Source organism: Bubalus kerabau, chromosome 6 (assembly GCF_029407905.1).
Source record: "Bubalus kerabau isolate K-KA32 ecotype Philippines breed swamp buffalo chromosome 6, PCC_UOA_SB_1v2, whole genome shotgun sequence".
Taxonomy (NCBI): domain Eukaryota; kingdom Metazoa; phylum Chordata; class Mammalia; order Artiodactyla; family Bovidae; genus Bubalus; species Bubalus kerabau.
Genome location: NC_073629.1, coordinates 54,022,929 through 54,095,017, shown reverse-complemented (window position 1 = coordinate 54,095,017; position 72,089 = coordinate 54,022,929). Strand labels below are relative to the sequence as shown.

General features: G+C 40.4%; 1 long non-coding RNA gene and 1 other non-coding gene across 3 annotated transcripts; both read left to right on the top strand.

Annotated features, from left to right (window-relative positions):
• The first annotated feature begins 2,514 nt into the window (after nt 1-2,514).
• TRNAC-GCA (transfer RNA cysteine (anticodon GCA)) lies at nt 2,515-2,586 on the top strand. Its single transcript has one exon. It is a non-coding gene; the product is annotated as a tRNA-Cys (tRNA).
• A 17,774-nt stretch (nt 2,587-20,360) lies between these two features.
• LOC129656151 (uncharacterized) lies at nt 20,361-56,832 on the top strand. 2 transcript variants are annotated; one of them, XR_008716233.1, is made up of 3 exons: nt 20,361-20,456; nt 48,083-48,180; nt 54,832-56,832. It is a non-coding gene; the product is annotated as an uncharacterized LOC129656151 (long non-coding RNA). The 2 variants fall into 2 exon arrangements; XR_008716234.1 differs by lacking the exon at nt 20,361-20,456 and adding an exon at nt 29,059-29,188.
• The last annotated feature ends 15,257 nt before the right edge of the window (nt 56,833-72,089 follow it).

Here is a 72,089-nt window from a genome sequence, read left to right as displayed (position 1 = left end):
AAATCAGTCAGTCCTAAAGGAAATCAACCTTCCTAAAGGAAATCAGCATCAGGACTGATAGTGAAGCTAAAGCTCTAATAGTTTGGCCACCTGATGCAAAGAACTGACACATAGGAAAAGACCTTGATGCTGGGAAAGATTGAGGGCAGGAGGAGAAGAGGGTGACAGAGGATGAGATGTTGAATGGCATCATTGACTCAATGGACATGAGTTTGAGTAAACTCTGGGAGATAGAGAAGGACATGGAAGCCTGGTGTGCTGCTGTCCATGGGGTTGCAAAGAGTTGGACATGACTGAGCGACTGAACAACAACAACAACAAAAAACTGGCTGGTCAGATGCTCTGGCCAGGAGCAAGGAGACACTCCTAGAAATTGTTGGGGAGAGTCAAGAGTTCCCTTGGAGCAAATGTGAGCTGTGTCTGGAGTCATCATTTTATTCTATTTAAAAATTTTCATTTTTTTGCCTATGCCACACAGCATGTGCAATATTAGTTCCCTGAGCAGTGATCAAACCTGCGTCTCCTGCATTGGAAGCAGAGTCTTAACCACTGGACAGCCGTGGATGTCCCTGAAGTCATTACTTTAAGTCCTTCCCAAGATTGCTGTGCGGAGGCTCCGCTACAAGAGAGCCATGAAGAAAGGAAGTGGTCAGTCAGAGGCCAAAAGTTACATTACCCTTGTCAGAAGAAGAGCAGTCAAATATTCCTAAGAATATTGAAGAATTGTGAAATTGTTAGAGAGAAAGGGTCATCTTTAAACACCCCAAAGCAAGTTTGTCCCCAAAGGTGAGAAACTCCCCCTAAAGAGAATCAGTCAAAAATAAAAACTTTCTGCCCTCTGCCTCTCCTCCTTCTCACTTTTTTTTTTTTTTTTTTCCTCTGACAGAGTGGAAAACCTAGTGACAAACTGGGGAGAAGGGGAAATGCTGAAACTGGGAGAGGGCACCGTGGAGAAGAGGGCAAGGGTGAGGCCTGTCTTTCTCCCTAAACACAGTCAGCCTTCAGCAGAACGCTCCCAGAAACATTCTCACATTAAACCAGGTTAGAGGCTGTACTTTTTAAAAAATTTTTATTTATTTATTTTAATTGGAGGCTAATTACTTTACAATATTGTGGTGGTTTTTGAGAGGCTGTACTTCTTACGTGGGACTGGACATTCTGATTTCTGAATTAAGATAGTTATTAATGATTTCATTTGGGACTCCCGCATGGCACTAGTGGTAAGACTCTGCCTGCCAGTGCAGGAGATGCTGGTTCAATCCCTGGGTTCAGAAGATTCCCTGGAGGAGGGCATGGCAACCCACTCAAGTATTCTTGCCTGGAGAATCTCGTGGACAGGGGAGCCTGGCAGGCTATAGGCCATGGGGTCACAAGGAGTTAGAGACAACTGAGCATTGGTGCCACAGCCACATTAATGACTTAGAACCATCTGAATACTCTTTTTATTACTTGGGAATCTTCAGAAATGTGATAATGTCTGAGACTCTACCCGGGACCATTGGCAGTCCTTTCACCTCTGCAGGAATTTTAAAGGAACAGTGAAGTCAGGCTTTGTGATTACCTCCCAGGAGCCCTGCTTGCTCAGAGTCAGTGATAATAATCAGATTAGCTAATGTTATTGTGTGTCCATCATTTTCTGGGCACTCTGCTAACTGTCTCTGGGCACTATGTATCTGTCTCATGATTCCACCTGACAACCTCTGTGGTAGGAACACTTATTGTATTTAAAACGCAGGAAAATTGAGGTTGCACGGCATTAGCTGACTTCCCCAAGGTTTGCACACCATTTAGAAGTAGAGTTAGGATTTGAACCCTGGTGATCTGATTAGGCTTCATTCTTTATTAGCTTCACATTTATCCAGGAACAAGGCTTCATTCATGTCCACTTTCCCCATGCAGAGCACAGGGCCTGACTTTCAGTGTCCCACAAAGTCTCAAGTATGAACAATAGGTACATATATGTTGTTGGTAATATTTCATAGTAACATGTAACAGGTATACAAAATTAAGCCAAATATAGTATGGAGGAACTTAGACATTAGAATCAATTCAAATTCCTGTTTGAATTGTGGTTATACCTCTTCACAGCTGTTCTGTTACTTAACCCATCCATGTGACAGTTTTCCCATGTGTAGAATGAAATAATAATACCCATACCATATTTTGTGCTGAGGACCAAAGAAGATAATAACTATAAAACACTTAACAGTCCCTAGCATTTAGCACATAGTAACTGTACTGCCATAGCCTGTGGCTCAATAGTCTAATGACATTGACTTATTTGAGTTTTGTATTGGATTTCTGAATTAGCAGAGGGAGTTTGGTAATGGTAGACAGTTAAGTCCTTTTGAAGGAGGTTGACATTACCACTCATTACCTGTACATAATTTGGCCTTAGGCCAAACTACAGGGAGGGAATACAGCCCCACCCATCAGCAGAAAATTGGATTAAAGATTTACTGAACATGGCCCTGCCCACCAGAGCAAGACCCAGTTTTGCCCACAGCCAGTCCCTCCCATGTACCTCAGTTGGTAAAGAATCTGCCTGCAATGCAGGAGACCCAGGTTCAATCCCTGGGTTGGGAAGATCCCCCTGGAGAAGGAAATGGCAACCCACTCCAGTATTCTTGCCTGGAGAATCCCATGGACAGAGGAGCTGGAATGGCAAAGAGTCAGACACAACTGAGTGACTAAACCATCACCACAGTCCCTCCCACTAGGAAGCTTCCACAAACCTCTGATCCTCATCCATCAGAGGGCAGACAGAATGAAAACTACAGCCACAGAAAACTAACCAAACTGATCACATGGATCACAACCTTGCCTAACTCAAGGAAACTATGAGCCATGCCATGTAGGGCCACCCAAGATGGACGGGTCATGGTGGAGAGTTCTGACAAAACGTGGTCCACTGAAGAAGGGAGTGGCAAACCACTCTAGCATGAGTGCCTTGAGAACCCCATGAACAGTATGAGAAGGCAAAAAGATATAACACTGAAAGATGAACTCCCCAGGTTGGTAGGTGCCCACTATGCTAATGAAGAGGCTGAGTCAAAGCAGAAACAACACCCAGTTGTGGATGTGTCTGGTGGTGAAAGTAAAGTCTGATGCTATAAAGAACAATATTGCATAGGAACAGGGAATGTTAGGTCCATGAATCAAGGTAAATTGGAAGCAGTCAAATAGGAGATGGCAAGTGTGAACATCGACATTTTAGGAATCAGTGAACTAAAATGGACTGGAATAGGCAAATTTAATTCAGATGACCACTGAATCTACTACTCTGGGAAAGAATCCCTTAGAAGAAATGGAATAGCCCTCATAGTCAACAAAAGAGTCCAAAATGCAGTACTTCGGTGCAATCTCAAAAATGACAGAATGATCTCTGTTTGTTTCTGAAGCAAACCATTTAATATTACAGTAATCCAAGTCTGGGACTGGAATGCGAAAGTAGGAAGTCAAGAAACACCTGAAGTAACAGTCAACTTTGGCCTTGGAGTACAGAATGAAGCAGGGCAAAGGCTAATAGAGTTTTGCCAAGAGAACATACTGGTCATAGCACACACCATATCCCAACAACACAAGAGAAAACTCTACACATGGACATCACCAGATGGTCAACACCAAAATCAGATTGATTATATTCTTTGCAGCCAAAGACAGAGAAGCTCTATACAGTCAGCAAAAACAAGACCGGAAGTGGACTGTGGCTCAGATCATGAACTCCTTATTGCCAAATTCAGACTTAAATTGAATAAAGTGGGGAAAACCACTAGACCATTCAGGTATGACCTAAATCAAATCCATTATGACTATACAGTGGAAGTGAGAAATTGATTTAAGGGACCAGATCTGATAGAGTGCCTGATGAACTATGGACAGAGGTTCATGACACTGTACAGGAGACAGGGATCAAGACCACCCCCAAGAAAAAGAAATGCAAAAAAGCAAAATGGCTGTCTGAGGAGGCCTTACAAATAGCTGTGAAAAGAATGGAAGGGAAAAGCAAAGGAGAAAAGGAAAGATATAAGCATCTGAATGCAGAGTTCCAAAGAATAGCAAGGAGAGATAAGAAAACCTTCCTCAGTGATCAATGCAAAGAAATAGAGGAAAACAATAGAACGGGAAAGATTAGAGATCTCATCAAGAAAATTAGAGATAACCAAGGGAACGTTTCAGGCAAAGATGGGCTCAATAAAGGACAGAAATGGGATGGACTTAACAGAAGCAGAAGATATTAAGAAGAGGTGGCAAGAATATACAGAAGAACTGTACAAAAAAGATCTTCACGACCCAGATAATCATGATAGTGTGATCACTCACACTTACCTAGACCCAGACATCCTGGAATGTGAAGTCAAATGGGACTTAGGAAGCATCACTAAGAACAAAGCTAGTGGAGGTGATGGAATTCCAGTTAAGCTATTTCAAATCCTAAAAGATGATGCTTTGAAAGTGCTGGACTCAATATGCCAGCAAATTTGGAAAACTCAGCAGTGGCCACAGGACTGGAAAAGGGCAGTTTTCATTCCAATCCCAAAGAAAGGCAATGCCAAAGAATGCTCAAACTACCACATAATTGCAGTCATCTCACACACCAGTAAAGAAAGGCTCAAAATTCTTCAAGCCAGGCTTCAGTAATATGTGAACCGTGAACTTCCAGATGTTCAAGCTGGTTTTAGAAAAGTAGAGGAACCACAGATCAAATATGCAACATCCACTGGATCATTAAAAAAGCAAGAGAGTTTCAGGAAAACATCTGTTTCTGCTTTATTGACTATGTCAAAGCCTTTGACTGTGTGGATCACAATAAACTGTGGAAAATTCTGAAGGAGATGGGAATACCAGACCACCTGATCTGCCTCTTGAGAAACCTGTATGCTGGTCAGGAAGCAACAGTTAGAACTGGACATGAAACAAGAGACTGGTTCCAAATAGGAAAAGGAGTATGTCAAGGCTGTATATTGTCACCCTGCTTAGTTAACTTATATGCAGAGTACATCATGAGAAATGCTGGGCTGGAAGAAGCACAAGCTAGAATCAAGATTGCTAGGAGAAATATCAATAACCTCAGATATGCATATGACACCACCCTTTTGGCAGAAAGTGAAGAAGAACTGAAGAGCCTCTTGATTAAACTGAAAGTGGAGAGTAAAAATGTTGGCTTAAAGCTCAACATTCAGAAAATGAAGATCATGGCATCTGGTCCCATCAGTTCAGTTCAGTTCGGTTCAGTTCAGTCTCTCAGTAGTGTCCAACTCTTTGCGACCCCATGAGTTGCAGCACACCAGGCCTTCTTGTCCATCACCATCTCCCAGAGTTCACTCAGACTCATGTCCATTGAGTCGGTGATGCCATCCAGCCATCTCATCCTCTGTCATCCCCTTCTCCTCCTGCCCCCAATCCCTCCCAGCATCAGAGTCTTTTCCAATGAGTCAACTCTTCACATGAGGTGGCCAAAGTACTGGAGTTTCAGCTTTAGCATCATTCCTTCCAAAGAACACCCAGGGTTGATCTCCTTTAGAATGGACTGGTTGGATCTCCTTGCAGTCCAAGGGACTCTCAAGAGTCTTCTCCAACACCAAAGTTCAAAACATTCAGAAAACTAAGATCATGGCATCTGGTCCCATCACTTCATGGTAAATAGATTGGCAAACAGTGGAAACAGTGGCTGACTTAATTTTTTGGTCTTCAAAATCACTGCAGGTGGTGATTGCAGCCATGAAATTAAAAGACACTTGCTCCTTGGAAGAAAAGCTATGACAAACCTGGACAGCATATTAAGAAATAGGCCAATACAGTATACTAACACATATATATGGAATTTAGAAAGATGGTAACGACAACCCTGTATGCGAGACAGCAAAAGAGACACAGATGTATAGAACGGTCTTTTGGACTCTGTCGGGGGGGGGGGGCGATGATTTGGGAGAATGGCATTAAAATATGTATAATATCATATAAGAAATGAATCACCACTCGAGGTTCGATGCAGGATACAGGAAGCTTGGGGCTGGTGCACTGGGATGACCCAGAGGGATGGTATGGGGAGGGAGATGGGAGGGGAGTTCAGGGTGGGGAACACGTGTACACCCGTGGCGGATGCATGTTGATGTATGGCAAAACCAATACAATATTGTAAAGTAAAATAATAATAATAATACATGAAAATATAAAAAAAAAGAAAAAAAGAAATAGAGACATTACTTTGCCAACAAAGGTCCATATAGTCCAAGCTGTGGTTTTTCCAGTAGTCAAGTATGGATGTGAAAGTTGGACCATAAAGAAAGCTGAGCATGAAAGAATTAATGCTTTTGAACTGTGGTGTTGGAGAAGACTCTTGAGAATCCCTTGGACTGTGTGGAGATCAAACCTGTCAATCATAAAGGAAATCAATCCTGAATATTCATTAGAAGGACTGATGCTGAACTGAAGCTCCAATACTTTGGCCATCTGATGCGAAGAGCCGAATGAGTAGAAAAGACCCTGTGCTGGGAAAGATTGAAGGTAGTAGGAGAAGGGGACGACAGAGGATGTGATGGTGGGTGGCATCACTGATTCAATGGACATGAGTTTGAGCAAGCTCTGGGAGATGGTGAAGGACAGGGAAGCCTGGTGTGCTGCAGTCCGTGGGGTTGCAAAGAGTTGGACATGACTGAGCAACTGAACAACAAGACAGTTAAGACTCAACTGTAGGTAAAATTGTGAAAGACACTTGAAGCTATTGACCAGTGTACATTGTGGCTGATGCCCATGGCTGAATTTGCCTCTTTCACAGAGAATTGTACAGTATATATTATAATGTGTTTTTGGAAGCAGAATCTATGGTAAAGCTTCTCTAGGCTACAAACTATGCTTCCAACTTTTACTCTTTTGTGGCAAATCCTATGTCCAGACCAACTCACAACACTTAGTTTTTCACTGTCTTGTGAATTCCCCCAGAGTGAAATATGTCCTTTATTTTGTGTGTGTGTGTGTCCTTTATTTATCTTTGAGCACTGCCTTGGTAAATGCTTATGGAGCTAGAAAGTTGATTTCCATTTAATACATGTCTGTTTTAACTTTTCTTTCATATAGAATTAAGAACATGATACAATTAGAATCATACAATTAGAAAGCACCTAGAGAAACTGTAGTCCAACCGTCTCATTTTATGCATGAGGAAATTAACCCAAAGAGAGATGAAGTGATTTGTGGAAGGTCATATAGTGAGTTACTTCCAGACCTGGATCTAGAACCCAGGTCTTCAGAGATCTATCCTGAGGCTGTTTGCTGCTCTAAGAGATTACATTTGAAAATGTGTTAATAATATCTGACATTTACTTACTATAGTCTGGATGTAATTAATAGCACTTTACATTTATTAACTCATACTTTCCTCTTGACAACCCTGCAGAATAGGTACAACTTTTTGTTTGTTTAACTACAATAGAGTGGTTACAACTTACAGAGTTCCCACTGTGAATCAAACAATTTGATTTCGTGTTACTTAAAGAGAGATCACTATTTCTTTTTTTTTAATTTATTTATTTTCAATTGGAGGATAGTTGCTTTACAATATTATGTTGTTTTCTGCCATATATCAACATGAATCAGTCATAGGTATACATATGTCCCCTCCCGCTTGAACCTCCCTCTCACCTCTGCAGTGTTCATCACAACACTATTTACTATACCTAGGACATGGAAGCACCTAGATGTCCATCAACAGATGAATGGATAAAGATGTAGTGGTACATATACACAATGGAATATTACTCAGCTATAAAAATACATTTGAGTCAATTCTAGTGAGGTGGATGAACCTAGAGCCTATTATGCAGAGTGAAGTAAGTCAGAAAGAGAAAGACAAATATCGTATATTAATGCACGTATGTGGAACCTAGAAAGATGGTACTGATGAATCTATTTGCAAAGCAGCAGTGGAAACACAGACATAAAGAACAGAATTATGGAGAAATCATTATTTCTTCAACTTCAAACCTTCAGCCTTGAAATATATTTTTATTAGGGCTAAGGAGATATAATCTGAAGAACCTACTACTAAAACCTTGAGGTCATACTGTCCAAAACCCCTCACTGCAGATGTATAGTTAAGCTGAAATGGCTAACTTAACATCACATGGCTGTTTAGTGACAGATTCAAGACCAGAACCCCAGCCTCTTCATCCTCTCTGTGCTCCTCATTCTTCTCAACCACTACTTCATCCACTTGTTCTTTAAAGGAGGTGTCTGCATGAATGACCCGTTTAACACCACCTGACCACAGGTTTTCTTCTCTCCAGGACAAGGTGTGAACAACCATATCTTGGGTCTCTGTACCGACCTCTGGGGGCTTGAAGAAACTGCCCTCTGCTTGAGTGTGGAGGCGCTGTCCTCTGACTATCATTCATGGGGAACCGAACCACTAAGTGTTCCCTGAGGTTCACAAGGAATAAAGGGTGCAATAAAGCGATGTGTGTGTGCTCAATGACTCTTTGTGACCCTTTGGACTGTAGCCCACCAGGCTCCTCTGTCCGTGGGATTTTTCAGGCAAGAATACTGGAGTGGATTGCCATTTCCTCCTCCAGGGGATCTTCTTACTGATGGATCCAACCTGCATCTCCTGCGTCTCCTGCATTGCAGGAGGATTATTTACCAGGTGAGCTATTGGGGAAGCCCAGAGATAGCAATAGGTGGAAGCAAAATATTTTGCCAAATGCCTTCCTAGAAAATTATTTTCCAGCTGCAGTCATATTTACTGTTGCAAGGGCATGTGCAATTGTGACCTTGCTCAGCATTTGGCTTCTCCCACCTGCCCTCAGGGCATATCTGTAACCTGGCTAGAAGCTTTTCTGTGAGAAATCTGGGAGCTCCAGCCCCTGACTCTCATCCACCCCAAACCAGGACACTGTGATTACCTTTGTGTGTTACGAGATAAGGGTGCAGAAAGAATTAGAGGAGGACCTGTCGTTCAGTTTAAATCCAATGTAATTGTCACAGGCTCATCTTTGAGGGCTTTATGGAGGAAATAAGCCCATCAGGTTGCAAGGCTAATTTTTCTGTCCAGTCCTATAAAGGAACTATCCTCAATAAATCATCTTCCTAATGGATATGATGGAATTATTCTTCCAGGAAGGCTGAACCTGGAGGAATGCACAAACATATGTCCCTCTCAAGGGCAATAGGAAGCAAATACAGAGCCATAGCTGCCTGGGAGGGTCTAAGGCTTCTGAGGGATTTGTTCCACATCTCTCTCTCTCAGGTCATTTTTTTTTTTTTTTAAGATAAAAAAATCCACTGTATTTGCTAAAAAGAACAAACAAAAGCAGTTCACCCATTTCTTGTCCCCTTCCTTGCAACCACTAATCTGTTATTTTTTAAACACACTCACACACACACACACACACACATATATACCCATCCCTTAGATTCCACATTTAAGAGAGATTATATGGTACTTAATCATTCTCTGACTCATCTCACTTAGCATAATGTTCTTGAAAACCATCCATGTTGTCACAAATGGCAAGATTTCATTATTTTTTATGACTTTTATCATTCCACTGTACATTTTCTTCTTCCATTCATTAATGGATGGACACACAAATTGTTTCCATATCTTGGCTATTGTAAATAATGCTGCAATGAACATAGGAGTACAGATATCTTTTTGAGTTAGTGTTTTTGTTTCCTTTGGATAAATACCCACAAATAGAATTGTTGGATTCTAGATCATATGGCATTTCTATTTTTAAATTTTTGAGGAATCTCCTCATTATTTTCCACAGTGACTGTTTTCTCCATTAGCACACACACAGAGGTTCCCTTTTCTCCATATCCTCACCAACACTTGTTATTTCTTGTCTTTTTGATAATAGACATTCTAATTGGTGTGAAGTGAGATTTCATTGTGATTTTGATTTGCAGTTCATGGTGGTTAATGATGTTGAGCACTTTTTCCATGTATATGTTGTTTATCCGTGTGTATTCTTTAGAAAAAGATCTATTCAAATTCTCTCTCCGTTTTTGATCAGGCTTCTCTTTCTTGATGTCCAGTCATATGGATTCTTTATGTTAATATATTTTCAATACTAGCCCCTTATCAGATATATGATTTAAAAATATTTCTCCCATTCAGTAGGTTGTCTTTTTGTTCATGGTTTTCTCTGCTGTACAGAGCTAGTTGCTTTGATTTAGCTCCACTTGTTTGATTTTGCTTTTGTCACTTTTGCTTTTGGTGTCAAAGCCAAAAATATCATCACTAAGACTGACGTCAAGGAACTTGCCACTTACGTTTTCGTCTAGAAATGTTATGGTTCCAGATCTTATGTTCATTTTAATTGACTTTGAGTTAGTATTTGTGTGCGATGTAAGATAGTATTTTATGTGCAGTGTAAGCTTTTAAAGTAAAGCATGTGGTACAAACACAAGAACAGATAAAGGGAAAAAACGGGAACAACAACAGCAAAAAGCCCAGTGTAGCTAGATCCATGGATATATAGTAGCATCAGAAATTGGACGGGAGATGATAGCTTGTTTGTTACAGTGAGTTTGCAGCATTTCAACACTGGCTTACTTTTGTACCAACTGTGTCTGTAATACAATAGGAGCTCCATTTCACATCATGGACAAAATTGAACTCAACATGGATTAAAGAGCTAAATGTGAAATGTAGGACTAGAAATCAAATAGAACTTATTATGATTATTAATAACAAACCACAAGAGTACTTCTAGTGCTTGTGAACTTCATTAATGGAAATTATAGATATTTTTTCTGCCACATAAAGCTGTTGCATATTTCTCATCATTACTTTGAAATTATGGTAGTTATTAGATCGTTTGACAACTTTTCATTTAATGCTTTAATAAAGCAGTACACATATTACTATGTCACAAATGGAAAAATATTTTTATAACTGTATTTCAATAAATTGATTTCCTTTGCAATTCCAAATATTTCATTTTATGTTTTAAGAAAAATATTCTGAGAAGTCCATAAATTTCATCAGACTGCCAAAAGGCTCTATCATCCAATCATAAGATTCAGAAATTCTGAGAAAGGAGGAATAATCTGTGGGTGGAGGCAGAAACCAGATTGCAATGAATTGTGAAATGACTCCAACTGAGGACGTGACAATAGCTAAGAAGACTGATTTTGGGCAGTCAAGGGAAAGAAGTGATAGATAAAGGGATTAACAGGATCAAGAAGAAAACCATGAAGAAAAGCATGAGTGCCCGTAAGTTGCCGTGAAGGATCTGTTGGAAAGGTCAAGACTGAGAGGAGACAAGAGGGAGAGTGACTGAGTTTGTGAGGCCTCAGACAGAGTAGGATGGAACGGAAGAGGGAGCATGCTGGGGTGAGTTAGCCCCAGAGCAGATGGAAAGGACAGGCTCACATGTATGTACATTAGGAGAGAAGAAACAAGGACTTCCAATGCCTGACATCCAAAACCTTTAGGGGAAGGTATCGTTTAGAAGCTTTGTGCTTAAGAGTACAAAGGTATGGAGAAGGGAAGGTTGTTGACTAGAGGTTAGAAAATTATTGCAGAGCAGATCCTGGGGCTCTAGTGGTCTGCACCCGTCGAGTTGTAGCGGAGTCAATGCATCCAAACTAAGAAGACAGCTTAAAACAGTTGTGAGGGGAACTCAAGTGAAAGTCCCTCAGTTGTGTTGGACTCTTTGTGACCCCATGGACTATACTGGAGTGGGTAGCCTTTCCCTTCTCCAGGGGATCTTCCCAACCCAGGGATTGAACCCAGGTCTCCCACATTGAGGAGAGATTCTTTACCAGCTGAGCCACAAGGGAAGCCCAAAAATACTGAAGTGGGTAGCCTATCCCTTCTCCAGTGGATATTCCTGACCCAGGAATCAAACTGGGATCTCCTGGATTGCAGGTAAAATTCTTTACCAACTGAGCTATCAGGGAAGCCTGAGGGGAACTCAAGAGGGCCGTTAAAAACACACTGATCTGGAAACTTTTTTTTCCTGTGAAAATGGAAATATTTGGCTTTAATCATTCATAACATTATTTTATGTGGGGCTTCCCAGGTGGCACCGCGGTAAAGAATCCGACCACCAATGCAGGAGATGCAAGAGACACAGGTTGGATCCCTGAGTTGGGAAGATCCCTTGGAGGAGGGCATGGCAACCCACCTTAGTATTCTTGCCTAGAAAATCCCATGGACCGGGGAGCCTGGCAGTCCATGGGGGTCCCAAAGTCATGTTTAAAAGCTTTTATTTTAAAAAATCTTCAGAATTTTATATCTGTTGCCCTTCTTATTGAAATGAGCAGGAAATTTGGACTGTCTGGACTAGGAAACATGGACATGAACTAGGAAACATGACTGAAACCTGACATTGTTTTCTCTTTAAGGCAACAGCATTAACCTTAACACACAGCAAAACATTCTATATTTTATACCTTATTTTACAGTTAAAATTACTATTGTTATTTGGAAATGCTCTTGTCTTTGGACTAAATGTAATAAAATATAAAAACTTAATAATATTTAGCAATTTTAGTTTTGATTTTGGAAAATAAATTTAGCAATAACATCAAAGAGTTAAAATCAATTTCTTGGTTAACATTCTGATGAAAAAAATTCTGTAAGAATCGTAATAAAGCTTTTTTGTTCTGTTCTATATGCTTGCTTACAGAGAATATTGAATACATTAAAATCTTTTGCTTAATATATTACTTTTGTTATTTGTAGTTTAACTATTTGAAAAGCACCTTAAAAATGTAAAAATTGATTCAAATGGGAAAAGGAAGAATTCATCAAACTGGAGCCAACCATCTGTATTAATTAATGTGCAGGCATGTAAGTTGGTTCAGTTGTGTCCAACTCTTTGTGACCATATGGACTGTAGCCTGCCAGGCTCCTCCATCCATGGGATTCTCCAGGCAAGAATACTGGCATGGGTTGCCATGTCCTCCTCCAGGGGAATCTTCCTGACCCAGGGATTAAACTCACGTCTCTTATGTCTCCTGCGCTGGTGTGACTTCTTTACCACTAATGCCACCTGGTAAGCCTGTTAATTAATGTAAGCTTTTGTAAAAAAGAAAATGAAGACTTTAAAAACCCAATTGGAGACTTTCACTGCATATGAGTCCCTTCAAAATGATCACCTTGGAAATGCAGACACCTTTTCTAATGATGTTATCCTTACATTATTTATAGAACATGTCTTTCAGAATTTCCTCTGAATGCTGTTGCACTTTTTGTTGTTGTTGGTAATTATATTAGTCAAGTTGACACATAAAATTAATCATCATAATGATGTTTTCAGTAAGGGAAAAATCTTCCTTTTGGGGGAGGTAAGTTTAATTGAGAAATAGCAAAGTTCCTTAAGAAATGGGTCTGGTGAAATAGCAAACAAACTATTGTGGTCAAAGACAGAAAAAGCATGGCCACAGTGTAATGAGATGAATTTTCTTATGATGGACAGAAAAAAAAAAAAAAAAAAAAACCTCCAGAAATGCTTCTGAGGATGACATCAGTCATGCATGTGAGCTAAATTAGAAAGGCAGGTAGGATTCAAATTACAGATGCTGGCATTGCAAAGCTGCTTGAATGTAATTTTAAATTCAATAGGGGATCCATTAAAGGTTTTTGAGCAGTAGGATGAGATCTAGGACTTTGTGATTTTCTTCAGTTGTACTGATATAATAACCTTTTCAGGAAAAGGAAATGATTTGACATTATTGGTCGACTGATACTCTATTCTTCTCTTTTCTAAAAAATAATTTTCCTTGATGGAGAGTATGGTAGTGAGAGAGGGCAAAGGGGGAAGATTAATTGTTGATAATCACTGTGATACTAGACCATTAATTAATTAATTAAATGAGTCAAATCACTGAAATCATTATCATTTTTTTAATTCTTTTAAAATTATATAATAAGCACCTCTTATGGGGTCACATAATATATCTTATTTGTCTCCTCTACACCTTCTATAATGCTAAAAATTTAGAAATAATATTTCATCAAGGCATAGCTGATGAGTGGTCATTTACTCTTAAATCTCAGGTGGTGCAGTAGTAAAGAATCCACCTGCCTATGCAGGAGATGCAAGAGATATGGGTTTGATCCCCATGTCAGGAAGATTCCCTGGAGAAAGGAATGGCAATCTACTCAAGTATTCTTCCCTGGAAGACTCCATAGGTACCCGGAAGGCTACAGTCCATGGAGTAGCAAAGAGTCAGACATGACTGAACACACACACAAACCTCTTTTTCTATTCGAGGGTATCAACATTCACTTAGCCTACTTAGAAATTTCTGAGTTATTCTAGACACTTTCCTATGACATTTACATTAAATAGACAACCAACTCCTATTTTGCCAACAACATCACTGCCTTGTTTTAGGTTCCCATGAGCTGTCTATAAACTTCAGTGGTCTTATTTATCTTTTAAAATACAGTGTCACTTCCTTCAATAAATTTATCTGTTCATTCATTTAATCCTGCAAATAATAACCAGGCAGTGTATTAGGCTCTGAGTCTGTTATAGCAAACAAAGTAGACACTATACCTGATTTCATGGATGTGTAATTTAATGGGAAGTTGGGTGTAAACATATCTATGGATATGAATTGTAATCAGTGCTATGAAGAAAAAGAATAGCAAGGTTAGAGAGAAAAGGTGCTGGAGCCAAATTATTCTTTCTAAAGATCAAATCTGATCATATCTAAAATCTTTCCTTCAGTTGTCTGCAAGATTAAATACAGACTACTTTGAGTGGCTCACAAGGGACCATATGTTTGTACCTTAATGTCTAGCATAATGCCAAACTCACAGAGGTCAATGATATTAGTGGAAAGAATGAATATTAATCTTAAAAATGGTTTTAAGACAATCTTCCATTTACACACATTAACAAAATTTGTTTATTTTGAAACAGATTGCCAAATACTTCATTAAAAAGGAAAGAATGTGCTTCCATCAATTTTCGAGCCCAGATTACATCCAGAACATTTTTTTTTTGTCCTTGAAAACACTACTAGAATTTTAACTGAAATATCAGAAATGTGCTATTACTATAATGTGTAAAACATTGCTTTTTTGTGTGTCAGGAGAAGCCTGTAGTAAGGGTGGTGAAAAACAGATTGACATTTGGTCATTATTTCTTATCAAGGGTGTTTTACTTGTAATGCTATTTGACAGCTATATTCTAGGTCTGACAGCATTGAACCAGCGTAATTCCCACTGAACTGCTCTAAATAGGCAGTATTGCAATCAGTTTAACAACCCCTGGAGGCAATAAAATCTCTCCTTTGAACGAATACTCAAGGGGAAGAAATCTAAGATTTATAAAGGGCAGCAAGTATTCAAGAAAGGGGCAAAGTTTATGTGTGAGCCTATAATTGATGTTTCCTTTGTTGGAAAAGGAAGCTTGAGGATGCTTTAAGAATTAATCTTTAACAAGTTCTAATCTGCACTAACAAGTGTGTTCAGATGAGTGAAAGAGATATGTGATTCTGAGAGTTAAGTTGCTTCCAGCCAGCTAAGAAAATTTAAAGGGGTCTTAAAAGTATGAGAACACTTTAAAATTAAACCAGAAGACTTAAGCCATGTTTCTTTGATGTCTATGCCAGAGGGTCACTGTCATTAACAGTGTTGATTAAACTTTATGATTGGTTCATGGTTTGTACTTAATATGTATGTACCTGTATGAAGAAAATTTCAGTCAAATATAGTATCATACTTATTCCAAACGAACTTGCCAGTTCTCCTTCTGTTGATAGTACTTTAGTTAAACACAAATTTAGTCAAGGTTAATTAAGACTATCCTAGCTTTAATCTACTTCTATCACTATTGGCTGTGCATCCTTGGGAGTATTATGGCATCATTCACAGTTTTCTCATCTGCAAAATGGAATTCAGAGTTCTTATTACTGGGGAGGTTTGAAGGTATGTAGCTGAAGAAAATGGCAACCCACTCCAGTATTCTTGCCTGGAGAATCCCAGGGACAGAGGAGCCTGGTGGGCTGCCGTCTATGGGGTCGCACAGAGTCGGACACGACTGAAGTGACTTAGCAGAAGCAGTAGCAGCAGCAGCAGCTGAAGAAGAGTGCCTCATTCAATGTGGGTCACAGATAATAGCTGAAGCTATGTGTTAAGCAACTATTAATTTTAAGCTGCTTGATACTCTCAGTAACCATATGAGGTTGGGTATAATAGTACAGTAGAGAGGGTACTTTGAGGGTGGGGCTTTCTTAGGAGAAATAGGTTGGGATACAGAATGAACTTAATTCTCTATTTTGGACCCAGATGCTAGGGAAGTAGCTTTGTCCCTGTCAGTGAACTCCAGGGATGTTGGTCCTGAAACTGTGGAATTCTTTAGCATGTCAGTGTTCTTGTCTTTCTCTAGAGGGTGGTGGGGGCAGGCACTACCATCAGAATGTCAGAGAAACCTATCTTCACCTCTCTGTTTTTTATAAATGACTGTGTGTGATTGTGTGTGTGTGTTGGCTTGGTCACTTTCATGCATTGGAGAAGGAAATGGCAACCCACTCCAGTGTTCTTGCCTGGAGAATTCCAGGGACAGGGGAGCCTGGTGGGCTGCCGTCTATGGAGTCGCGCAGAGTCGGACACGACTGAAGTGACTCAGCAGCAGCAGCAGCAGCTCTTTTATCTCACTGTTTACATCTATGTTGTATATGCAACTTCTGTAGCACTAGCAGGATTTCTTTGTATAAATGGTTCCTGCCTAGGACTCTCATCTTTCACCATTTATTTAACTTAATAAATTCTGTTCATCTTTTGGGTCTCAGCTTAAACGCTGTGTCTCCCAGCAAGCTTTCTTTGAGTCCTCAAGTCTTGAGAGCCCCTTCCCACCATGTGCCCTTACAGAGCTCCAGTCCCCTGACACCCTGTCTCCTGCGCTGTCATCGTAGGAGGCATTCTTGTTCCCTGATAGTACCCGTTTCTTTACTTCTGAGCATATGAGAGGTTTGCACCTTCTCAACTTCTGGAAGTCCGGTGAAGCCATATGGTTTGACTTGGCTGATAATTTGCGAGCAAAATGCTCTGTGCTCATGTCCTTCTCTCTTTTCTGCCATGGCAATTCCACAGACCTATGCTGATAATGGAGAGGCAGTGGTGAGGCATCACGTGGAGGGCGGCTGCCATGGAGAGTTGTCAAGACACACAATAGACACACAATAGACACTGTGTCAGATATATACCTTTGTGGCTTTCTAGCCACTGAGTTTTGGGGGTTGCTGGTTACTGCAATATATCTTGGCTGATATGGTCATTGATGGGCCATCATACGGCTTCCTCACCTGTCTATATAGATCTTTAAGAGAAGTAATTGTCTTGTTCATCATCCTGTCCCTGGAGCCCTGTTACAGGACTGCCTGGCATATGGTAGGCAACTAATAAATCATTCATGGACTGAAATAATGATTCTATATCAAGGAAGGAGCTATCTAAAGATCTGATTTCCACAGTAATCAAACCCTTGGCATGTTGCTGTTGTGAGAAAAAAGTGATGAAGAAATATTATTTGAGGAGAAAAATATTGTTTATGATTCAGTATCTAAAGCTGTTGAAAATAATTTTTTTTTTTTAGAAAAAAAGAAGATGCTTTATCATTGAAAGAAAGCTCCGTAGAGACAAAAAATAAAACGCACACTTCTTTTTATGGATAAACAATGGCATTTCTTTCCTCTCCTAGTGATTCTTACTCTGGTGAATCTTGATTTAGATTTTGCCTTCTTCAAGAAGCCCTCCTAGCCTCTGAAAGTCAAGACTACATTTTCTTCCTGTATGACCTCACTGCATCATTTACAACCTCTGTTGTAGCACTTATTACTTTAAATTGTATTTGCCTTTTTAAGAAACTCTAAGCTCTATGTTGATAGGCAGGGACTGTGTCTATTTCACAGTTACATCCCCAGAGCTTGGAACATGGTGAGTGTTGAATAAATATTAGTGGAATGAGTGAATAACTATAACAGCTAATATTTGTATACCACGTTAAGACATTTCTACATTTACTTTCTAAATTAATCTTCATATACAATCATGAAAAGTATATGCAATCATGAGGGCTTCTCTGGTGGCACAGCTGGTAAAGACTCCGTCTGTTATGTGGGAGACCTGGGTTCAGTCCCTGGGTTGGAAAGATCCCCTGGAAAAGAGAACGGCTACCCATTCCAGTATTCTGGCCTGGAGAATTCCATGGACTGTATAGTCCACGGGGTCACAAAGAGTCAGACATGACTGTGTGACTTTCACTTTCATACAATCATGAGAGGTAAGTATTACTTTCTCTGTTTCATTGATGAAGGAAAATGGGGCTCCATGAGTTTGCATGCCTTTACCAAAGAGCACCCACCTGTAAGTAGCAGAGTGGGATTCTCACTTTTCTGGTATTTATCTCACAGCACATTTTCTGTCATGGGTAGGGAGATTTGACTTGGGCTAATAATGGTGTGAAACAGCAAGGTTTCTGTGTGGAATGCCAGATACTTTATGATTTTAGTCATACTGGTTCTGTATGAGCCAGAACTAATATTCCAAGCTCTCTGGGGGAGATTCTTAGTTTAAGGGTTAAAAAAAAAATAATGCTGGATTCAGGCTACATACATTAGAATCCTGGCCAGTACATCTTGTGAGCTTGGGTGAGTTTCATAACCTCTGTAAGCCTCAGTTTTCTCAAAGGTAAATTGGGAAGAGTAGTATCGATCTCCAGAGAAGGCAATGGTACCCCACTCCAGTACTTTTGTCTAGAAAATCCCATGGACGGAGGAGCCTCGTAGGCTGCAGTCCATGGGGTCGCTAGAGTCGGACATGACTGAACAACTTCACTTTCACTTTTCACTTCCATGCATTGGAGAAGGAAATGGCAACCCACTCCAGTGTTCTTGCCTGGAGAATCCCAGGGGCAGGAAGCCTGGTGGGCTGCCGTCTATGGGGTCGCACAGAGTCGGACATGACTGAAGCGACTTAGCAGCAGCAGCAGCAGCAGTATCGAGCTCATGGGTGCTTTTGAATGTAGTCCTTAACTTAGATCCTGGCCCAGATGTGGTAATTAAGCAGTGGTAGTTATTATTATTACCGTGACTATCACCCTTGTGTTATCAGTACTCTGCTGTGCAGTCTATACAACAGGCTCAGAGGTCCTTGTTTTCTACAGCGAATAAAGAATATCATCTTGGCAGTTCCTATTGTCAGTTAATATACAAACTGGTCTTGAGTTCCAGACCACTCAGGCTCCCTTGTACCTTGTAATACTCAGGAAGAATCCTGCCTTCGGGTCATTGGATAGTATTTTTGTGGCTTTAAGGGAGCCAGACTTAGTAAGACTGGAGCCTGTAGGCATATCCTAGTTCAGAATCCGAAGATTTGCAGATTTGGAGAAGGGGTGGATAAAGGTGTACTGGGTTTCAAGGAGAAACCAAATATAGAGTTGACCAGTAAGAAAAGAGAGGTATGACCTGCATAAAGCCAGAAAAACATGAAAGTAGCTAATAAATACTGATTGCTTAGTATGTATCAGGTACTTAATGTGTAGTATTTAATTCTTAGAACAACCCTGCAGATTATGACATTATCCCTGCTTTTGTATTTAGGAAGCAGAGGCCCAGAAAGGCTAAGTAACTTGCCCATAGTCTCACATATGGTACCAGCAGGAGAGCGCCTTTATCATGCAGGGCAAGTCGGAACCAGAGTAAGAAGGAGTGCTAGGACATGCTGTTCTGAGGAAGAACTCTGAACTGGATGCTTTGGTTTCTGTGGGTTATGCTGATGAGCGTTAAGTACCCAGCCCTACTCAGGTGGTCCCTGAAAGCAGCTGACCAAGCTGGCTGCACATCGCATTCCCTGGGGGCTTGTTAATGGTACAAATTTCCAGGTCCTAATCCCAGAGGATCTCAGGTGGTCTCAGGTATGTCCAACAAATCGATGTTTTTAACCATCAACTCAGAAAATTCTGAAGCACCTGGTCTTCTGGCAGGTATTTAGAAACCTCCACCTTGAAGCCTGCTTCCCTGGAGGCTCAGATGGTAAAAAATCTGCCTGCAGTGCAGGAGACCCAGTTTTGATTCCTGGGTCGGGAAGATCCTCTGGAGAAGGGAATGGCTACCCACTCCAGTATTCTTGCCTGAAGAATCCCATGGACAGAGGAGCATGGTGGGCTACAGTCCAGGGGGTCACAAAGAGTCAGACATGACTGAGCAACTAACTCTTAACACCTTGAAGCCACCCACCCACTGGAGGCATTGTGGGGTTTTCATTCAGGCATTTCTTCTCACAGCTGTTGGTAAAGAATCCATTGATTACCTAGATCTGACTAGGGAAGAATTGGAACCGTGCTGAAGAATTCCCTTGGTTTCTCAAACCTTGGGCTTCAAAATGAAACCTGGGTTAATACCCTGCAGGTGTAGAATGCGGTGTGGGCTGGGAAAGGTATTCCTGTGAAATCGTCTTTATTCTCCACAGAATGCTGCTGGCTTGTTAGGTGAGTTTAAATCCTTAGTATTGGGTTTGAGTTTCTCAGCGATCATTTGTGTTCTACCCGAGTAAAGAAGCAATAAGCATTTGTCTGCAGTGAGCTGAATCATCCTGAGGGAGCAGTTTACATCATTAGAATGTAATGAAATAAGTTGTCACCAACAGCTGCCAACAATATTTCTGGTGACTTGGAAAAAGGTTATGTTTAGCAGACATTTTCTGAGTTGTATTTACTTTTGTACATGGAGGGAGGCCTGGTATGCTGGCAGGCTGATGTTCTTTCCGATTTCAGGTACTTTAATAATGGTTTGTCTGGGTGAGTACAGAAGAACTGAGTAAAGTTCTTGATGAAATGCTGGATGTCAAAGCAATAATTTAATGCTTCACCAGGAGGCTTGAAGACTCTGTTCTCCTCAAAGATGAAGTGTGTAGTGTACTAAATACTATTCATCACAGAGTTTTCTTATCTTATTATTAAGCACAGCAGTAAAAACTCTTGTCTGAGGAGCCAGTGTATCTTGAAGCCTTTAAGTTTTTTCCACCTACACCATCACCTCCCTGGCCCAAGCCTAATCCATGTTTAAACAACAGCAACAAACTCCTAACTGGTTTCCCTGTCTCTCTACTTGCCATTCTACACACAGTTCTCCATTTGGTAGCCAGAATAATTGTTCTCGACACAAATCTGATTGTATTTAGTTGCTGTTTCCCCAGCATTCAGAACAGGCTTTTAAAAAATATTTATTTGGCTGCACTGGGTCTTTATTGTAGCATGCTGGATCTTTATCTGTGGCATATGGAATCTAGTTTCCTGACCAGGGATCAAACCCAGGCCCCGTGCATTGGGAGTGTGGAGTCTTAGCCACTCTTCTACCAGGGAAGTCTGTAGAACAGTTTTTGACACATGGTAGATGGCCGTTAATCATTTGTTGCTGCTGCTGCTGCTGCTAAGTCGCTTCAGTCGTGTCCGACTCTGTGCGACCCCACAGTGAACAAATAACTGTTACTCTCCTGCTTAAACCTTTCAAACCCTCCCCACTGCCTTCAGGATACAGATCAGCTTTCTTAACACGGGCTTCAAGGCTCATCCCCTTCCTTACACACTCTGCTCCATCCTGAACTACTTGTGGCTCCTCCAGTCTGCCATCTTTCTCTTCTCTGAGCCTTAACACCTGCTGTTCTGTCTGCCCAGATATCTTCCTTTCATTCTACCTACCTTTCTTTAACAGGTAATACCTTTTCATTCTTTTGGTCTCAGTCTAGATGTCAACTCTTATAGCAAGTCTTCTCTGATTCTCCCAAAATTGAATTGCTTGGACCTCACGTGTGATCCCAGCTCCTGAACTTTCCCAACCACATCTTTGCTCCACTGCTCTGTAATTGCTGATTTTCTTGTCATGAATGCAAGTAGGTGTTAACTCCTGGGGTGCAGAGATGATATCTATCTTACTTAACATTCTACAGGTCCTATTAGCTAACACAGGTCTTGGTCCGTAGTAAAATAAACCATTGCCTGCTGTTGAGTGAATGAATCAGTTGATATAAATAGCCTAGGGAACCTAAGACATAATCTTGGTTTTCCCCCTTGCCTTTAGTCGGAAGAAGGTACTAAAGATACTTTCACAGGCTTGCAGAGTTACTGACTCTGGTTCAGCTCCCTCACTTGACACTTATGTGGTCACCATTCTGGCCCTAGCTACCATCAGTCCTCACTTGGATTAGAGAAACGGACTCCTAATTAATCCCCCCATATCTTCTTGTCATTCTACACACAGTTTTCTATTCAGTGGCCAGAGAGGTGGAAGCCCAGAATGTTTGAATAACTTATTCAAAGCTTTCAATGGTTTAGTAGCAAAATCATAATAAGAACCCATTTTTAAGGAACTTTTTTTTCTAGCTTCTCTACAATCCCAAATATCCCCTGATTAAATACAATTTGATTCTGATTCATACTTAAGTTTCCTAACACAGATATGTTATTCTAATTCCAGCTGTGCTTTTCCTTGAGGTCTTTGCACAAGTCCTAGAAATCATACCCTTACTCCCTCTTTGCAATTCTGGAGACATCTGCTTTCCATCATAAGTAACATCCCTTATTTAGAGAGATTTCACTGAAAGGAAGTTATAGAATAATCCTTAAATCTGCAGAATACTTATAAAGGCTTGATGCCTCAAAAAAAATCTGTATTCAAATTTTTCACCTTCAGTGAGTATATATTTTTTATGCATTCAGTCTATGAAGACACAAGAGGGAGAGGGCAGGAGCTAAAGTTTGTTCTAGTCCAGAAGTCTGTGCTCTCTCTTAATTTCTTCTTGGTAGGTATCTTTTTCTTTAATTTCCTGATATTGGTAGTTTGTTTTGCTGAACACTCAGGGACCCAATGGAAAAAGTTTTCCGTTTCTTGGTGTCCATTTTTTAGCTATCTCCTGGAGGAGGGAATGGCAACCTACTCTAGTAGTCTTGCCTGGAGAATTTCATGGACAGAGGAGCCTGGAGGGCTACAGTCCATAGTGTTGCAATGAATCAGACATGACTGAGCAACTAACACAGCATGCAATTACCATCTTGTTTCATTCATAGCAAGGCATTTTTTTTTTGCTTTTGTGTTTGTTTGGTTATTGTTTTCCTTCCCTAGCTTGTTGTTGCTGTAATAGGGCACATTATAAAACATAATGGGGTTTTGAAAGGGAGAGAGCTGATACTGGTGTTTGCCATGTGCCCTGGGTACACATACCTATAAGTAAGAATCATTTGAAGAAGCTGCAGAGTGAATTTTAGGGTTGAGGTCTTGCAGGAAGTCATTAGGACCTGGGCTTTGGAAAGGGTGAGGGTGGAAAGCAGAGAGAGGTGTTTTTAGAGGCCAAGCAACTGGGACCACCTTCAAGTAGCAGGTGACACATTCGTGGAGAATCTAACTAAAAACCTTGCATATAGCTGATGAAGTATACAAATCTCAGGGCTTCTTCCCCAGTACATTCATTCCTTCCTAAAAGACCATAGCACTTCTTTTTAAACGTTTTATTTCATTTTAATTTCAAAATAATTTTAGATTTATGGGAAAAATTGCAAAAATAGCACATTTTTATATTCACAATCCTCCAAACATGATTATTTTTTACCATATATGCTTTACCATTCTCTCTTTCTAGGCACACAAACTGAACACACACACATGATCTTTTTTTGAGTCATTTGAAAATATGTCACAAATAACGCCACATTACTCCTATGTGTTTAGGTGTGTATTTTCTAAAAACAATGACAGTATCTTACTGAACTACAGTATAATTATCAAAATCAGGAACTTAACATGGATACAGTATTAATTATTGTCTAACCTACGAACCCAAGTCAAATCTTTTCAATTATCTTCTTAACATCCTTTATGAAAAAAAGAAAAACAATTCTGATTCAAAATTCTATCCAGATTATTCTTTGCATTTGGTTGCCATGTTTTTAAAGTTTTCTTTAATCTGGAATCGTTTTTCTTTGTCATGACTTTGACGTTTTTGAAGAGTACAAGATATTTATTTTTTCAAAAGTCCCTCAGTTTGAATTTGGTGTTTCCTCATGATTAGATTCGGAGTGTAAATTTTTGGCAGGAGAAGCACAGAAGTGATTGAGTCTCGGCTTCACGTTGGCTTGCATGTGCTGTCAGCTATAGTACTGGTCATGTCTCATTAATGATCGCTTGGTCAGCATGGTATCACTTGGTTAGATTTCTCCACCATAAAGTTATAATTTCTCCTTTGGTAATCAGTAGGTATCTTGTGGAGAGATACTTTGAGACTATGCAAACATCTTATTTCTCAGGAAGGTATAACCCAGTAAATTTAGCATTCATTAATGATTCTTGCCTGAGACTATTATTACCATGGTCGTTGTCAATAGTGATTTTGAATTGCATTATTTCTTCTATATTTATTGATTGGAATTTTACTTCAAGGAAAGTTTTCCCTTCTGATTGATTTATATTTATGGTCTCACAGACTGTTCTCTTCTATGTTGTCATTCGTTATTGTAAGTACCTATTTGGATGCTCAAACTGACCTAGGTTTAGCTTGCAGGGAGCCCTTTAAAGCTGGTTCTGTATCCTTTTGATCTGTCTTCATCAGTCTTTGAATATTCCGTTACCCTCTAGTATAGCAAAATGTTGTAGACTTATCTTGTACATATCCTATCCCAGTCCTGAAACTAGTTGTTTCTTCAGTTGGCTCTAACTCCTTTTGGTGAAGAATGGCATTTAGAAACCAAGATCTGGGTGCTGATGGATTCATCAATACTGAAATATCATTTCTTCTAGTCTCTCAGTAAATATAACCAGAGAACTCACACACACACACACACACACACACACACACACTCTCATAGACATATATCTTATTTCTATTTCTCGAGAACCTTACCTTTTGCTTATTTAGCTCACAGGGCAATGAAAAAGGAATTATTATTTTGTTTGGTTAACACTTTAAAAAATTTCTAGGATTCATATTTTCATCAGGCTTAAAAAATATTCATCTTTTCCTCCTCAGTTCCTGGACACATTTCATATATCTATTTTACATTTGCAAACTCTAGAACATGTGTGACATAGAGTTACAAATATAGATCAATGTAAGTAACCAGGAACAATGGGAGACTGCAAGTCTCACTGGTCTCCAGGGTTTGATTGCAGAAGGTTATGCGCATCAGAATATGCCATGATATTTGATCTTGTTCCCTTGATGAGGCAGGTGAGATGGGAAAAGTTCGATTATTTCAACATATGTGATCAATATTGATCTGAAAAAAACAAGGAACAGTACTTTATTTAGATACATATTATTACAATATACATGTTGGTTAACAGTAATTACATTCAATGAAAAAAATGTTCTGTGGTGAAATATATGTTATCATTGTTCAGTTGCTAAGTCATTTCCAACTTTTGACTTTTTGTGACCTCATGGACGGTAGCACCCCAGTCTCCTCTGTCCTCTACTGTCTCCCAGAGTTTGCTCAGATTCATGTCCATTGATTTGGCAATGTTATCTAACCATCTCATCCTCTGCCTCTCCCTTCTCCTTTCACCTCCAATCTTTCCCAGCATCAGGGTCTTTTCCAATGAGTTGGCCCTTCACATTAGATAGCCAAATTTTTGGAGATTCAGCTTCAGGTGAAATATTTCAGGAGTATTGAATATGCTAGTGGGTATTGCAACTTCAAAAAAATAATTTATTTTTTAATTGAAGGATAATTGCTTTACAGAACTTTGTTGTTTTCTGCCAAATATGGTATTATCACTTTTCAAGAAAAGGATATAGTGCAAAATTTCCCAGACTTACTTCTCTGTGGAATCCCCTTTTTATGGATCATCTAGATGAATTTGTGTTCCATGAAAACCACTTTGGAAAATGCTGTTACATAACTCATTCACTCACATAGAGTCATAATACAAAAATGTCCCAGAAAACATAACTTGCTCTGAGCCCCTGAACTCTCCTGAATGAAGACCTGATGAAGTGGTTTGTGTTTTCTGTAGAGGAAAGAAGCCCCAAAAGTGTGAGTTACATTTTTCTCTCTGACCCCGGTTTCTGTGTGTCCCTGATCAAATGGAAGGCTTGGGGTTTTCCTGTCTCTTAACAATGAGGTAGTGGAGATGCTTAAATTTTAACAAATGTGCTGCTGTGCTGTGCTTTGTTGCTCAGTCATATCCGACTCTTTGTGATCTCATGGACTGTAGCCTGCCCGGCTCCTCTGTCCATGGGGATTCTCCAGGCAAAAATACTAGGGTGGGTGGCCATGCCCTCCTCCAGGGCATCTTCCCAACCCAGGGATCGAACCCAGGTCTCCTGCATTGCAGGCAGATTCTTTACTGTCTGAGCCACCAGGGAAGCCCAGGACTACTGGAACAAATGTGCTAATCATGCTGAATATTTATTTCTGACAGATACATCCATACTATCTCCTGATTCCCCAAGGGTTCCTGACCCAACTTCTACCATAAGCTGTTGTAATCCCAACTCCTGAAATGAACTTAGAACACTTTGGAAAATACATGCGTGTCAGAGAGGTGACTCTAGTAGAAGTATTAGTGATACATATAAACTAATGCCACTGCATAGAACATTTTAATCTATATTCCTTTAAAAAACATGTTTGTCAGAGAAATTAAGAGTTGGTAACCTTAAGAAATTTCTCAAGAGGCAGATCAGGTGATCTGGTATTCCCATCTCTTTCAGAATTTTCCACAGTTTCTTGTGATCCACACAGTCAAAGGCTTTGGCATAGTCAATAAAGCAGAAATAGATGTTTTTCTGGAACTCTCTTGCTTTTTCTATGATCCAGCAGATGTTGGCAATTTGATCTCTTGTTCCTCTGCCTTTTCTAAAACCAGCTTGAACATCAGGAAGTTCACGGTTCACATATTGCTGAAGCTTGGCTTGGAGAATTTTGAGCATTAGTTTACTAGCGTGTGAGATGAGTGCAATTGTGCGGTAGTTTGAGCATTCTTTGGCATTGCCTTTCTTTGGGACTGGAATGAAAACTGCCCTTTTCCAGTCCTGTGGCCACTGCTGAGTTTTCCAAATTTGCTGGCATATTGAGTGCAGCACTTTCACAGCATCATCTTTCAGGATTTGGAATAGCTCAACTGGAATTCCATCACCTCCACTAGCTTTGTTTGTAGTGATGCTTTCTAAGGCCCACTTGACTTCACATTTCAGGATGTCTGGCTCTAGGTGAGTGATCACACCATCGTGATTATCTGGGTCGTGAAGATCTTTTTTGTACAGTTCTTCTGTGTATTCTTGCCATCTCTTCTTAATATCTTCTGCTTCTGTTAGGTCCATACCATTTCTGTCCTTTATCGAGCTCATCTGTGTCAGACTTTATTTTTCTGGGCTCCAAAATCACTGCGGATGGTGACTGCAGCCATGAAATTAAAAGACACTTACTCCTTGGAAGGAAAGTTATGACCAACCTAGATAGAATGTTCAAAAGCAGAGACATTACTTTGCCAACAAAGGTTCGTCAAGTCAAGGCTATGGTTTTTCCTGTGGTCATGTATGGATGTGAGAGTTGGACTGTGAAGAAGGCTGAGCGCCGAAGAATTGATGCTTTTGAACTGTGGTGTTGGAGAAGACTCTTGAGAGTCCCTTGGGCTGCAAGGAGATCCAACCAGTCCATTATGAAGGAGATCAGCCCTGGGATTTCTTTGGAAGGAATGATGCTAAAGCTGAAACTCCAGTACTTTGGGCACCTCATGTGAAGAGTTGACTCATTGGAAAAGACTCTGATGCTGGGAGGGATTGGGGGCAGGAGGAGAAGGGGACCACAGAGGATGAGATGGCTGGATGGCATCACTGACTTGATGGACGTGAGTCTGAGTGAACTCCGGGAATTGGTGATGGACAGGGAGGCCTGGTGTGCTGTGATTCATGGGGTCACAAAGAGTTGGACACGACTGAGAGACTGATCTGATCTGAACCTTAAGAAATCCACACTTTATACTGATTTCTTTTTTTCTAGTGAGCCACAGAAAATGCAAGTTAAATTAAAATTTTTTGCAAGTAGATTGCATCATACAAATATTTTAGTATTTTATCATCTAGAATAATGATGTTGACTATAAAATGTTTTTATCCTTTTTTTTTTTTACTGACTGATGGGTGTTTACCAATGCTACTAAATACATTCCTCCAACATTTTTAAGATTAATGAACAAAACATTTTGGGTCCCTGAATGGGTGTTAGATCTGTAAATCAATCTCATGGATCATTTTAAATTACTAATCATAAGCAAATAGATAAGCAAGAATGACTATAAATTGGGTTAATTACTGTAGCTCAAGTTTTAGCTCATAATTTTGACTTTCAAAGGCTACACAAACCAATTTTGTACTCTTAGATTATAATGAGCAGTCTTTATTCTTTAATCAGTTCGCCCGTATCTAGCTGTCTAATGTAACATTCCTTTGAAGTCTAGAAAGATCCAACATAATTGAAGAAATGTCGAACTACTTGACTCTTTTTTTTTAATATAAAGGAATTAAACATTAATCAGGCTTGCGCATCTCAATTAAGCCAATTAAAATTATCACAGAATGCAGTGCAGACCACAATAGGTAGCTTTAATGCTTGAATACATTATCAACTTTTACCTAACATTCCCATCTTCATTATTTTGTTCCTCAGAAAAGTAAATACAGACCCGAAATCCATATCAGAATGTCCACCAGTTAATACAATCTGGCAAAGCCCTGACGAAACAAACAGTTAAAATGGTGTTTATTTAACTAGTGCTGATAGTGCTGGAACTTACCTTACATTTTTCTGCCAGAAAAGGAGTTCTGTAATTATGGTGATAACTGGTGCCTTCATCCAAACAGCCCATTAACTATTCGATTTGTTTCCCTAACAACCAGGAAGTGGTTTTGGTCTTGCAGGCTATGGTATATACACACAAAGTCCATATAATTACTAATAATTTGTAACAAGTGTTAATTGATAAACAGCTCCCTCTGGTAGCTTAATTAAAGCTGTAGGATAGTGAGGCGATTTACAACTGGGATTGATCTCAATTAGTCAACAAAATCTGTGTAGTCTGTTCAAAGGAGAGGAAGGAAATTTAGCCTAGTGAGGCTTTGGGGATTTTGTCTCGTCTTCCCTGTTTCTTTTTCCTCCAAGAAGAGAAATACCATCAGAAGAGCTGCACTGCTTTGTCGGGAACCATCTACCCGGCTTACATGGTGTTTCTTGTAAGTTCTTTGGCATTTGTTCCTCTCTTTGTTTATTCTCTGTCAGGTTACTGAAAAAATATTCAGGCATTTGCTTTTATTACACCCAGTGGTACACATTGCTGAACACTAACCCTAAGGGACCCGAAAGTAGAAGGAAAAAAACCCAATTTTTTAAAATGTCAGGTTTTGATCTGGCAGATCTGTTTGCACACTGGCATTCGGGGGGCATAATAAAAAGGAAGCCCAGGAAAGGTGGCGTGGGGGAATCACTAGAGACAGGGAGGCCTGGGGATCTTGTAAAGCCAGTTTGGCTGCTTCAGGATTCAACTCATTTTATCATGTGGGCTGATATAATAAAAACCTAATCTAAATGTTGCTGAAATTGCCCCTATGGAATAGAAGAGGAAAAAAGTGTCATCTGTGCTCAGTAAGATCACAGACTGGCTGCAAACAGCTGCTGAAACATTAATTAATCTGTTTGCAAATAAATTGTGGATCTGTACTAGCTGAAATTGCTGTTATAAACAAGCTGGGATGCTGTACTTTCCAGATTTGTCTGTATTTTAAGACCTTTTTCCCCCATATACTGCAAAATCACCAGGGCCCAGACACTGTGTGTTTACTTCTAGAAGCTCTGAGCCAGTGTACTGACGTTACCTCACAGACACTCAGCTTGGAGGCAATTCATACCGGTTGTGGTACTTTTGAAAACGGTACAATACTGTGTGAAAGGTCTGTACCTCATTTAAGTCAGATTTGTTAATCAAAGAGAATGAAATATTCTACAGAGCAAATGAATGTGGATTTAGTAATTTTGTAATTTTAAAGCATTTGGTAAGTGTCGCAGTTGCTTAATTTGTTTTAACTAGACTGTGGCAAATTCGAGTTGCCTTGACACTTAGAGGATTAATGTTGGTTCCCAGTACTTACTCACTTGTTAAAAAGTGATAGGATACGTACTGTAACAGAGAATGTATAAGAGTTTGTTTTGCCAAAAATTGAAGTTAGGATGCTCTCTGTTCCCTGGTTTTTCTGTCCTTTGTTCTTGAAAGTGATTTTAATTCAGTGAACGTTTGTGTGCCCACTCTTCAGTTATCCAAGCAATGGTTATCAAATGCTGAATGTGAGTCAATTATTCTGTTAAGTGCTGGGTTATAGGAGGTCCTCAGAAAGTAACCCTCATTCTCAAAGGGCTTTGGTCTAGTGCAGGGACTGACCAAGTTTTTCTTATAGGGCCAGATAGTAAATATTTTAGGCTTCGGGGCCTGATGGGCTCTGTATCAATATCCAACTCTGCTGTAGGGTAGAAGCAGCCATAGGCAATGTGTAAATAAACGAGCATGATGGGTTCTATGTACAAAAACCAGCAGCAGACTGGAATTACTCTTGGGCTCTGGTTTGCCAGTTTCTGGTTTAGTGGGAAGGAGTCAAATAAAAGCCAAACGACAGTACCTGCAACACAACTCAGTGGTCTGACCGTGTTCCCTTGGAGTTATCGGGTGTTACTGGGACACATTGCAGGGACATTCTATCCAGGTTTGGAGGTGGTAATGGTTGTAAGTTCAGGGTAGGGCCAAGAAAGTCTTTAGAGGAACTCTAAATGAGAACATCTGGATGAGAAGAAGCTATTCAGATGAAGGGCAACCAAGGTGGGTGCAGTATGCCAGTTACAGGAGACAAGATGGGTCAAAGTCAAGGGTGAGAGACTGTGGTATGTGTGGTAGTATCATTAAGACATTCATCCATATTATGATTTTCCTCTTCCTTCCAGATACATGGAAGGATCACCCTTCTCCATTCAGCCCTAACAGTAAACGTAGCCATGTGACTTGCCATGGTCAGTGAAATGTGAGAAGAAACGGCATGAGTTACCCCTGGGTAGAAAACTGAAGGGCCAGTGCTGGACTGGCTCTCCACATTCACGTCCCTTGCACGCATCACAGATGCTCTGGTAAATCTATCTGAGATTGATCCTGCATGTTTCTTAATTCTTGAGAAATTATCATGGAAGCCTACTTACAATTTGCACTGAGCATTTCGTGTGAGATTCTTTTTTTAAAGAATAATTGTTTTTATTTATTTTGTATTTTTGACTGTGCTGGGTCTTTGTTGCTGGGCGGAGTTTTCTCTAGTTGTGGCCAAGCTGGGGGCTACTCTGTAGTTGCTGTGCAAGGGCTTCTCATTGTAGTGCTTCTCTTGTTAAGGAGCATGGGCTCTAGGGCATGTGGGCTTCAGTGTGGTAGTTGCAGTTCCCAGGCTCTAGAGCACAGTCTCAGTAGTTGTGGCTCATAGGCTTAGTTGCTCCGCAGCATGTGGGATCTTCCATAGCAAGGGATCGAACCCACCTCCCCTGCATCGGCAGGAAGATTTTTTTAACTGAGCTACCAGGGAAACCCTAGTGTGATGTGATAAACTTGTGTTGAGTGAAACACTGCAATGTTGTTTCCTAAATTCTGGCAGAGCCTAGTCTATCTTGATTCTTGCAGTGTTTTCCTGAGACTGAAACTATTTATGGAAGAATTTACCCTGGTTACTGGGATAGATCTAAGGAATTTGCAGTCTACCGACATGCAATCATGACACAAAGCAAGATGTCTAAGTGCTTTGAGAGAAGTAAAAAGTCCAAGGGAACACCATAAGGGAGAGAGCCCACCCTCAAGGCTATCAAGAAAGGCTTCATTAGAGAACTGTCACTTGAGTTTGAGCTATAAAAACCGCGCAGAAGCGCGCTCGCTGCGACGGACCACACAGAAGCGTGGCCGAGAGGAGCTACCCCACGCTCGAGGTCAGGGGCGGCGACCGAGAGGAGCTACCCCACGTCCGAGGAGCAGCGGCTGTGCAGCACAGGAGAGCTGAGAGGAGCTACTCCACGTTCAAGGTCAGGAGGGGCGGCAGTGAGGAGATACCCCTGGTCCAAGGTAAGGAGCAGCGACTGAGCTTTGCTGCAGCAGCCCTGAAGAGATACCCCAAGTCCAAGGTAAGGGAAACACAAGTCAGACCGTAGGTGTTGCGAGAGGGCATCAGAGGGCAGACATGCTGAAACCATAATCACAGAAAACTAGCCAATCTGATCACAGGGACCACAGCCTTGTCCAACTCAATGAAACTAAGCCATGCCCTGTGGGGCCACCCAAGAGAGACGGGTCATGGTGGAGAGGTCTGACAGAATGTGGTCCAAGGAGGAGGGAATGGCAAACCACTTCAGTATTCTTGCCTTGAGAACCCCATGAACAGTATGAAAAGGCAAAATGATAGGATACTGAAAGTGGAACTCCCTGGGTCGGTAGGTGCCCAATATGCTACTGGAGATCAGTGGAGAAATAACTCCAGAAAGAATGAAGGGATGGAGCCAAAGCAAAAACAATGCCCAGCTGTGGATGTGACTGGTGATAAAAGCAAGGTTCAATGCTGTAAAGAGCAATATTGCAGAGGAACCTGGAATGTCAGGTCCATGAATCAAGGCAAATTGGAAGTGGTCAAACAAGAGATGGCAAGAGTGAATGTCGACATTCTAGGAATCAGCAAACTAAAATGGACTGGAATGGGTGAATTTAACTCAGATGACCATTATATCTACTACTGTGGGCAGGAATCCCTCAGAAGAAATGGAGTAGCCATCATGGTCAACAAAAGAGTCCATAATGCAGTACTTGGATGCAATCTCAAAAATGACAGAATGATCTCTGTTCGTTTCCAAGGCAAACCATTCAATATCACAGTAATCCAAGTCTATGCCCTAACCAGTAACGCTGAAGAAGCTGAAGTTGAACAGTTCTATGAAGACCTCTAAGACCTTTCAGAACTAACACCCCAAAAAGATGTCCTTTTCATTATAGGGGACTGGAATGCAAAAGTAGGAAGTCAAGAAACACCTGGAGTAACAGGCAAATTTGGCCTTGGAATACGGAATGAAGCAGGGCAAAGACTAATAGAGTTTTGCCAAGAGAACGCACTGGTCATAGCAAACACCGTCTTCCAACAACACAAGAGAAGACTGTACACATGGATATCACCAGATGGTCAACACCAAAATCAGATTGATTATATTCTTTGCAGCCAAAGATGGAGAAGCTCTAAACAGTCAGCAAGAACAAGACCGGGAAAGGACTGTAGCTCAGATCATGAACTCCTTATTACCAAATTCAGACTTAAATTGAAGAAAGTAGGGAAAACCACTAGACCATTCAGGTATGACCTAAATCAAATCACTTATGATTATACAGGGGAAGTGAGAAATAGATTTAAGGGACTAGATCTGCTAGACAGAGTGCCTGATGAACTATGGATGGAGGTTCATGACATTGTACAGGAGACAGAGACCATCCCCATGGGAAAGAAATGCAAAAAAGCAAAATGGCTGTTTGAGGAGGCCTTACATATAGCTGTAAAAAGAAGGGAAGCAAAAGCAAAGGAGAAAAGGAAAGATATGAGCATCTGAATGCAGAGTTCCAAAGAATAGCAAGGAGAGATAAGAAAGCCTTCCTCCATGATCAGTGCAAAGAAATAGAGGAAAACAATAGAGTGGGAAAGACTAGAGATCTCGCCATGAAAATTAGAGATACCAAGGGAACATTTCATGCAAAGATGAGCACAATAAAGGATAGAAATGGGATGGGCCTAACAGAAGCAGAAGAGATTAAGAAGAGGTGGCAAGAATACACAGAAGAACTGTACAAAAGAGATCTTCATGACCCAGATAATCACGATGGTGTGATCACTGACCTAGAGCCAGACATCCTGGAATATGAAGTCAAGTGGGCCTTAGAAAGCATCACTACAAACAAAGCTAGTGGAGGTGATGGAATTCCAGTTGAGCTCTTTCAAATCCTGAAAGATGATTTTGTGAAAGTGCTGCACTCAATATGTCAGCAAATTTGGAAAACTCAGCAGTGGCCACAGGACTGGAAAAGGTCAGTTTTCATTTCAATCCCAAAGAAAGGCAATGGCAAAGAATGCTCAAACTATTGCACATTGCACTCATCTCACACGCTAGTAAAGTAATGCTCAAAATTCTCCAAGCCAGGATTCAGCAATATGTGAACCATGAACCTCCAGATGTTCAAGCTGGTTTTAGAAAAGGCAGAGGAACCAGAGATCAAATTGCCAACATCCACTGGATCATCAGAAAAGCAAGAGAGTTCCAGAGAAATATCTATTTCTGCTTTATTGACTATGCCAGAGCCTTTGACTGTGTGAATCACAATAAACTGTGGAAAATTATGAAACAGATAGGAATACCTGACCTGCCTCTTGAGAAACCTGTATGCAGGTCAGGAAGCAACAGTTAGAACTGGACATGGAACAACAGACTGGTTCCAAATAGGAAAAGGAGTACATCAAGGCTGTATATTGTCACCCTGATATTGAACTTATATGCAGAGTATATTGAATTTATATGCAGAGTACATCATGAGATACGCTGGGCTGGAAGAAGCACAAGCTGGAATCAAGATTGCTGGGAGAAATATCAATAACCTCAGATATGCAGATGACACCACCCTTATGGCAGAAAGTGAAGAGGAACTCAAAAGCCTCTTGATGAAAGTGAAAGTGGAGAGTGAAAAAGTTGGCTTAAAGCTCAACATTCAGAAAATGAAGATCATGGCATCCGGTCCCATCACTTCATGGGAAATAGATGGGGAAACAGTGGAAACAGTGTCAGACTTTATTTTTTTGGGCTCCAAAATCACTGCAGATGGTGATTGCAGCCATGAAATTAAAAGACGCTTACTCCTTGGAAGGAAAGTTATGACCAACCTAGATAGCATATTCAAAAGCAGAGACATTGCTTTGCCAACAAAGATCCGTCTAGTCAAGGCTATGGTTTTCCTTGTGGTCATGTATGGATGTGAGAATTGGACTGTGAAGAAAGCTGAGCGCCGAAGAATTGATGCTTTTGAACTGTGGTGTTGGAGAAGACTCTTGAGAGTCCCTTGGACTGCAAGGAGATCCAACCAGTGCATTGTGAAGGAGATCAGCCCTGGGATTTCTTTGGAAGGAATGATGCTAAAGCTGAAACTCCAATACTTTGGCCACCTCATGTTAAGAGTTGACTCATTGGAAAAGACCCTGATGCTGGGAGGGATTGGGGGCAGGAGGAGAAGGGGACGACAGAGGATGAGATGGCTGGATGACATCACTGACTCGATGGACATGAGTTTGAGTCAACTCCGGGAGTTGGTGATGGACAGGGAGGCCTGGTGTGCTGCGATTCATGGGGTCACAAAGAGTTGGACACGACTGAGCGACTGAACTGAACTGAACTGAACTGATAAAGAACAATTAGAGTTTTGTCAGATGGTTATGTACAAGATGGAAAGGCTTATGGATGGTACAAAGAGAATGAGACACAGTAAGGAGGCCACAAAATTTTGCATAAAATAGTGCAGATTGACAGCAAGACAAGAAAATCAAGATCAATCAGTGGGGACCTATACCCCATACTAAGGGGTTTGAACTCTGAGGTAGAGTGGGCAGAGCAGTTGATGTAGAGTCAGAAGACAAACCTAGACATTAGGTTTTAAAACCTAATTTAAAACCTCTGTATTAAAAAGCAGAGACATCACTTTGCCAATAAAGGCCCATATAGTCAAAACTATGGTTTTTCCAGTAGTCAAGTATGAATGCGAGAGTTGGCCCGTAAAGAAACGCAGAGCACCAAAGAATTCATGTTTTTGAACTACAGTGCTGGAGAAGACTCTTGAGAGTCCGTTCAACTGCAAGGAGATCAAACCAGTCATTCCTAAAGGAAAATGAACCCTGAATATTCATTGGAAGGACTGATGCTGAAGTTGAAGCTCCAATACTTTGGCCACCAGATGTGAAGAGCCACCTCATTGGAAAAGATCCTGATGCTGGGAAAGATTGAGGGCAGGAGGAGTAGAAGGGGACGACAGAGGATGAGATAGTTGGATGATACCACCAGTTCAAAGGACATGAACTTGGGCAAACTCCAGGAGATGGTGAGGGACAGGGAGGCCAGGTGAGCTGCAGTCCATGGGGTCACAGAGAGTCTGACACAACTTAGTGAGTGAACAACAAGAACGGAAGACACGGTTTCTTGTATGCTTTCTACAAGTGGCTAGCTGGGGTTGGTCAGGAAGGGTGTCTCTCTCCACAAGGCTACTGATTTGGTACCTTTTTGGTACTCAGACTGGCACAATCCTGGGCACATTCCCCTTTCTGTTCCTGGAGACAGCAGGTAAAGACCCTGAACTTGTTGATGGAACAAGTCAGTGGCTGGATTTCAGGGATACTTACGATAATGCTTATTCTGGGTTTATTAGTTCCGTTTTAAAGATGATGAGACGGAGGCCCAGAGAATTTACCTGAATCGTTTGGCTAGTTCAAGGCCTGTGCTGGAACTGAAGCTTCCATGCCGCACTGTACTACCTCTCAAACGAGAGACTCCTAAGTCAGGATCCTGTTCTCCAAGTGTTCCCAAAGGGGTATTGGAGGTCAGAGGGCAGAAGTGAGGTCCCACGTGGTTGGAGGAACAACTCCAAAAGAGCAAAGGAACTGATATTGTACATCTGACCTTGCTACATGGAAGTGGGAATAAGGTTGTAAGTAAAGACCTGAAGTGGTGGCCAGAGGGTGGGGCGGGTGGGGACATTAGGGAGAGTTTGATAAAAGAGTACAAACTTTCAGCCATAAGATGAGTAAGATCTGAAAATCTAATGCATAACATGATGACTATAGTTGATAAAAATGTATTGTATAATTGAAATTTTCTAACAAAATAGAGCCTAAATGTTCTCACCAAAAAAAAAAAAAAAAAAAGTGAAGTGATAGAGGTATGTATTAATTCTCTAAATGAGGGGAATTCTCTCACAATGTATTACCTGTATGTCAAATCATCGTGATGTACACTTTAAGTATCTTATTTGTCAATTATACATCAACAAAGCTGAAAAAAGAGACCTGATATTCCCATAGATGAGGTGGTCCTTGACATAAGACTTATGCTTCCATTAGCATCATTTTAGGAGCCTCTAATGCTTGAAGCTTTGCACATTCCTTTCTCTTTGTAGTTACATGAATCACTGATTACAGTTGCTGTCAATACAATATTATTCTAGGAGTAATAAGCTTTAAAAATTTTGTTAATGGCTCTCTGCTTCAGAGGCAGTGAGATATGGAGCATGGAATCAGAAGTTGGCTTGCTTGCATAGTCTAGTTCCCAAATCTGCCAACTTCATGCAAAACTCAATCTCTTCTGCAATTTTTTCACCCAACCCCTTGAAAAGGATGGAGAAACTACTGTCAAATCTTTGTAAATAAAAGATGCCATTTTTGCTGCTATCCATTTTAAGACTTTCCCAAGTTCAATAGGAAGGAAGAGACTGCTGCTGTGGGGCGTCGGCACTGATTGTTCAGGATGGTGGGCTGTGCTAGAACACTTTGTTTTTCTTGAAGAATCTCTGTCTTCCTCAGGGTGAAGATGAGCTTTGTATCTCTAAGCTTACGCTTACTAGTGGACCTATTAGACATTTGTTTACATAGTTTTCTCTCTCACTTATCCAGGAACTTGTTGAGAAGCAAGGCTTACTCATCTTTGAGCCTTCACATGGTGAGGTAAACTGGAATTGCATTGTATGTGAATCCTTCCTGTGCAGACGCATCTCACTGTACGTAGCTGGGGTGGTGATGGAGAGAGAGAATGGAAACAGGGAGAGATGGAGAGAGGTGGAGCAAGAGAGAGAGGCTGAGAACTGGAAGGAGGCAGATTTCATTATGGAAAGTAGGTGATACCACTCACTATTGCATTTAATGGTCTGAATAAGCAGCATTTAGGAGTCTCTCATCCCTAGCTTCCATTCTCTCATGCAGTCCCCATGTCCTTATGCTTCTTGTAGAGTGAGCATATTGCTGTGCTGGGTGTGATTCTCATGTTTAAAGGTACATAATTTTCCTGCAACATGGCTGCTAAACTCAGCCAACTACTTCATCTCTGCTCAGCTGAAAGAGCTGCAATCTGTTCCACTGCTGAAGAAAAACTTGTTCTGTCAGAATTACTGAAAGATGCGGAGGTGTCAATCTCCAATGTCAGCCCTTCCTGAGAGTTTTTCAAGCATAATTTTGACTATGCCATGTGTCTCACCTCTGCCTTCAAATATGGACTGTTGAGTCTCCTTCACACCTTGGCAGTATCTTGGGCATATCTCATAGCTTTTCCAGGTACTTTTGACTTCAGAGTTCTCTCATTTTAAGGTGCTAAAATGGCCAGTCCCATTCAAACCACAGCTTCATTCTCTCATCTGGTTTCAAGCTTCTCCATTTATCCATTTCCCACTAAACTTCAGCCCCATTCAATAATTTGTAGATCCAGCAGGTGAAGATGTATAGTATCTTGCTTCTTCACTATTGCTCTGCTTTATTCACTTATCTTTCTTACCCACTTCCAGCTCCTCCTGTGCTAGGGCAAGCAGGGTGAGATGAGAGTTTAAGGCACTGCTGTACTCAATGAGTGGGGATGAAATTTGGCTGTGGTACCTTCCATGTGGCAGAAAGCTGAGAGTTGGCTCTCTCCTTCTGGGAAACTTTTGTGTGTTCTTCAGAGATCCCTTTGGGGATCCTTGCACTGCACTGACGCTCAGTGTGGGAGATTCATTCTCTAGTTAGGCTCCTACAACTGTTCTCTCAGCTCTTGCTTAGGATGGTAGACGGACAGTCTCATTCTGCTGGTGTTGCCTTGCCCTGATAGGTAGCTTCCTTCAGTGGAGACCTTTCAAGACAGTAGCTAGTGAGATGGACCCTTAGTTCAGAGGAAAGCTCAGCAACCTTACCCCCACCAAATTCTGGAAGGACAAACCACTCATATTGCTGTCTTTCTTTGTTACTGTGGTCTACACATGTTTTTATCTCCCTTGCAAGGACATTGTCAGTGTCTCTCAAGAACTGCCCGGGCTCAGCTCTGGTCCAGGGTCACCAAACATTCTCTTCACCTCAGCATTTCTTTTGGAGGCTATCGTGTCTGTTGTCTCTTCTTGTAAGACTACTCACTTCTTGAATCTTCTTTCTTGAAGACTTTCTTGAATCTTCTTTCTCACTTGGCTTAGGAGGGGTCACCTAGGAAAAGATTTAGGGGAAACGCCACAGTATAACTGACTCATTTGATGGCTTTTTAATTTCAGTGATTCTCTCAATCTTCATCTCTAATATCTTACATTCTCTTATAAACCTGGATTTTGATCACAGCCAAAATGGCAACCCACTCCAGTATTCTTGCATGGAAAATTCCATGGACAGAGAAGTCTGGTGGGCTATAGTCCATAGGGTCACAGAGTCAGACACAACTGAACACACACACAAATAAAAAACTAGTTTTTCCATCTTGTGTCTTTCAAGGATTTATATTTTTTAAAATGGATATTTGTTACTTTCTGCTTTGGGCTTCAGTTTAAATTTCAAGATAACTGAAAAGTCCCTTACAACACTTTGATAGAGTAACATGTGAGATTTTTTTTTCTTTTTTGCTTTGCATACTAATTTCAAGAGCTTTTCCCCCTTATATAGTTTCATCATATGCATAGGTGCTCAATACATATTTTTGAATTGAATTGCACCCATTTCCATACCTGTGGTCAAGTCAAGAGAAATTATGTGTCCTCTAGAGAATCTTCCTTCCTTCTCTGGCCTAAGATCAGCTGTTAAAGTGGGCACTACCCCTTCTGGTAGTTTTCAAAAAAGGCCAAAAGAAAACTTTGCCAGGAGACATAAAAGAAGACTAATGTATGGAAAAATGCATTTTGTTATTAAATAGGGAGACTGAATGTTGTAAACATGACAGTTATTTCTAAATTAACCTAGATATTCAAGTAATTAAATAAAAACACCGTTTTTTTGTGATCTTAACAAAATGATACTATAAATTCATTTGGAAAAATAAACTTGGAAAAATCCTAGGGATTAAAAAGAAAAGACAAACATTATGAGATTACTATACTACAAATCTGTAAAATTTAAAACAAAATAGATATTCTGGAAAAAGAGTTAAACCAATATGGAAGTTGATTATTGATAAAAGAGTTAGATCAATGCTGAAAAAAATTTAGTAAAAGATTTGGTTGGAGACAAGTGCTCACTGGAAAAAAATTTCAACCGTATTTCTACTTCATGTCTTACATCAAAAAAAGATTAAAGACTTAAATATAAAAATCACACTGTAAATATTCTAGAGAATTCATAGTTGCATTTTTTAAATCATTTTGAATGAGGAAGAGCATATTACCTATGAAACAAAATCCCAGAAAACATAAAAATATTGACAATTTGGAAACACAGATATTTAATACTTTTTTACAGATAAAAGAGCCACAAACTAATAAAAAACAAAACCTAACCTGGAAAAGTAATTGCTTATAAAGAGTGCTTTTGAAATATTAAGAAAAAGACTAAGAGGACGTTAGTAAGATGTATGTGAAGATGCAAAGAAGCATAATTGAGGAACCTCACTCATAATTAAAAAAGCACAAAGACAGTGACATACTATTTTAACCTATTAATTTGCCAAAGATTAAAAAGTGTGATCTTTTCCTTTGTTGGCATACATACAAGAAAAAATAATGCACTTATGCACTGTTGGTAGAAGTGTAAATTGGTGAAATGTTGTTTAGAAATAACTGACATGATTTGTCAAATTTAAAAATATGTATGTTCTTTAACTGAGAGATTCCACTTTCGGGAATTATATCTATGTATATACAAGTATATATTTATATGTGTGTGTGCTAGGTTGCTTCAGTCCTGTCCGACTCTTTGCGACCCTCTGGACTGTAGCCTACCAGGCTCCTCTGTCCACAGGATTCTCCAGGCAAGAATACTGGAGTGGATTGCCATTCACTCCTCCAGGGGTTCTTCCTGATTCAGGAATTGAACCCACGTATCCTACAGCTCCTGCAGTGCAGGCGAATTCTTTACCACTAAGTCACTGGGGAAGCCCTACACACACACACACACACACACACACACACACACACACACGTTGCTGTTGTTCAGTCGCTAAGCTGTGCCCAGCTCTTTGCAACCTCATGGACTGTAGCACGTCAGGCTTCCCCGTCCTCCACTATCTCCCAGAGTTTGCTCAAGTTCATGTCTATTGAGTTGGTGATGCTATCTAACCACCTCATCCTCTGCCACCCTCTTCTTTTGCCTTCAATCTTTCCCAGCATCAAGGTCTTTTCCAACGAGTTGGCTCTTCATATCAGGTGGCCAAAGTACTGAAGCTTCAGCTTATATATAGATATATAAATTTCCTAGGTGGCACAGTGGTAAAGAATCCACCTGCCAATGCAAGAGAAGCAAGAGATGCAGTTTGATCCCTGGGTGGGGAAGGTCCCTGGAGTAAAAAATGGCAACCCACTCCAGTGTTCTTGCCTGGAAAATTCCATGGACAGAGGAGCCTGGCAGTCCATGGGGTTGCAAAGAGTCAGACACAACTGAATACATGCACACACACACACATAAGTTGAAACAAATAACTAAATGCCTAATGACTTATGATATGTTCATATTAGTATCCATAAAAAGGTTTGAGACAGATATAGAGATATTGATATGCAAGGATATCTAAGATATTTTATTATGTGAAAAAAACAAACCAGAGGAAATAATGTCAAATATGACCTTATTTGTGAGCAGAAACAGGATACTAATGTGGGTTTATATACACATAGGTTTTACATACAGAGAAAAATGAAGCTGTAAAAGATGGTTATCCTTGAGAGTCAGACTGAATGGCTGGAAGGAAGAAGTCCCTTAAAAACTAATTATGCCTGGGCTTCTCTGGTGGCTCAGTGGTAGAGAATCGCCTGCCAATGCAGGAGACATGGGTTGGATCCCTGGTCTGGGAAGATCCCACATGCCATGGGGCAACTAAGCTTGTGTGCCACAACTACTGAATCCGAGTGCCCTAGAACCCATGCTCACAGCGTGAGAAGCCGCTGCAATGAGAAGCCTGCACACTGCAACTAGAGAGTGGCCCCTGTTCCCCGCACCTAGGGAAAAGCCTACACAGCAGCAAAGACCCAACACAGTCAAAAAATAAATAAATGATAGTTATGTTTTTTTATACTGATTAAATATGTTGATGCTGTTTTACATGAGCCATATAAGCTTTGATAACTTAAAAACAAGTTAGGAAAGTTACAAAAGTTAGTAAAAGTCCAGAGTCTACAACAGAGGCTATGAGTGCCCTTCCCACTCCTTTCCCTTCTATTTCGGTGCACACTGCCTGACTTCAAGAGTCCAACATCTGGCTTTTTTTCCTCACGGTTTTCTTTGGCCTCTGAAGCTCTCTACTTACCCTTAAGTGTGTGTGAGCTCAGCTGTGTCTGACTCTGTGCGACTCTGACTGTCCGACTGTAGCTCAACAGGCTCCTCTGTCCATGGAACTCTCCAGGCAAGAGTACTGGAGTGGGTTGCCATGCCCTCCTCCAGGAGATCTTCCCAACCCAGGGACTGAACCTGTATCTCTGGTGTCTCCTGCACTGCAGACAGATTCTTTACCACTGAGCTATCTAGGAAGCCATTTACCCATATGGTAGGCTGGAACTATCAAAGAATGAATGACCTTCAGGAGCACCCTCAACCAATGACTGACAGTGGAGGTGGTGTAAAAATACTCTAGCGCCCACAGTGTCTCAGAGTCTCCCCAGTGGGACTAAGTTTCAGTTATCTAAATGGTAAGTGGCTTGATAATGGCTTTTGTTGATTGCCTTTGCTCCTCTGACTTACTCCTTTACCCACTTGCCAATATTTCCTTCACCTTCCAAATACTACAAGCACCCATATCCTTGTCTTCTGATAGCTGCTGGAAGAACAAGGACTAGGACAGAGCCTCTCTGTGGTTTCAAGGTGAGAGTTGCAGCCAACCAATTAACTCAATGGTTGAGCAGAAATGTCTAGGACCATTTCACGCAGGTATTTTCCAGGTGTGAGCACTTATAAACCTCTGAAGGATGTTTTGGTTTGTGGAAATCAAGACATCCTTTATACCTTAGATAAACTCTGCTCAAAGTGCTAGGCTGGTGAACTGCAAGAGTGGGCTCCTCCTGAGTCTTCTGAGAAACTGAGGGAAGTTGAGGGGCCAAGCATCAGCCTTGAAGTATTTAGAGAGGTCACCTTGACAGTTTCTTGGCCTCTCCCATTTCCCTGAGAACATGTTTACTTTAGCTGATCGATTGGAAGTGTATATCGTGGGCAGTTGCAAAACCTAAGGCTTTTCCCACAGGTTGTGATGGAAGTGTTTGTCCCAGGTCCTCAGGGTCCCAATCACAATTCTGTTTTACCCACACTGTGTTCCACCAGGATTTATAGAGCTGTCAGCTTATAATTGGACAGAAGGTCTGAGTTCAGTTATGGAAACAGAATTTTATTCGGTTCTTGTGTTGTGAACAGTTGAGCATTTTATGGCTGGGTTGGTGAAAGGGTTTATGCTATTGGTGTCATGAAACATTTTACAGCGAGGGATAATTGAGTTTTTATTTTTTCACTAGAAAATAATGTTATCAGCTTGGCTTTGGGGACAAAGCAAGGAAGAGCTCAATTAATGACCAGAATTCAGGGAGACCCAGTATTTATGAAATCTGCATAGAGATGAATGCAGCAAAACAGCAAGACTAGAGAAAGAAAAAACTAATTTTGATTCTCCTGTAAAATTCTGATGGGAACAATGAAACAGTCAAGGACATTATAAATCCATTCATTTATTTCAAAATTTGCAAAACAAATCCCTTCTTACACATAGTATTTGTACAACATGAAATTATTATTCAATAAGTTGACATTTTAAACCTATTACTGCCTAAACCCATCTATTACTGAGCTATTCAGAGCACTAAGTTAACATTTACCAGAACATTCATCCTCACATCATGGGGAGATCAAGCTGAAATCCTTTATTTCATATTCAGATCTTGCCAGGTCAGGATTGAAATCGGCTACCTTTCTGATACTTTACTGAAAAGCCACTGTGAAATCCACAAAAGAATTATTATCAAGTTACTGCAGTTATTCAGCTAGATGTTGACTTTGATATGTCAAATCTCTGATCTTTAATAGAAAATTGATGGTCGTGCCCTGAGGGTCAGTCATACGCACGACCAGGATAGGCCAAGGTTTGCATTAAATTACAGCCAGTCTTGTGGTTTCATTCCCTGGCAGCCAAAGTCAAACAAAGCAAATGGATCCCTTGCTAGTTGAGTCTCTTCATTGTTTTGTGTTGGCATATGGATTTAATTCTGTAATGGGGCACTGCTGGGCACAATCTGCCTTATTGATTTTCTGGAGAGAGTTTTTTCTTAGAGTACCCGGAAGTGCAATAAAAGAAAAGCAACTGGTGCAATTTTTCTTTTCTTCACCTTGGATGGTTGTGTTAGCAGCTGATTGATTCTGCCACTAGAAATCAGATGAAGATATTAAAGCTATATCATCAATCAATTTATTTTTAGAGGATTGGCTTTCTCTGTGTTGGCAGGCTAGAGAAAAGGAAATAGCAATTCCCTTATGTCTCAATCGTGGGGCAGGTTATTTGGCCGTAATGCTCCCTAGATTTGAGCTCTGCTAAAACAAACTCTTTACGTAATGGTAATGGCTGCTATGCTCCCATTTCCTGTATGGGAGGTGGGAAAGGGAGGGGAAACTGGAGGGGAAAATCATGATATAAAGTCTGTGGTTCTCACAGAGATTTTTGTGTCATCAGAGTTGTTCAGCTGCCTGGCACGAATCATAGACTGTGGAGCTCGAACAGACCCCCATGCCTGTCGCCCTCTCCCTACCCCAATGAGGCAGATGAAGACACTGTGATCCAGGGAAATTGAGGGCTTTGTACAGAGGGTCAGAGAGAATGAGCGCTCTACTCCAGTCTAGTAGAGAGCTACTGCTGCTGCTAAGTCGCTTCAGTCGTGTCTGACTCTGTGCGACCCCATAGACTGCAGCCCATCAGGCTCCACTGTCCCTGGGATTCTCCAGGCAAGAACACTGCAGCAGGTTGCCATTTCCTTCTCCAATGCATAAAGTGAAAAGTGAAAGTGAAGTCGCTCAGTCGAGTCCCACTCTTAGCAGCCCCGTGGACTGCAGCCTACCAGGCTCCTCCATCCATGGGATTTTCCAGGCAAGAGTACTGGAGTGGGTGGCCATTGCCTTCTCTGAGTAGAGAGCTAAGCAAAATGTAAAAAGAGGAATAAAAAATAGCAATAAAAGTCATTTTTTGATATTGTTATTCTACACTTCAGTTATCTCATCTGTAAACTTTATCTTCCTCAAAGGTCGTTGTAAGGATTGATGAGAGGTTCTGGTGGTGTTGGGTAGCTTCTCCTGGGACACAGCTCCCTGGGGATGGGCACCTGGCTCAGGCGGGCTATGGCCACCATGGGATGGAATTGGCTTCTGACTCTCATCTCCTTTCTGCCTGCTTGGAAGCAGTGATCATGTTGTACTCAACTGGAATATGTGGAGGAATGGGTGCAGCACTGTATATGTTGTTTTTGATTGGTTTATCCATTTCCAGGTTCAAAGAGACTGGAAGCATTTGGTTTCCTGGTGTTTGGTTGGTCAAACTCACTTCTAGCTCCTTTGCTGACAGCCAAGAGAAGAGGATCTTTCCTCTCTAGAGAACATCTATGTGAGGTGTGAACAAGAGCACATTGTCAAACCAGGGGAGGTCAGCGGGTCACAGCACATTTTATTCATGCCACGATAGAGACAAGTGTGGAAACAACTCTTCAATACAGTATGTCATTATAATATTCTCCATTTTAATTATACTGATGATTGTATATTTCTAAAATCCCCTTCTAATGCCAGCATGTCTAAAAATATTTTGGAGAGCAATACTAATAAGAGAAATAATTTAATAACAGTACTTACATTTTTGGGGGCAAGTTAATGTACACCAAACATTGCGCAAGATTTTTACATAGATTTTCTCCCTCCAAAGAGGGAGTTCTTTTTTAATATTCCTATTCTGAAGATGGGGAAAACAAAGCTCAGGAAAGTGAAATAACTTTCCCAGAGTCCTAAGGTAAGTAACCATGCCTCGTTTGATTTCAGATGGGTCTGAAGCTGAAGCACCAGCTCTCAGCATTCATGCCTTGGCCATGCTGTTTGCTGGTGCTAGTTTGCAAGAGGGAAAAAAACCACAACTTTTTGCTTTCTATGTGCAACAATTCTCTGAAACTTTAAATGGAGGCACAGAAAATAAATTGAAATCTATCCTGTCATTTCTCAGGGTCTTAACATTCATTCATTCAACACACATTTGTTAAGACTTTGGTATGTGCAGCAAGCTTGCCAGGGGCTAAGGAGACAAAAGATGGAGAAATCTTGGTTCTTGTCTAATTAATACAGTCAAAGTGCAGGCCTGGTTAGCATGGCATGGTAGGGCTGTGAGCAGGATGAAAAAGCCAGCATTTTGCTAAAGAAGAGGATATGAAGAAATAGGGTTGTGTTTTGTAGGGGGCATTTTTCCCCCCACTCATTCCTGATGTTTATGTTCTTTAAGACAAATATTCAGGTTTTTACCTTTGGGGGAAGAAAACACTGTGAGGGTCCCAAAAACATAATTTCAGCAAGGTCTTCTTCCAGGTTTGCAGGGGTGAGCGCTGGAAATGACATTCATCTGACTCAAAATAAATACTCATTAAATAAATTCAAAATAAGCCACAGGCAGGCTCTTTAAAATCCAGGGTCAACCGAAGCCATCCAAATTTGCAGCTGGCGTTATCCCCTCCCTATCCAAACAGGAGTGTGTTTTAATGAAAGAGGATCACTAAATGTTTTGCCTGCATTTTAAGGCGTCGAACTCTCAGAGAGCGAGTTCTGCCTCACAGCCAGAGCTGGCCCCTTCCTCACCCTGCCCCTTTCATCTCCCTTTGTTCCGTGTCTATGCTGAGGCTGAGATTTCCCCACCTCTCTCTGTCTTACTGTGGCTCTGAAAGATGATTGCCTTCTGGTGAAGCCCTTTCCCCTTCTTCTGTACCCAAGCTCCGTGTTCAATGAACATCAAAAAGCCTTATCATACCCTGATGGTTTAAATCTTTAAACAGAGCGTAACAGCCGGAGTACATCCAGACCGCTCACATCCTAGAGCCTTGTCACTATGTGTTCCTGCAACAATTACCAGGAGAGGGAGGCTGCAGAGTGAATCAAGTAGTGAGTGTTGTCTCCCTGGACTCCATGCTGATGCTCTGATCAGGACTTCAGCAAAATTCTGTTTGAAATGAGAATAGACTAATTTTCATCTGACTCTTCTCAGAGGAATCCCATGTGGTCCAACACGCCAAGGGTCATCATTAGAAAACCGCCTTCAAAAGAGCTGAGGCTTCTTGTGGCAAAGCTCTCTCCCTTTGTTAAATTTATAAACATTTATGTAAAAATGTATACATTAATTGTTCAGGCTCTTCTCAGCCTGGAAAGCTATGCCCAGGAAGGTACTTGGGGGGAAATAAACTCATAAAAATACCCCAAGTCAGGATGAAAATGGCCTCGTTTTGACTGAAAATTCAGAAGAATTCAGTGATCAAAGGCGATTCTTACTCCCAGCTGTTCAAAGGGACTTATATTAAAAAAAAATCAGATGTGACCAAGAATAGAAAAGAACTCATTAAGAGCTTAATGAGATGGTGACAGGTGAAGTCATCAGTTGCTTAAACACTGTATAGTTGTTTTTTTTTCCCTTCTGTAGGAGTCACTCGTTTGTTTTCCTGGATTTGATTTAGATTTCCTATCCATTGTTATCAAACACAGAAAAAGTTCATCAAAAGGGGAACATTTTTCAGTCCCGAGTTGACGGGCATCTAGGTGATTAAGACATCGTCTTCCCCACTTGCCCCTCACCTCCATGGGAGATGTTTGCAAGCACATCCAGGGAAACAAATAATTGACCTGTTTCCCCTCTCCCACTCTTCACAGGTTTCCTTAGGAGAAAGAACTCATGAGTGAGCACGTACGCCAGCAAAGGTATGATTTGGGGAAGTTTAACAATAATCCTCATAAACCCACAAGTGAAGGTAAGTTTTGGGGGTCCCTAGAGACATAAAAATAAGGAGCCCTAGGGAGAGAAAGGACTGTGTACCTTTTTATAGCTTTTATTTTGCTACTCAGGTGTTCATAAAATACTAAAACCAAGCAAAAGAAATTTCTGCCCCCCCCCCAATTCTCTTAAGCAGCTTAAATCCCTTTTGACTTTCCCCAGGCAAGCCTGGAATCTCTTGCACGTTTCCAGGCTCTGACCTTCCCGACGTTGGTCTCCCAACACTAGTAGCCAGTTTTTTTATTCTTTAAGTGCTAGAGGAGTCATGAAAAATTCAGACACTGGGTTTCCCTGAGACCAATCTGGTGGCTTTTTCTTTGTGCTAACTGCTGCTTTCTATGCATCATTCAAAAGGTACATACCAAGTTGTCAGCCCCTGAACTGCTACTTGGTGTTAAACATGAATATTTGTAGCTTAGCAAGGGACTAAATTTTAAAAAAATTAATATTTGACAAGCCCAAAGAAAGGCATAACAGGTCCAGAAGTATCCATTTGAAAGCTTTTTTATTTGTAAAAAGTCAAAACTTTTTGTCCAACTGGGGTGATTCTGAGCCACAAAAGGTTTGCTTTGAAAAAGCACTGATTACTAGACTTCTTCCAGGAACATCGATTATGATTACAACATCACAAATACAGCAACAAAGTTGTGTTTTTTTTTTTTTTTAATGTGGATATAGGAGGAATATTCATTCTACGCCCGTGCCACTAATCTTATGTGACCAGAAAGCCAAGCGGGATGATATAAGACTGATGCTAGTCGCACATCAACTATACCTACAATGGCAAAATTGCCTTTTCCCACATTTCTTAATTAGAATGAGAATCAGCTTAGAACTAATAGAATCTCTTATTAGTCACAAAAAGAATGGCTGCTCTCCAGTTCAAGTGGCATATCTGCATAACTTATAGCCTTAAGAGCTTATAGTCCCTGGTACTCTTGGCTGACTGCCTTTAACTCTCTCATATTAATGAGTTGCTCTAAATTTAGTCTGCTGTGACAAACTAATATTAATACAGTATTTTATGGCCCACAGCATTGTTAAAACATAGGAATGAAACCCAGAGTCAAAGGGAGGGGGCGAGGGAGCGAGATTACTTTGTGTGATTGTCAAGATAGAAGATAATCCAAGTATGTAGATATTAAGACTTAAATATAATACACTGCTTATGGATTTATATTATGTGAAACATTTTCTATTATTTTAAATCCTCGTGGTATTAGTTTCCTATTTTCAGGGGTTTATAACTTGGCCGTACAAATTCACTCTGGGCTGAAACTTGCAAGGCAGGGTCTTAACCTGGGAACATTTTATTTATTTATTTATTTTATTTAGCCAAATGACAAGTCAGTTTGGCCATTTTTAACCCAGGCAAGTGGCCAGGGGGAACACAGGTTTGAAATACACTTTTGTATACAGAACTCCAGTTTCTTTCAAAAAGTGAACACCGAGAAAAGAAAACGATAAAGGTTGCAGGGGGTGAATTTTATAAGAAAAGAAAAGCAACAAGCACCGTCAATAAACACAATAAGGAGATTTATTTCCTTAAATGTACACTGTACCTTTTAAGTGTACACTGTGAGTAGCAGTCCACCAACAGGTCCTGGTTCAGGTTGGCACCCATGGGTAGCAGCAGATGTGTAGCATCTGCAGAAAGCTTGGATGTGTTGTGTGTGTCATTTATATTTGTCATTTGTAGCCAAGGAATAGAAACATTCAATGTGGGCTCAACCCCATTCTCTAGCAAGATGCAATGCTTCTCTTTAATGAATCCACAGCTTCAGAAGAAGAAAAGCGAGTGTCACAGTTATTATTATAGGCAGCGCCAGGCTGCCCCGTGCATCAATCAGGGAGACTGCGGGGTTTTCGAAAGTGAGGAAGTGGTGGGGTGGGAGCTTGTGGCGAAGACTGGTTGGGCAACTCGTTTTTAAAGTCTTACAGGATAGAAGCCTGCTGAAATGAATGAGCGCTGGGTGGTATCATTCTAAGTAAAAGCAGTAAAAGTTTACTGCAAAGCCAGCTCCATGGGTGACTCTCAGGATGTGCGGGTGTCCATTTGGCAGGTATTTTTAAAAAGTCTTTTTATGTCTCTAAAAAGAAAGCCTGTGTGGGAAATTGTTATTGTATTTCTAGGACATTACATTTTGCAATTTGTAGAAAAATGTCATTTTATTGGAAACTGAAATTTTTCCAGTTTCCTTTAATATAGATTTAATTCTATGACACTGAGGTCAGTCGATAAGATTCTTCTCTTTCCTCTGTTCACTCTGTCAGGTCAATGCTGATTAATTCACAGACAAGGCATTCCCTTTCCATACCGAGCTTCTCAGGGAGACCCTGGGAAGGGTTTCCTGCCTGGAATTTCACAAAGAAAGAGAAATTTCTTCATAAAGGAAACAGGAACTGACTGCTCTTGAGAGCAGAAGAAAAACTCAACTGCCCTCATCCAGTAAAAGGCTGTCAAATGGCGGCCAGGAGACCCATGGCAGCAGTCAGAGCTGGAAGGCAGGGCTCATAATTTTTGGCTCTCCAGTTTGGATGATGACATGTTACTGGGTGGCAATACATCTGAAGAAATTAAAAATAACAACAACCATGACAAGGCAGGATGATACAGACATTTCAAAAGCAATTGATTCCTCTGTAATAAAAACGTAGTCAAATATAATACCAGAAAACAGAAATATCCACTTTGAGGTTTCCAGTTGAAGGAGATAACCATTTCTTATTTATTAATTTTTTTGTAGAATTCTTAACCTCGTAATAGCCTTCCTGTTAATGGGCTAAAATAAAACATATACCAATATTTAGATGCAAATTAGCAGTAACTATCTGCTAAGGTGAACAGCTTCCCCCAGGGCTACTTAAGATAAAGCCTCAGTCCCTGTTGCTTCAGGGTGCCCCGTTATATGGTTCATGCTCGGTGAGTGCTGGATTTCATCTACTTCAAACGTTTGGCTCACGTTGTTTAGATTTAGCTATTGGTTCTACACAACAGATGTTGATGGATATTTGAGCTAAGAAGATGAATTTTTTGCTTTGCCAAAAGAGAAAATAATTTCTGTATTTTATGTTCCACCTGCTGAGTTTCACAATGAAACCGAAAACCAGGTAGGGATAGAGTCTATTGGATTTTTAAGCTTTATTGTTATTGTTGTTTAGTTGCTGCATTGTGTCCAACTCTTTTGTGACCCCATGGAACTGTAGCCTGCCAGGCTCCTCTTAAACTTTGCTACAGATTTGAATTTGGGCTTCATTTAGCAGGAGTTGGCTTAGTATCTTGAGTCAGGCATGGTTTTAAGAAATCACACATTGATTGTGCGGAAGCTTCAGGTGAGATGATTTACTGCTGCTGCTGCTGTTGCTAAGTCGCTTCAGTCGTGTCCGACTCTGTGCGACCCCATAGACGGCAGCCCACCAGGCTCCCCCGTCCCTGGGATTCTCCAGGCAAGAACACGGGAGTGGGTTGCCATTTCCTTCTCCAACACATGAAAGTGAAAAGTGAAAGTGAAGTCGCTCAGTTGTGTCCAACTCTTAGCGACCCCATGGACTGCAGCCCACCAGGCTCCTCTGTCCATGGGATTTTTCAGGCAAGCGTACTGGATGTGGATTGCCATTTCCTTCTCCAGAGATAATTTACTAGAATTGACAAAATTATTCCACGCTCTGAGGAAGTTTTCCTGCCTAGCTCCTCCTTGGGACATAATTCTTCTTCTCATACACTTTGTGGGTGGAGAGGTTGCAAGGGGAACGCTTTACATTACTAGAGCCTCTAGTTAAAATTTAGGACACCTTTCAAAGTTCTCCCACCACTATAACTAAAATTATTTAGCCACTTGAAATTTTAACTTAGTTTAAAAAGCAGCATACTTGCATAGCTCAATATTCAGAATATAGTGTAAAAAGTCTAGCTTTCAGCCCTGTTTCCCAGATGCCCGGTTCTGTGCTCCTCCTCAGAAGTAACTGGCATTAGCATTTTCTTGTCTGTACTTTCAGAAACATCCTAGGCCCATATTGTTTTTCCCCTTTTCTACAAATGACAGTGTTCACGCACTGTTCTGTACTTTGGTTTCATTCTCTTACTAACTGATCCTGGAGAATTTTCCATTTCAAATCATGAGAGCTTTCTCCTTTTGGTGGGGGTGGGGGGGGTGGGGAGGCAGCACTATTCCATTATAATTGTAACAAAATTTACTTTTCAAAGGATGGAAATTTAATATTTTGCAGTTAAAAACACTGCAGTAAGAATACCCTTGTACATATGCTATGTCACACATATGCAAAAACATCTGTATGAACAATACCTAGATATATAATTGCTGGTCAAAGAAACTGTAGATTTGTAATTTTGATGGATGTTAGCAAGTTATCTTCCGTGGAGGGTGTACTGATTTATAATCCCTCTGGTGCTGGACGAGAGTGTCTGATTCCTCACACACCCTGAGCATGCAGTAAGTGGTATTATTAAACGATGAATCTTGTCAATCTGATAGGTAAAAAGAAGATACTTCAGTATAATTTAAATCACAATCCTCCCATTAGAGTTGAGGACACATTTGAAAATGTATTTAACAGCCATTTGTATGTTATCTCCTGTGAACAATGTGTTTATATCTTCAGTTACTTCTGTTGAACAAGCCCAAACCCGTATTTTCCAGCTTGATTTTACAAGCTCATGAATCTGGACTTTGACATTAGAGATTCCAGTTAGTTTTTAAAATGTTTGGATAGGAGTATTGGGAAAAAACCAACTCAAGATGATATGAACATGAATGCAATAGGATTTGGTTGAGCCCTTCCTTTCTTTTTTTAAATTATGGGAGTCCTGATTTTATTTGAAGATTTGAAGCAGAGACCAGAAAAAGAATCATTTTTTGAAGCTCTGTATCTCAAAACTTGACTTTTAGAAGAATGCATCTCTGCACATAGATCCCAGGATATGTAGATATTTCTTGCATCTTCTTTTAAATACGGATTGACCCTATAGTCAGTTGACATATATTCATCTACCAATGAAGATCTTAAAGATCAGAGGAATCTATGGTCACCGCGCCAGCACTATTTCAATCTTTTTACTGGGGGCTTTACTCTTGTTCTTTATTCTTATTTTATTAGCTTAAAATAATTAAAAAAAGAAGTCTAAAATGTATAGGAGAGTACCAGAGAATAAGGGGAGTGGAATCTTATTCCCAGCACTTGAAATTGTTAGCTTTGTCATATTCTTTTCCAGTCTCTTAAAATAATTATATAATTGGCTGAAGTACCTTCTTACCTTGAGTTTTGTTTCTTTCCCTCTCTACTGAGGGACAACCACTGTCCATTAAACAATTTGTATGTATATATTTATATACATCCATGAACAACATATCATATTGTTTTGAGGGCCTCATAAAAATATCAATGGGACAATGGTATTTCATACTGCATCTTGCATGTTTTACTCAATGCTATAGTTTATTTGAAATCTATGTTGACACAAGAATATCTGCATCTACATTTATGTGTCTGTATCTGGCTATCTCCAGGTTATTCTGTTCATCTTTGTGTGTGGTATTTCATGTATGAGTGTACCACATTTTGTTTTTATTTAGCTTGCTGGTGTATATTTAGCTTGCTGCCAGTTTGCTGTAATTTTCAATGTACTTCCGCAAAGATTAGCTCATGGGATCCTTACATAAACTCAGTGACACGTGTGAGACAGGACAAATGAGGGAATTCAAACATAAGAGAGGTTAAGTGACTGCATTAAGGTTGTTACATTCTCATATAGAACCCAGCATTTCCTAAATCTTCATATAAGGTCTTGCCTCTGATTTATACAGCTTTTTATTCTCCAAAGCATGGAGTACGATTTAAAAATTGAAATGGAACCAACCTGCACGTGGTTTAAGTTGAGAATATGTGTCTGTGTATCTGTTTAAAATTTTTTTCTGGATTCGAATTAATTTCAAGACATTAATCAAGAAATAACTGCCTAAAAAACAGACATTTTAATAGATGAATATCAAAACTCCCAACAAATCTTTTCCCAAGAATATTTAAGTTCAGAAAATACGTTAAGGGTCTCTCACATAGCAAGTTTCCTGAACTTAACTATTTTTACAGAAATGTGCTTTTGACATATTGCTGACATTTTTTTATCCAGGATGAGGACTTCAGTAAACTTTTCCCCCAAAACTTCAATTTCTATTTTCTTTTCAATGACTAAAGCATTTGATTAGAAAGGAAAAGATTAAATCTTTCTCAAGAAAGAAGTTTTCTCCTACATACCAAGATGACCATTGGAGGAAGGAAATCTGAAAGTCAATAATACTCAACAGACAATACAGTGCTTTAAAATGAGGAGAAATGTTTGTCTATGGACTGGCTGATTAACTTACAGAGTATTTGAACTGAAGGGATCTTAGACTGTAGATGTATAACTTGTCCAAGATGGCTCTAGCAGCTACACCAGAGCACACGAGGACTATATAATTACAAAATAATTTAATTTTAATTTTTCTTATTTTTCAGGAAAAAAGAGAGGCATGTTGTTGTGTGGATATGTTCAAAACTAAGAAAGGAGAATAAAATTTCTGTTAAGTAAATTTACTAAAATAGGAATATTTCTCTTTGCATTTATGGACAGATTTAATTCAAATACTCGTGCGTGGCTGGTTGCTGAGTGTGGAACGACCATTACCGCATATCTAACTGAGAATGATATATTGATGAAAGCACAAAACTGTGACAGTGTCATAATCTTGTTGGAACTGCATCTGAAGAGAGTTACTGGTCTTGTCTTGCTTGCACTACCTTCAAAGGACTTTCAAGGGCTGTGGAACCTTGTCAAAGCTCCTTACTGCCTTGGGGAGCCGAGCATTCCTGCCTTCCCAGTATTGGATCAGGTGTAGCTCCTATTGCTTCCAGACAGCCCCAAGTCTATCCCCATCTTAAGCATTCGTGGCAATGTTTCCGAATGACCTGATTAGTGTGTCTGTCTCCCCTACTCGGCCGTAGGAGCCATTGCTTTAGAACCAGGTCCATTTTTCCACCATTGTATTCCATGTGACTAACAGAGTGCAGGTACTAGGCCAGTAGTCATAATGATTTGTTAAAAGATGAGTGAATGTTCAGTAGGAAGATTGTGTCTTAGGAGGAAATTTACACTGTCAGGATTTACAAAACTTAGCACACACTTCAAAAATGCTAAATACCTGTTACTGCTAAATGAGTAAAGTGTACTAAAATTCTATGAAGTTTGAAAGTAGAGATTTTCCTTTATTTCCCTCTATTGAATTAGAAGTGACTAGATGAGATTTCTCAGAGAAGGTGATGACACCGATTCCAGCACTCTTGCCTGGAAAATCCCGTGGACGGAGGAGCCTGGTGGGCTGCAGTCCATGGGGTCGCGAAGAGTTGGGCACGACTGAGCGACTTCACTTTCACTTTTCACTTTCATGCATTGGAGAAGGAAATGGCAACCCATTCCTGTGTTCTTGCCTGGAGAATCCCAGGGACAGGGGAGCCTGGTGGGCTGCCGTCTATGGGGTCGCACAGAGTTGGACACGACTGAAGTGACTTAGCAGCAGCAGCAGCAGCAGATGAGGTTTCTATTTGAGGATAGAGCAATGATTCTGTATTAAGAACATTATAATTCATGACACAATTATGACAAAATAATTATCTAGAAGTAAAGAATTGCTTTATTAGTGCAAATATTCATCATTTTTTCTGTGTGTTTAAAAAAATTGTTTTTTTTTTTGAAGTATAATTGAAAAATAATATATTGTTTCCAGGTATGTAGCTTAATGATCTGATATGTGTATACACTGCAAAGTGATTACCACAATCAGTCTAGTTACCATTTGTCAGCATACAAAATTAACTTTTAGCATTTATCTTCTATGTTTTTTTTTTTTATTGACAGAGTAGGAAGCCATATTATGGTCTACTTAAAATCTCTAGCTGCATCACTAGCTAAAAAAAATAAATATATTCAATTTTAATATTAAGTACTATTAGCAGATATCAAATATGAGAGACTAAAAATATTTAAATGTCACGGAGGTCAAGATACTCTCCTACTGTAATTTTAATAATTTCCCAGTTCTAACATAATTTTATAAAGAAAATTTATGCATTATCAACAAAGTGGGAATGAAATGGATTTTTTAAATTTAAATTTATTTATTTTAATTTGAGGGATTTTTAAATCTAGAGTAATTATGGTTTCTAGTTGAAAGTTCTACTTGATTATCTTATTCCGGCCTCTTATTTGAAATCCCTAGTTATATTTTGTAATCCCAGGGACTGCTAGAGCCTTTTAAAAAGTTTCTCACTAGAGGGCAGCATTTGACTAAGTGTCCAAATAGAAGGTTTCCTGGCGGACTGGGAGTATCCATGCATATCACTTTAATGACTTGGTTAGCAGCCTCACATGGATTTCTAATTCTTTTTGTTGGGCTGGGACCCAATCTGGTTTGATAAGCCTTTAGAAATAAATTTTAGGGATTTTTTTTCCACTAATAAATATAAACTGTTTTTAGATAGGTATTATAACAGATTCGTGGAAGTCATGCTTACCCTAGAGTTTCTATTGCCTACCCTTTTAAATGCACATAAATTATTATATTAAATTATTTATTATTGTAACTGAATAAAACACAAATGGAGTTGCTGGTTTATCAGCCTTCTTTATTTTGTCACCTCTCCAATCACATCTATTTACGTGTTCGTTTTAACTGTATTATTTATCTCACCTGGAATTGTGTTTTCAAGAGTGGGCCCTACAGAAGTGATATGGATCACTGCAAGACCAACTGGTGGAGGAGCTTTCTTGCGGAAGATGGTCTTCCTTTGATGTGAGCCTTGAGGATAACAGAAGATGCTCAGGGACCAATGCTTTCCACATCCCAGAGAGCATGCCCAGGGGCTGGTCCACAGGGTGAGATTTAAGACTTAACAAGTAGCCTCATCCTTGATTTTCAGGGTCAGGAGAGTAAACCATTGCTTGGTTCTCATTATATTCCATCACTGTTGGTATAAAACCTCTTTTTTATTTTCCAATATACAGCTGAATGTATAGTGGACACATCTGGGCTACATAGCTCTTCATGGAGACTAAGTATGGCAGAGAATTATTCAACTACATCCTACCATTTGTTAATAAGACCATTGTTATCGAAGCCAACGTTGGAGAAAATAGCATTATTTTAAGTGGTCATTACATCGTCTTGAAAAAAATATGGTGATTTATTGCTTGAAGAAACTGTTTAAACACTCTCAAAAAGAAATTTACATGCACAAATATCCAGGTGTAGACACACATACACAAATGTATATAATGTGCCCTTGAATTTATATTTGCAAATTTTGATTTAAATTTATTTTAGTTGTGACATATTTTCTAGGTGAAAAAGAAAACCACCTTTGGATATTTATAACAGAAAGAGACACTTGTTCTTCCTGTTTTAGTTTATGTTCAGATGAATTATCAAAAAGCTTTAAAATGCTCCTTGGAGGTGTTCTACTGGGCTTCTGATGACTAAATAAGCAGAACTAAGTTTCTTAAACATTGCAATTGCTGAAGATGGTAATTTAGAACAATATCATTCTTGAGCCAAAGAAAAATCTGAAAGCAGAAATGCTACTGCAGAAGGCATACAAGCAGATCCTTAAATTTTTGTGTTCCCTAGACCTTTGTGCCTGTATTCAAACAGTGCCTCCTGGTACCCACCAGGTTTCTTACTCACTTTAGCGGTTCAATTTGAGAAACTTGGACCATGTCCATTCCACTTTATGTGTTTTATGGACTTCATAAATTAACATTCTTTGCAAAAAAGGGTAGTCAAGGCTATGGTTTTTCCAGTGGTCATGTATGGATGTGAGAGTTGGACTGCGAAGAAAGCTGAGTGCCGAAGAATTGATGCTTTTGAACTGTGGTGTTGGAGAAGACTCTTGAGAGTCCCTTGGACTGCAAGGAGATCCAACCAGTCCATTATGAAGGAGATCAGCCCTGGGATTTCTTTGGAAGGAACGATGCTAAAGCTGAAACTCCAGTACTTTGGCCACCTCATGTGAAAAGTTGACTCATTGGAAAAGACTCTGATGCTGGGAGGGATTGGGGGCAGGAGGAGAAGGGGACGACAGAGGATGAGATGGCTGGATGGCATCACTGACTCGATGGACGTGAGTCTGAGTGAACTCCGGGAGATGGTGATGGACAGGGAGGCCTGGTGTGCTGTGATTCATGGGGTCGCAAATAGTCGGACACGACTGAGCGACTGAACTGAACTAAACTGTACTTCCAATTGCTCCAGGGCCAACCCTGTTTTACTCATGAGTCAGAACACATTTGATATTAATATTTACACATTTTTCAGAATTAGAATGTAATCTTCTGATAGAGAGCATTGTCTCTCCTTTTAAAAAGATCAAATGGAAATAATCTAACCAATTAAATTTGATGAATGATAATTCTGAGATGTAAGCAAGTGATCAAATGCTAAACTTCTATTTAGATTTACATGGTTTAATGAATTTTAGTAATCCCAGAGAGTGGGAGCCATTGGTAAGCCAAGTGACCCATAGATTGTCCTCCTCACTGTTTCTTTTTTTGTTTTTGATAGCTTCTACTTCTTTCTCTGACTCTCTGTTCAGGTAATATATGTTTGTGGATGAAATAAGAGGCTCAAATGTTGGAAAGCAGAAAGAGAATTCCAAGACAAGGAACAAACATGTATTGGATGCCTACTCTCAGGCAGGTAGAGTGCCAGGCACTGGAGATGCAGAGGTTAAAAAAAACAGAACACAATTCTAGCCTTCAAAAAGCTCATAGTCAAGTACAGGCAATAAAGGAGTCAATTCATTACTGTGGTTCAAAGTGACAAGTGCTTTGATAGGAGACAATCTACGAATACTATGGAATCATCGTGAATGGGCATCTAAACCCTTAAGGATAAGGGAGGAATTGCCTAGTAAATGATGCATGGAGGAACAGGTAAGAGTTACAAGAGGAAGGGGAGAATGAAGATGGGGAGAAGGGCATTGCAGACAGAAGCAAAGGCTTGTGTGATGTAATGGAAGCAAAAAACAGTTTGCAGGTTTGGAAATTACAAGTAGTCACATTAGTTTGGAACAGAGAAATTGTGTGGAGTTAGGGAGGCTGGAGATTTAGGCAGGCGCTTAATCATGAAAGGCTTTCCTGAAGACCTTAACATCATTTCTCTCTAGTTGCCCCTGTTATCAACCTGGGTAGCAATTTGGGCTCCCCACATTATTACTGTTGGGACAACATATTTGGGGACCCAAGGAATCAAAGAGAAGCATTGGCAATGAAGGGAAAGAGAGAGAAGAACTAATACTCAGTGGTTAAAAATATGAAACCTGCCGAGGTTCTAATCTCAACCCTGTTACTTGCTAGCTGTGCCCATTGGGAAGATTACTGAGCCTCTCTGTACCCCAGGCTTCTCATCCTTGGGATAAAAATAATCCCTATCTCAGTAGGGTTACTACAAGGATCAAATAGTTGATGGTTGTAAAGCTATTAGAACTGTGCCTTCTTAATTAACATAATAATAAATATGTTTATAAATAAAATATCGAATGCTTATTGTGAACTTGGCATTTTCATAGACGTCATGTCACATTGATCTTCACTCTAGCAATGTGAGTCACCTATTTCCATAGATTTCGAAAAAGCGAAAATTGAGGTTAAAAAGGAGTTGGTAAATGGCCCAGGAGCACACAGAGGGGAACTCTGAACCAGAGCCTGTGGTTTCACCTGGGAAAGGGACAGGTAAGTGTTCATTTAAATGGCATGACTCTGGTCTGCTCTGGAGACCAGCGGCACCTCAGAAGCTGCCCTGGGATTTGGAAGACCTTCTAAAGCTGGAGCTCATGTGTAGGGAAGGAGACACAAGGGTTGTGGGTCTGCCTCTCACTCCTGGTGGTCCTGAGTGCAGTCCTCACCTGGGGCGGTAGGGCCGTTGTCTCAGAGAAAATTGCCCTCCCCAAGTGTGTGAGCAAAACCCCTTCCAGTGAGACATGTTACAGAGGCGGTAGTTTAACAATGAAGGCTCCTTTCAGAAGCACTAGGGCAGACCTCCAAAGTTACCAGTTATTGAAGTGGTCCTGGAGTAAGAGGTTTGGGATTTCTTTATGTGTTCTCCAGTCTGTGGTCAGTTGGCATTGCAGGGGCAGGGGTTAAGAATCTGGACTTTGGAGGCATACTGACTGAAGTTCCATCCCCAGATGTGGTGTGTAAATGCACTGCTAACACCCAGGACTTGCTGAGTGTGTGGTGAGCACATACCAGCACCAGACTTGGGCGCTTTATATAAATGACCTCGTTTAGTCCTCACTGCCAGTCAGAGTTACCATTATCACTCTTGTCCTACAGTCAAGGAGACTAAGGCTCAGTTAATTTAAGCATGGTAGCTTAAAGCACTGGTTCCAGCTTCAGGTTGCCCGAGAATCAATCTTAAAATGCCTTACAGGCTGTACAAGCTAAGGCAAGCTACTGAACCTTTCTGAGCTTGAGTTCCTCATTGGTAAAAGCCAAAAATGATGACCTAATTCAAAAGGTGGAGGTGGCACTAAGAGAAAGAGAACACATATGGTACCTAACACAGTGCCTGGCACACAGTAGGCATAGTAAATAGAGGGAATCTTCTGTCTCTGTCTGCACAGGCTCAGCATCTGGAGCTCACGACTGGGTGCTTGCCTCACATCAGTGCCTTCCATAATTGCTTCCTCTTCATTACTAGCATCATCACTCAAGGAGTTCCCATTACGGGCATGGTGGGAGGACAAGACACATCATATAAAACAAATGCCTGTGGGACTGGGAACATACGCTAGGAGACAGTCAGAGCAGGACTGTGCCATCCTGGTCTGGGCTGGGTTGGGTACACTTTATAGGGAGATAGATGCGATGGCTAATGCTTACCTGGTAAGCTTACCTGGTACTTCCCTTTTCCAGACATGGTATGTATGCTCCTTCTGTATATAAGTGAACTGAGGCACAGATCTGCAGAATAACAAGAGAGAGCCAGAATTCAAGCCTATGCAGTCAATTCCTGGATCTCGGTGTTTGTAAATTGAGCCTTGAATTGTACACTGACAGCAATAACAGCAATAGTAGTAACATTTTTTCTTTTTTAAAAAAGTAATTGCTATATGTTGGTTAATTCACTTTTGTACATGATCATACTTAATTATCACAATAACCTGGTGGAGCAGGATTATGACTCATGCTTTGAGGATAATGAAATAAAATTTTAGAATTTGCCATTTAACAAACGATGAAGAAACTTGCCAGGACTTGCAAATATTGAGCAGCAAATCTGGAATTCAAACCTAGGTTGAACTGGCTCCAAGGTCAATGTACTTTCTGCTTGCTCTCTTTGTCTAATGTAAAGTACAAATGAGGAAGGAGCCACTCCAGGTAGCCATGGAGACTGGACTGTGTGTGGCATTGAAAAGACTGGTAGGGACTACAGTTTGGCTGGAGGGGTGTGTGTGTGTGTGTGTGTGTGTGTGTGTGTGTTCACCTACACATATATATACAGGTGTGTGACAGGGGATAATGAAACAAAGCTTAAGAGATGATGCTGGCATTTGAAACAAGACAACTATTGAAGCCCTTCAGTAGTCAGTGAAGGACTTCCATGGTGGTACAGTGGATAAGGATCTGCCTGCCAGTGCAGGGGACATGGATTCGATCCCTTGTCTGGGAAGAGTCCACGTGCCTTGGAGCAGCTAAGCCTGTGAGCCACTTCTCAGCCCATGTGTTCAACTACTGAAGCCCATGAGCCTAGAGCTTGTGCTCTGCGACAAGAGAAGCCACCGCAATGAGAAGCCTGTGCACTGCAACAAAGAGTGATCCCTGCTTGCTGCAACTAGAAGAAGCCCGTGCACAGAGCCATTTAACATCTGCCGTTTAATGGTTGCCAGAGCAACCAAAAGTACATAAATAAATACTTTTAGAAAAGCAGTCAATGACATCAGGCCTAAGTAAGGGGTATTTTCTCCAAGCCATGCTGATCCTAAGATGTAACTTCTGTTAATTGTCCCAAGCTTGCTCCAAATCTTCTTGAGTTTTCTTCCTTGGCTCCATTTTTTAAAAAAAGTTTGATCTAACAGTAGAGTTACCAGATTTAGCAAATAAAAACTCAGAGCACCAGCTAAATTAGAATTTCAAACAAACAATTTTTTAGTGTAAGTATCTCCCATGTTGTATAGATGGCAACCACACAGAAGAGGCCTGTACAAAGTCACATTTCTCTTCGAGGGAGCCTCTCCAGAGGTGAGGACCCAGCCCTGCTGACAGCTTAATAAGCTGCATCTCCACTTTTCAGGGAAGGTTCCCACAAACGGTCCTCTAGCCTCTGACCTGTGGTTTGTCACCCAGAAGAAGTCTGGCTGTCCACGCTTCACCTCCTTTAACCCCATAACTCTGTGTCTGATGACAAATTAGAAAAAGGGATACAGAATAAAAACCAGCTTTGATGATATCACTCCAGTGATTGTCAATAGATATGCTACCTTGTAAACCAGCAAATCGTGAGTTCTCCATATGGCTCTGCTCCCTACTGGGGGGTCTTCTTGCAAATAAGGCATCACTGACTGCGTCACTGGGCCTACTTTCAAAACCTCTCTTTGGTTCTCTCCATGGCCCAGCCTGTCTGAACATGGCATACCTCCTTCAATGTGGGCTGGCTGCCAGCAGAGCAGATGGCTGTGAACCTGGACATGCCAGGAAACCATTAGGTTCATCAGTGTGAGCAACAGGGGGTGAATTCTCTCTGAAAATGTGAAACTGACAACTGTGCAGGGCAAGGGGCAGATGCCCTCTTGATCCAGGTGGGATGACCTTTCAGTCCCAGATACCGTCTCTGCAGAGCTGCGGGCTTAGAGCATGGCACGAAGGCGTGATCTCAGAAAAGACTGGGGTGAGAGGAAGCGTCTGCTGAAGTGGACAGAAAGCTTCATTTTTGCTTGGCTGGAGGGCTTTGAGGGCCAGGGCTGTGTGTGGGTAACAGATAGTGGATTCACCAGGAGCCTGCTTTCCATTTCTGTTGAGTAATCCCCTGTGGAGAACCAGCGGGCCCGCCAGAGGACAGGCTGTGTTCTAGTTTCTTACACTGGAGGTCACATTTTCCCCCTAAGCCTGAGTCCTTTGGCATCTATGTTCTGTGGCAACCTTAGTTCTGTGGCAGCAGACCCAACAAAGGTAAAATAAAAGCAGTTCTCCTGAAATTGCTGATGAGGATTGAAGGAGGCAGCAGATAAAGTTTATTGAAATGATATGTAGGAGTCCACTTTGTTTGCTTATAATCTTTAATTTTTTTCTCCTTAAAAATGCTTAATAGAAAAATTTCAAATATGTATAAGAAAATGGAAGTCTCTTTTTACCCACACACCCAAGAGATAATAATTTGTTAATAATTTGTTGTATATTTGTGACAGACATTTTCCCTCGAAAAGTGGATGACCTCTTTGAAATCATAGTTTTCTTTTGATCAAACAACCTAGTTGTTTTTTTTTTTTTTTAAATATTCCCATTAAGGGAGAAGTCAATAAAGATATATATTTATTTGGTGAGAACTAAGCTGTCGTGTATGAGTCTTTTGTTTACTCACAAGCATAATGAAATTTCAGGGCTCTCTTCTTTTTAGATTGATCAACCACATTATCAATTTCATGCTGCTGCTGCTGCTGCTAAGTCGCTTCAGTCGTGTCCGACTCTGTGCGACCCCATAGACAGCAGCCCACCAGGCTCCCCCTTCCCTGGGATTCTCCAGGCAAGAACACTAAAGTGGGTTGCCATTTCCTTCTCCAATGCATGAAAGTGAAAAATGAAAGTGAAGTTGTTCAGTCGTGCCCGACTCTTAGCGACCCCATGGACTGCAGCCTACCAGGCTCCTCCGCCCATGAGATTTTCCAGGCATGAGTACTGGGTTGCCAGTGGCTATTTGATGTCAAATGATTTCTTATTTAAGAATACTGATATTGTGGTTTATGTGTCATTGGATTTTTAAAAAATGGCCTCCTTGGGTCTTCTTCCTATGTTGTATTATTAGACCATTGATATTCCCAGATCTTCTCCTCCTGCCCATTGCTCTAGTACTGCTTTTCTCTAACCTATTTGTTTAAATACACATTTATGTTAACATAAGTACTCGGATGTCTCACCTGTACATCAAACTCTGAATATCCTCTTCTGAGCCTCAATTTATTAATGTTGGATGTACCATCACCTGTTAGATCATCCATGTCAGAAATCTGTCTTTCTGGATATAATATCCAAAGAAACCAAAAGCACTAACTCAAAAAGATACATGTACCCTGATAACGGGGCTTCATTGGTGGCTCAGTGGTAAAGAACCTGCCTGCCAATGCAGGAGGTGTGAGTTTGATCCTTGGGTTGGGAAGATCCCTGGAAAAGGAAATGGCAACCCACTCCAGTATTCCTGCCTGGAGAATCCCCTGGACAGAGAAGCCTGATGGGTGACAGTCCATGGGGGTCAAAAAGAGTCAGACATGACAGTGACTAAACAACAACATGTGAACAGCAGCACTATTTACAATAGCCAAGATATGCAAACCACCTAAGTGTCCATCAACAGATGAATGGATAAAGAAGGTACGATAATATATACACAATGGAATACTACTGAACCGTAAAGAAGAATGAAACATTTCCATTAATGACAACATGGATGGACCTAGAGTATCTTATGCTTAGTGAAATGTCAGACAGAGAAAGGCAAAAATAAAACAAATGAAAGACTATAACAAGAGAGAAACAAACTCTTAGATACAGAGAACAAGCCAGTAGTTACCAGTCAGGAGAAAAGTGGTAGGAGAAGCAGGATAGGGGAGGGGAATCAGAGGAACAAACTGCTAGGTATGAAATAAATAAGACCCAAGAATGTAATGTACATCACAGGGAATACAGCCAATACTTTATAATAACTTAAAAAAGAAATCACTGGGACGACCCAGAGGGATGGTATGGGGAGGGAGGAGGGAGGAGGGTTCAGGATGGGGAACACATGTATACCTGTGGCAGATTCATTTTGATATATGGCAAAACCAATACAATATTGTAAAGTTAAATAAAATAAAATTTAAAAAAATCTTATAAAAAAAATAAAGCATAAAATGAACAGAGCATAGGGAAAAAAAAAAAAAGAAATAGGTTCTCTCTTTCTTTCTCTTCATCCAATCAGTCCCCAATATCTAAATATCTTATTACCTAAATATTTCTCAATTCTTTGCTTTCAAGTGCATCCCTATCACCTAACTTCAGTCCCTGAAGATGTGCCAGTTACATCTTGCCGATTTGCAATTTCAGTAAAAACTTTTCACCATGGCCAGCTGAAACCGTGCTGTCCTAGTGCTCTGTGACCTGGTTTAACCCAGGAGTAGAACCATGAGATTATGGAAGACACGTTGATTCTCTTCACCAAGAAATTCTGGCAAAAGTCATTTATTTTAGCTGAAATATTTGATAAGATGTAGTTCCTGAAAAGTACCTGCAGAGCAGCTGGTATATAGTGCCACATAAATAGTTATGTCTATTTTAACAGACAGTTAAGCAAGGGGCAACTTGTGAAAGCTGAGCGAGGAATCCTACTTGGAGAGAAAGGCTCTGTCTTTGCTTAAACAGAAGCCAAGAGAGCATCTATAGATGGGCCCAGATTTCAACTCAGAAAATACTTTTGAATCTGTTTGAATGTCAAAACAAATGTGTAATTGAGGGCCCAGAGTTTTACTCCAAAGCTAGCCTGGAAAATGCTGAAACAGATTTAATTAGATGCCGGACTTTACCTTTAAAAAAACCCTCAGGTACATGCTAGTTTTGGCAATCCTGTGTCCTGATATGCCATAACCCCCAAGATAAACACACGTTCTGGTACATCTTTCTTTTTGTTCTTTCATATAAATACTGCCTTTTCTTTTTTAAATTTATGTATTGGCTGCATCGGCTCTTAGTTGCAGTATGTGGGATCTTCGTTGCATCGTGAGGAATCTTTCGTTGTGATGCATGGACTTTCTAATTGTGGTGTGCGGTCTCAGTAGTTGTGTTGTGAGAGCTCCAGAGCGAGCTGACTCCACAAGTTGTGGAATGTGGGCTCTCCAGTTGTGGCACGTGGGTTCTGGAGCATGTGGGCTCAGTAGTTGTGGTTTGCAGACTTAGTTGCTTTGAGGAATGTGGGATCTTAGTTCCCCAGCCAGGGATTGAACCTGCGTCCCTTGCATTGCAAGGCGGATTCTTAACCAGCAGACCATCAAGGAAGCCCCTAAACTGCTTTTTCTTAAGCGTTGGTATTTCAGGTGGTAAAACATGAAATGGATTTTCAAATGCAGAATGTTTATTTGGTTTATCACTCGTTTATTGTCCTCGAACTTTCTTGCCAGGGCAGAGTCTGAATACACACAAAGGATCAGGTGGTTTTCTGGCTTAGAAGAATATAGAAAATGAATCTTTTATTTCATTGCATCCTAAAAGCTTATTTCTAAAGAATGACCAGCTGTTTCCTTCCACAGTGAAGGAAGAACAAAACCAGAGTGGGTTTGAGCATTAGCTAGAGAAATATTGGTGGGAGGCAATGAAGAAGCCCCTATCGAAGTTTATTAAATCCTGGACTGAGCAATGGCGTGTGCGTATGTGGGTATGTGTATGTGGTGTGTGTTGGTGACTCTCCTAAGGGAAAGGATCTTTAAAAATTTCCCAGATTTATTCTTTGGGTTGGTATAAGTCAGATTTTGATTGTGGGCAGGGATGAAAGTACATGGCTGTGCTGACCACCCGTATCTTCCTAAGACTATTTCTGCTGATTTTATTCTGGGAATCCCAGATGTTCAGGACCCTCAGTACCTGGTCCATCTGTAGGATGTGGAGGGAGAGCCTGCAGGTCATCTCCACCCCACCCTCTGGGTGTCCCCCCTCCCGCAGAGAGCCCATCACTCTGGCTCTTCCCTGTCCGTGAGATCTCAGGGGAGGAAGAGTTTCCTGTTGCCAGTGTGTTGCTGCTTAAAGATTTTCCAGGATTTTTAAGTGTAATCCCCAAGGTGTTGTTAAACACACAACATTAAGTGCAGCACTGGAGGGAGGCAGTGGGATTTAAGTTTCCTCTGAGACGATCGCTTTTATTAAAGGCGCTCTCTTACCCAAGGAAAGAAAGAAGAGAGACAGTAAAGAACCAACTGTGGTTAAATAAGAGTTAGTGTGCAGTCTGCTTGCCAAGAATAGTTGTAGAAATATTGGGAAATAATTTGGGCACAAGGGGAGCAGGTCAAATAATTAGAAGTCCAGGTTTATGATGCCACATGTAACATGGTCCTTGGGGCTCTTTTTCCCTAGAACTCTTGGATTGAATTCTGCATGTGATACATCCTTTCAAGAACGTTGAGAAGCTAACATACAGATTAAAGTGGCCTGATGTACTAATATGCATAATAACAAGGAATAGTGTCCAGTGACTGGGGTGAAGTGGCAGAGGTATGCGCGTGACATGTAGAGAGATGTTCCTATTTCATTAAAATAAGTTTATAGATGGCTAGAGTGGATAATGTGAATGTACATTGTTCCAAATGATCCTGAAGCTGGGATGAGAAAATAAACACCCCACCGTAAAACAAAGGACAAAAGAAGTTCAGATTCTCTGATATCGAAGGGTGAGGAATATTAACAGAAAATCTTGGAAAAAAGCAGGACTAGTAAAAATGTACTTCCTAGGATTTGAGGTGAAGTAAATTTCAGTCCAATTAGAAGCAACTGAGTTCATAATCTTAGTAAGTGAAAATAGAAATGACTTTTTAAAGAAGTAAAGAGAAATTCATGAATGGCAGGCTCATGAAAGATAATTATAGAAAATACTGATTTTTTTTGACAGATTACCGTTAACCCCAGGATTGATGTTGGGCAAGGACAGCCTTTGTCTCTCTGAATTAAACCACTATCTCCATAGTTGTGGCCTGCCCCCTCTTCCTGATATAAAGAATGATTTTCTTCCCACTTTGTCCAGCTGATGAGCTCCTATCGATGCTTCACAGCCTACTTTAGATTGTCCTTGTGACTCTCTCTGACTGATCCTATTTCCTGCATAGCTGTCCAATCCTTTCCTTTTCTCAACTACATACTTATGTACAAACCTGAGGGCATGTACTATATTCTGACTGTGTGTTTACCTCTCTCCTCTCTCCTTTGCTTGATGGTGGGCTGCCCTCTGCCATTGGTATTGAGCATGTTCTAAAAGAGAAGCTCACTGTCTACAGCATTTTTAAACTAAGGCCTAACATTTTTTTTCAGGATTCCATTTTCTTTTTTTTTTTTTTTTTTTTTTTTTTTTTTTTTTTTTTTAAATTTTATTTTATTTTTAAACTTTACATAACTGTATTAGATTTGCCAAATATCAAAATGAATCCGCCACAGGTTTACATGTGTTCCCCATCCTGAACCCTCCTCCCTCCTCCCTCCCCATTCCATCCCTCTGGGTCGTCCCAGTGCACCAGCCCCAAGCATCCAGTATCGTGCATCGGACCTGGACTGGCAACTCATTTCATACATGATATTTTACATGTTTCAATGCCATTCTCCCAAATCTTCCCACCCTCTCCCTCTCCCACAGAGTCCATAAGACTGTTCTATACATCAGTGTCTCTTTTGCTGTCTCGTACACAGGGTTATTGTTACCATCTTTCTAAATTCCATATATATGCGTTAGTATACTGTATTGGTGTTTTTCTTTCTGGCTTACTTCACTCTGTATAATAGGCTCCAGTTTCATCCACCTCATTAGAACTGATTCAAATGTATTCTTTTTAATGGCTGAATAATACTCCATTGTGTATATGTACCACAGCTTGCTTATCCATTCATCTGCTGATGGACATCTAGGTTGCTTCCATGTCCTGGCTATTATAAACAGTGCTGCGATGAACATTGGGGTACTCGTGTCTCTTTCCCTTCTGGTTTTCTCAGTGTGTATGCCCAGCAGTGGGATTGCTGGATCATAAGGTATGTCTATTTCCAGTTTTTTAAGGAATCTCCACACTGTTCTCCATAGTGGCTGTACTAGTTTGCATTCCCACCAACAGTGTAAGAGGGTTCCCTTTTCTCCACACCCTCTCCAGCATTTATTACTTGTAGACTTTTGGATTGCAGCCATTCTGACTGGTGTGAAATGGTACCTCATAGTGGTTTTGATTTGCATTTCTCTGATAATGAGTGATGTTGAGCATCTTTTCATGTGTTTGTTAGCCATCTGTATGTCTTCTTTGGAGAAATGTCTATTTAGTTCTTTGGCCCATTTTTTGATTGGGTCATTTATTTTTCTGGAGTTGAGCTGTAGGAGTTGCTTGTATATTCTCGAGATTAGTTGTTTGTCAGTTGCTTCATTTGCTATTATCTTCTCCCATTCTGAAGGCTGTCTTTTCACCTTGCTAATAGTTTCCTTTGATGTGCAGAAGCTTTTAAGGTTAATTAGGTCCCATTTGTTTATTTTTGCTTTTATTTCCAATATTCTGGGAGGTGGGTCATAGAGGATCCTGCTGTGATGTATGTCAGAGAGTGTTTTGCCTATGTTCTCCTCTAGGAGTTTTATAGTTTCTGGTCTTATGTTTAGATCTTTAATCCATTTTGAGTTTATTTTTGTGTATGGTGTTAGAAAGTGTTCTAGTTTCATTCTTTTACAAGTGGTTGACCAGAGTTCCCAGCACCACTTGTTAAAGAGATTGTCTTTAATCCATTGTATATTCTTGCCTCCTTTGTCGAAGATAAGGTGTCCATATGTGCGTGGATTTATCTCTGGGCTTTCTATTTTGTTCCATTGATCTATATTTCTGTCTTTGTGCCAGTACCATACTGTCTTGATAACTGTGGCTTTGTAGTAGAGCCTGAAGTCAGGTAGGTTGATTCCTCCAGTTCCATTCTTCTTTCTCAAGATCGCTTTGGCTATTCGAGGTTTTTTGTTTTTCCATACAAATTGTGAAATTATTTGTTCTAGCTCTGTGAAGAATGCTGTTGGTAGCTTGATAGGGATTGCATTGAATCTATAGATTGCTTTGGGTAGTATACTCATTTTCACTACATTGATTCTTCCAATCCATGAACATGGTATATTTCTCCATCTGTTAGTGTCCTCTTTGATTTCTTTCACCAGTGTTTTATAGTTTTCTATATATAGGTCTTTAGTTTCTTTAGGTAGATATATTCCTAAGTATTTTATTCTTTCCGTTGCAATGGTGAATGGAATTGTTTCCTTAATTTCTCTTTCTGTTTTCTCATTATTAGTGTATAGGAATGCAAGGGATTTCTGTGTGTTGATTTTATATCCTGCAACTTTACTATAGTCATTGATTAGTTCTAGTAATTTTCTGGTGGAGTCTTTAGGGTTTTCTATGTAGAGGATCATGTCATCTGCAAACAGTGAGAGCTTTACTTCTTCTTTTCCAATTTGGATTCCTTTTATTTCTTTTTCTGCTCTGATTGCTGTGGCCAAAACTTCCAAAACTATGTTGAATAGTAATGGTGAAAGTGGGCACCCTTGTCTTGTTCCTGACTTCAGAGGAAATGCTTTCAATTTTTCACCATTGAGGATAATGTTTGCTGTGGGTTTGTCATATATAGCTTTGATTATGTTGAGGTATGTTCCTTCTATTCCTGCTTTCTGGAGAGTTTTTATCATAAATGGATGTTGAATTTTGTCAAAGGCTTTCTCTGCATCTATTGAGATAATCATATGGTTTTTATTTTTCAATTTGTTAATGTGGTGTATTACATTGATTGATTTGCGGATATTGAAGAATCCTTGCATCCCTGGGATAAAGCCCACTTGGTCATGGTGTATGATCTTTTTAATGTGTTGTTGGATTCTGATTGCTAGAATTTTGTTAAGGATTTTTGCATCTATGTTCATCAGTGATATTGGCCTGTAGTTTTCTTTTTTTGTGGGATCTTTGTCAGGTTTTGGTATTAGGGTGATGGTGGCCTCATAGAATGAGTTTGGAAGTTTACCATCCTCTGCAATTTTCTGGAAGAGTTTGAGCAGGATAGGTGTTAGCTCTTCTCTAAATTTTTGGTAGAATTCAGCTGTGAAGCCATCTGGACCTGGGCTTTTGTTTGCTGGAAGATTTTTGATTACAGTTTCAATTTCCGTGCTTGTGATGGGTCTGTTAAGATTTTCTATTTCTTCCTGATCGAGTTTTGGAAAGTTGTACTTTTCTAAGAATTTGTCCATTTCTTCCTCGTTGTCCATTTTATTGGCATATAATTGTTGATAGTAGTCTCTTATGATCCTTTGTATTTCTGTGTTGTCTGTTGTGATCTCTCCATTTTCATTTCTAATTTTATTGATTTGATTTTTCTCCCTTTGTTTCTTGATGAGTCTGGCTAATGGTTTGTCAATTTTATTTATCCTTTCAAAGAACCAGCTTTTGGTTTTGTTGATTTTTGCTATGGTCTCTTTTGTTTCTTTTGCATTTATTTCTGCTCTAATTTTTAAGATTTCTTTCCTTCTACTAACCCTGGGGTTCTTCATTTCTTCCTTTTCTAGTTGCTTTAGGTGTAGAGTTAGGTCATTTATTTGACTTTTTTCTTGTTTCTTGAGGTGTGCCTGTATTGCTATGAACTTTCCCCTTAGGACTGCTTTTACCGTGTCCCACAGGTTTTGGGTTGTTGTGTTTTCATTTTCATTCGTTTCTATGCAAATTTTGATTTCTTTTTTGATTTCTTCTGTGATTTGTTGGTTATTCAGCAGCGTGTTGTTCAGCCTCCATATGTTGGATTTTTTAATAGTTTTTCTCCTGTAATTGAGATCTAATCTTACTGCATTGTGGTCAGAAAAGATGCTTGGAATGATTTCTATTTTTTTGAATTTACCAAGGCTAGCT